The 72089-nt window shown below is 38.8% G+C and overlaps 1 protein-coding gene across 3 annotated transcripts; it reads right to left on the reverse strand.

Moving 5' to 3' along the window:
- Positions 1-13661: 13661 nt before the first annotated feature.
- LOC128692984 (uncharacterized) lies at positions 13662-55443 on the reverse strand. 3 transcript variants are annotated; one of them, XM_053782395.2, is made up of 7 exons: positions 55343-55443; positions 23960-24048; positions 23645-23788; positions 22882-23043; positions 21306-21456; positions 20815-20971; positions 13662-17261 (listed from the first exon to the last, which is right to left on the reverse strand). In XM_053782395.2, exons 2-7 carry the CDS (start codon positions 24029-24031, stop codon positions 16055-16057), a joined length of 1893 nt encoding a protein of 630 aa, XP_053638370.1. In that variant the 5' UTR covers positions 24032-24048; positions 55343-55443; the 3' UTR covers positions 13662-16054. The 3 variants fall into 3 exon arrangements, with proteins under 3 accessions (XP_053638370.1, XP_053638371.1, XP_053638369.1); XM_053782396.2 differs by lacking the exon at positions 55343-55443 and adding an exon at positions 27478-27686; XM_053782394.2 differs by lacking the exon at positions 55343-55443 and adding an exon at positions 27116-27686 and having other exon boundaries at positions 13663-17261.
- Between the last annotated feature and the right edge of the window lie 16646 nt (positions 55444-72089).

Consider the following 72089-nt stretch of genomic DNA (forward strand, 5'->3'; position numbering starts at 1 on the left):
TCAGATGAACCCCAACTCCCACCAACAGAAACAGCAAACAGACTCAATGATTTCTTCTCCACTATAGGACAAAACCTTGCCAATAAAATCCCAAGCTCAGATACCCCACCAAATGACTACCTCACCGGCAACTACCCGAACACACTGTTCCTAGCTCCGACTAACCCATACGAAGTCTCCCTTATTATCAACACACTAAAAAACAAGGCAGGAGATTTAAATACCTTACCACCCTTTATATACAAAAAAGTGTCACAAGTGCTATCACCAATCATTGCAACACTCTTTAACAAATCCATTGAATCCTCCACCTTCCCTACAGTACTCAAAATAGCAAGGGTCACCCCGATCCACAAAGGAGGAGACCAAACAGAGTTGAATAACTATAGGCCAATATCCAACTTACACCCTCTCTCAAAAATCTTCGAAAAATTAATTCATAAACGAATCTACTCCTACCTTATCTCCCAAAACATACTCAACCCCTGCCAATTTGGATTCAGGCCTAATAAAAATACTAATGATGCTATTATACACATGCTAGAACATATATACACTGCAATAGAGAAAAAAGAAGTCCCACTGGGGATCTTCATTGACTTACGTAAAGCTTTTGATACAGTTGACCATGACTTGCTCCACGTAAAATTGTCACACTATGGTATAAGAGGGCACTCCCTCAACTACCTCAAGTCATACCTCAGCAACAGAAGCCAATATGTGTACGCAAATGGGGCAAACTCTTCTGCACAACCAATTACAGTTGGTGTCCCACAGGGAAGTGTCCTTGGCCCTCTTCTCTTTCTCCTATACATAAATGACCTACCAAATGCTTCGCAATTACTCAAACCCACACTATTTGCAGATGACACTACATACGTCTTCTCTCACCCGAGCCCAGTCACGCTAGCCAATACTGTAAATACCGAATTACAGAAAATATCTACCTGGATGAGGACTAACAAACTTACACTAAACATTGACAAAACCTACTTCATTCAGTTTGGTAACAGAGCTACAGATGTCCCTCTTAACATAATGATAAACGGATCACCTATCACAAAGCTAACAGAGGGAAAATTCTTAGGAATCCACCTTGATAATAGACTCAAATTTCATACACATATACAACAAATTTCTAAGAAAATTTCCAAGACTGTAGGCATACTATCGAAGATACGGTACTATGTTCCACAGTCAGCCCTCCTGGCCCTATATCACTCTCTTATTTACCCCTATCTCACCTATGGAATTTGTGCATGGGGCTCAACAACAATTAACCATCTCAGACCACTAATTACCCAACAAAAGGCTGCAGTTAGAATGATAACAAATTCTCACTACAGGCAGCACACTCCACCAATATTCAATACACTAAACCTACTCACCATACAAAACATCCATACTTATTACTGCACCTATTACATACATAGAACACTTAACTCTGATATTAACCCTCCCCTCAAACATCTCCTTGCCAACCTCAACAGAACACATGACCATAACACAAGGCACAGATCACTCTTTGATGTTCCTCGTGTCCATCTCACGCTATGCAAAAACTCAATGCACATAAAAGGCCCTAAAATCTGGAATTCATTACCTGTAAATATAAAAGAAACACTACCTGTTTATAAATTCAAGTCTCTTCTCAAAGATCACTTACTCACCCAAAACCAAATAAATACTGAATAACTGAACCTTATAAATTGTATATCTTAAATGTTTCTCACAATTATATCACATAAATGTTAAACCTAAAACCCAATCTAACTTTATTATTTTTTAAATACACTACCTAACAGAATACTCCATTCTACTGAATGTACAACAATGCATGCAACCATATGACCTGTCTTTGTAATACTCACTTGTGCTTTATAGTAATCTGTTTACATTAATGTTTTATCACTGATTTCATCATTGCTTAGTTAATCTTAAGTTAATTTTAAGCCAGCCCGTAATGCTATGCATAGTATAAGTGGCTTTGGCATGCTGCTCTTATCTGTATTTTTTTGTACCTCTGTATGTGTGCTCAAATTGTAAATAAATAAATTACAAGCAGAGACTTACGTGAAGATTTGTGAAGGCTCATTTATCACTGATATCTTTTTAAACTGGTGAAATATATTTTAACTTCTGTGAATGTCTCTCGGAACTCTCTCCAGGTAAACTCCAGGTAATGTATTTTTTATGACATTCTTTTACTTGAAATTTTTTGATAATTTGCACTGAAAAGGTGGGACTGGTAGAGCAGTTCAGAGTAAATATGTTAAGGTATTGAAGGAGACTTAAGAAATCGTAAAGACACGATTGCAAATAAACCATACCCCCGGCCGGGATTGAACCCGCTGGAGTTTTGAGACTCTATGACCGCGGGTTCAATCCCGGCCGGGGGTATGGTTTATTGAAGGAGAGTTAAGAAATTACCTGGAGTTTACCTGGAGAGAGTTCCGGGGTCAACGCCCCCGTGGCCCGGTCTGTGACCAGGCCTCCTGGTGGATCAGAGCCTGGTCAACCAGGCTGTTGCTGCTGGCTGCACGCAAACCAACGTACGAGCCACAGCCCGGCTGGTCAGGAACTGACTTTAGGTGCTTGTCCAGTGCCAGCTTGAAGACTGCCAGGGGTCTGTTGGTAATCCCCCTTATGTATGCTGGGAGGCAGTTGAACAGTCTCGGGCCCCTGACACTTATTGTATGGTCTCTTAACGTGCTAGTGACACCCCTGCTTTTCATTGGGGGGATGTTGCATCGTCTGCCAAGTCTTTTGCTTTCGTAGTGAGCGATTTTCATGTGCAAGTTCGGTACTAGTCCCTCTAGGATTTTCCAGGTGTATATAATCATGTATCTCTCCCGCCTGCGTTCCAGGGAATACAGTTTTAGGAACCTCAAGCGCTCCCAGTAATTGAGGTGTTTTATCTCCGTTATGCGCGCCGTGAAGGTTCTCTGTACATTTTCTAGGTCAGCAATTTCACCTGCCTTGAAAGGTGCTGTTAGTGTGCAGCAATATTCCAGCCTAGATAGAACAAGTGACCTGAAGAGTGTCATCATGGGCTTGGTCTCCCTAGTTTTGAAGGTTCTCATTATCCATCCTGTCATTTTTCTAGCAGATGCGATTGATACAATGTTATGGTCCTTGAAGGTGAGATCCTCCGACATGATCACTCCCAGGTCTTTGACGTTGGTGTTTCGCTTTATTTTGTGGCCAGAATTTGTTTTGTACTCTGATGAAGATTTAATTTCCTCGTGTTTACCATATCTGAGTAATTTAAATTTCTCATCGTTGAACTTCATATTGTTTTCTGCAGCCCACTGAAATGAAGTCAGTGTGCTCTTTTGAGTGAATCATTCAAAGGATGTTGGGCATTTCTGGTCTCCCCTTCATGAGATCACCATGTGTGAGCGTAACAAGTGTACCTGAATGAGATTACCGTTTCCTATAACTGATAACAGTGAAGGACAGTCAAAAACTAGATTTTGGCTGTATTAAAAACTGCTGCCAGCCAGCACGTTTGAAAACATTGTTAACACTGGAAGCTAACCAGAAATTAACAAGAAATTATTACAGTTTTTCCTGAACTTGGCATTCTATAATTATCATTACTATATTCATGGGGAAACACTAGATCCATAGGAGTCATATGGTGCCTGTGATTATGGGAGGCATTCAGGTTCAATCCAAGGAAAGGGAGGGCAGGTCCAATTCCTAAGATTAAAGCCTCTTACTGGCAACCTGGCATTCACTTACTGTATTATGGTTTTAGTGCTTGTTCAAGAATCAAGGTTATAATACTACTAATAATAATAATAATTAGTAATAATGTACTGGTATATAATCATTACAATAAATTTTAGCACTAAACCCAAAAGGGTAATTTTCTATATACTTGTATAAGGTTATAATTTAAACAACTAGTGAATATACAATATATATACATTTATTTTCCTGTATTTATTTTCCAGATAAAATCCATTATTGTATTTACAACATTGTGCAGTTTTGCATGCTTTGTACAATGGCCCTTCAGTTATGTATTGCATTAAATAATTTATATGAGCCTCATATATGATTGTAAACTTAATGTTATTACACATTTTTTAATCTTTAACCATCTACTCCTTTAAAATAACATGTTAAATTTTAACACAATAGTATTTTAGTTGCACATTAGCCTTGTGTTTATGTGTACATATATTTTTTCCTGTACATCTTATATAATTGCTTTACTTACTAAACCGGTTAAATTATTATACAGTGCCCTTTTAAAATATTTTTTTTACATTGGTATGTTGATTTTTTTACACTCTTGAATAAGTTGTAACAAATTCTAACTTTCCTATAGAGATGTTATTTGGAATAGTGATACTTTTATTAAGAAAAATATTAAGTCATTTGTAACTTGCAAGCACTGGTCTAAACAAGATAAAAGCATATTAAGCATTTTATGAGCAATTAATGTGGTAAAATAGGCAGATATATCTGGAAATCCTCCAGCCATATGTGTGCATGCAAATAAATTCCCTATCTTACACTTTTAGGAATATACCTGGAGGGTGTTCCAGGGGTCAGTGCTTCCACAGTGCAGTCCTTGACCAGGCCTTGCAGTGGATCAGGGCCTGATCAGCCATGCTGTTACTGCTGGCCACACACAAACCGACTTACGAACCATAGCCCAGCTGGTCAGGTACTGACTTTAGGTGCCTGTCCAGCTCCCTCTTGAAGACAGCCAGGGGTTATTGGTAATCCCTTTATGTATGTTGGAAAGGAAGGATTCATTTTTCACAATCTTATAGCGTTATTTCGGCCACTGAGCATCTGAGTATAATTTACAATAAAAAAACTGCTTATAATTATAAAAATGAATTCCCTTTCTATAAACAAAGTATACATATTAAGGAAACACAACAGACAAAAATTTCCTTGGCAAGTTTGGTGTATAAAGATACTTTGTACAATATAGTACATACTGTACTGTATTTTATATTACTGAGGTTAGCTGTACCATTTATACGGGAAAAGTGATTCATGGGTGACTTTGAGGTTCTGCATAAAAAGTCAGAACTTTTATTGCTTAACTATAAAATATAACAAAAAAAATACTTCAGCAATAATTACAGGGTTTATTTTAACTAGGTATATTTTGTATTTGATCAGTAATAATACTGCACTGCACACTATGCATATGTTGTAATACAGAGTAAGTGGACAAAGTACTGTACTACAGTATAACAAATCAATCAATACACTATACAGGACAATAAAGTTTAATACTTTTACCCCATTTCTTAAATAATTTTAAACATGCAGTCAGGGCATGTTTGTACACAGTAAAAATAAACTCCTGTATACTGTATCTATGTTTTTAGATGCCAAAATAATGAGAATATCAAATAGAGGATAGAAAAAGGCTGCAGGAAGACCTGGATAGGCTTCAGGGATGGTTTAATAAATAGATAAAGGCATTCATCCCAGCAAAAGCAAAGATATGAAGCTGGGAGATGGGAAAAGGAGACCAAACATGGAGAACCACCAAGTGAGACAGAAAATAAGTTCTCAGAAACTGTTCAAAGAAAAGCACATTACCCCTAACCTTTTTCCCTGATGGGTACATGAACAGAATGTCACCACAGGTTAAACTAGTAGATGTGAGAGTCACAATCAGAAACCTAGACAGTCAAAATGCTCATTGCTTTTTATGTGCGAACCATTCTTTTGTATGGAACACCTGCATGAAACCCTTTATTAAAAAAATTATACTTGAGAAGGTAAAAGGGAGTGCATCAAGACTGATGCTCATTTGGTATCTTTATTTCCAAAAAGTAATGCCTGTGCAGCAGGCACAGTACACTGGTGACCATTATACTGGAGACAGTTCAAGTAGTTTCAGGTGTTGAATCCCTCATCCTTGATAGAAGTGGAGAAGCAGTTTTGAAGTATTCAGTCACAAAACCTTGATAGAAGTTGCTCAGTTCCATAGCAATTACTATGAAGTAGAGGCACACAGATGGGACAATATATACTGGACAAGAAGTGAGGTGTGGAGGTTTGCATCTTAGGAGGCAGGGCCCACTTGTAAGTCATTGGGCAAATATTACTAAGTAGGTCCTTCTCATATTTGACTCTTTTGACACACAAGAGCAAAAAAGTTGTAGATGTCCTCTGTACCAAGATACCATGATGCTGCTGTGTCAGACAAGTATCAGTACCTCGGAGGATCTCACCTTCAAGGACCATAACATTGTATCAATCGCATCTGCTAGAAAAATGACAGGATGGATAATGAGAACCTTCAAAACTAGGGAGGCCAAGCCCATGATGACACTCTTCAGGTCACTTGTTCTATCTAGGCTGGAATATTGCTGCACACTAACAGCACCTTTCAAGGCAGGTGAAATTGCCGACCTAGAAAATGTACAGAGAACTTTCACGGCGCGCATAACGGAGATAAAACACCTCAATTATTGGGAGCGCTTGAGGTTCCTAAACCTGTATTCCCTGGAACGCAGGAGGGAGAGATACATGATTATATACACCTGGAAAATCCTAGAGGGACTAGTACCGAACTTGCACACGAAAATCACTCATTATGAAAGCAAAAGACTTGGCAGACGATGCACCATCCCCCCAATGAAAAGCAGGGGTGTCACTAGCACGTTAAGAGACCATACAATAAGTGTCAGGGGCCCGAGACTGTTCAACTGCCTCCCAGCACACATAAGGGGGATTACCAACAGACCCCTGGCAGTCTTCAAGCTGGCACTGGACAAGCACCTAAAGTCAGTTCCGGATCAGCCGGGCTGTAGCTCGTATGTTGGTTTGCGTGCAGCCAGCAGCAACAGCCTGGTTGATCAGGCTCTGATCCACCAGGAGGCCTGGTCTCAGACCGGGCCGCGGGGGCGTTGACCCCCGGAACTCTCTCCAGGTAAACTCCAGGTAAATACTGACAATTAGATGAATAAGACAATACACAAATAACATGCACATAGAAGAGAGGAGCTTACAACGACATTTCAGTCTGACTTGGATCATTTACAAAGTCACAAGTTGGACCTAAACTACGTTTCGGTCCAACTTGTGACGTGTTTCCAACTAGTATTCGTGTGTTGTTCCAGTCATAGTATTGTGCCTTTTTGTTCTTTATGAATAAGGCAGATGTGCAACATTTTGGTATCTTTATTTCCAAAAAGTTTTGCATGCAGAGCAGGCTTTTTAGTTGAAATTGGATGACCAATGCACTGGAAACAGTTGAGAGCTTGAGATGTTCAGTCCTTCAGCCTTAATAGAAGTGGAGAGGTAGTTTTGAGATACATATTCACTCCCTTGGCCTTGATACTTCAGTGCCAGAGCACTGATCACTCTGACACATTACTTATTCATCTGTTTGTCAGTATTATATACAGTTAATATAATGGTGCAGTGCTGATGTCCAAGTTGAGGAATATAACCTGTGTAGAAAGAGTGCAAAAGCTAGATACTGTGTTTAAGAAAGGTGACAAGAAGGCCCTTTGAACTACCTTTAGACCTGTATACCAGTTGAGAAGTATTTTTGATGAATAAGATACATGTAACACCTAGTTATGTTCATTGATGGAGACACTTCACCAACTAGTGACTTTTTCAGTCGAATATGGATTGAAGAAGACACTGGTTAGCGAAACAACTTTATCAGTAGAGATACCCTAGTGTTACATGTGCTTTATTTATTTTTTTTTTTTTATTATCACACTGGCCGATTCCCACCAAGGCAGGGTGGCCCAAAAAAGAAAAACTTTCACCATCATTCACTCCATCACTGTCTTGCCAGAAGGGTGCTTTACACTACAGTTTTTAAACTGCAACATTAACACCCCTCCTTCAGAGTGCATGCACTGTACTTCCCATCTCCAGGACTCAAGTCCGGCCTGCCGGACATTATTATACACATTATTATACACCATTAATACAATGATAACTTTCTGAAGTTAGAGTATGTAGGAAAGAGGGAAATTTTTTCCCAGTAAAAGTAGGCCTTAGACAAGGATGTGTGATGTCACCGTGGTTGTTTAATATATTTATAGATGGGGTTGTAAGAGAAGTAAATGCGAGGGTCTTGGCAAGAGGCGTGGAGTTAAAAGATAAAGAATCACACACAAAGTGGGAGTTGTCACAACTGCTCTTTGCTGATGACACTGTGCTCTTGGGAGATTCTGAAGAGAAGTTGCAGAGATTGGTGGATGAATTTGGTAGGGTGTGCAAAAGAAGAAAATTAAAGGTGAATACAGGAAAGAGTAAGGTTATGAGGATAACAAAAAGATTAGGTGATGAAAAATTGAATATCAGATTGGAGGGAGAGAGTATGGAGGAGGTGAACGTATTCAGATATTTGGGAGTGGACGTGTCAGCGGATGGGTCTATGAAAGATGAGGTGAATCATAGAATTGATGAGGGAAAAAGAGTGAGTGGTGCACTTAGGAGTCTGTGGAGACAAAGAACTTTGTCCTTGGAGGCAAAGAGGGGAATGTATGAGAGTATAGTTTTACCAACGCTCTTATATGGGTGTGAAGCGTGGGTGATGAATGTTGCAGCGAGGAGAAGGCTGGAGGCAGTGGAGATGTCATGTCTGAGGGCAATGTGTGGTGTGAATATAATGCAGAGAATTCGTAGTTTGGAAGTTAGGAGGAGGTGCGGGATTACCAAAACTGTTGTCCAGAGGGCTGAGGAAGGGTTGTTGAGGTGGTTCGGACATGTAGAGAGAATGGAGCGAAACAGAATGACGTCAAGAGTGTATCAGTCTGTAGTGGAAGGAAGGCGGGGTAGGGGTCGGCCTAGGAAAGGTTGGAGGGAGGGGGTAAAGGAGGTTTTGTGTGCGAGGGGCTTGGACTTCCAGCAGGCATGCATGAGCGTGTTTGATAGGAGTGAATGGAGACAAATGGTTTTTAATACTTGACGTGCTGTTGGAGTGTGAGCAAAGTAACATTTATGAAGGGGTTCAGGGAAACCGGCAGGCCGGACTTGAGTCCTGGAGATGGGAAGTACAGTGCCTGCACTCTGAAGGAGGGGTGTTAATGTTGCAGTTTAAAAACTGTAGTGTAAAGCACCCTTCTGGCAAGACAGTGATGGAGTGAATGATGGTGAAAGTTTTTCTTTTTCGGGCCACCCTGCCTTGGTGGGAATCGGCCAGTGTGATAATAAATAAATAAATAACTTTCTGACACAGCAATTCCATGGAATTTTGGTACAGAGGATATAATATCTTCAACCCTATTGCCTTTCTCTGGCCCAACTCTTTGACATGACTTTTTTTCACTATTGGGTCCTACATGCTTGTGATATCAATTGCTGCACCTCTCCTCTGGCACACTTGTATAAGTCTTCATCTTCATGCTTCTACTTCAGATTTCCCAAAGCTGAGGGAGTTGATGCCTCATTACCCATCCACCCCTTCCACCATCTCATATTTATTCTCTACATTGAATTGAATGAGCCACTGGGTGGCGAAATATCAACTTTTCTGTATTGTATACCATTTACATGATGAAGCATTTTTGTATTAATACTGGAAAAAGATAGAAAAGTGGATAAAATACTTGGAAAGCTAAAAGCTGCTATGGTAACTAATTGCTGTTTTTGACTGGCAAATTCCTATATCAAATTTATTCAGCTATAACTTTGATACATCTCTGAAGGAATTCAAGTTTACCTACTCCCATAGCCTGTCCCAGGGCTACTATGAAGGAATCTCAGAAATTATTCAAGAAATGACTAAGCAGATTGCATGTATTATTTATTATTAAAGTCATGAATTTAATGTTGATTACAAAATGTAATGTAAATGGGTGAAAGTATGTAAAACTATAATAAACATCTGATAAAGATCTTGGGGGTAAATATAATACAATAAATTGCCACTGTATAATGTTAGTCCAGAATTGAAATATAAAACTGTGTATGGTGTCCACAACTCAGAAAAAATTAGATGTAGCAATATGGATTTCAGAGTCGAGACATGAGTCACAGTAAAAGAATAATGATGAAGGTACTACATTTAAGATCATAAAATTTTTGTGAGATAATAGAGAACTCAAGGTCATATTTTCAAACTGCTATGTATTTAGGAAGCAGTACAGTAGGGTCATTAGAAAATACTACTTCAGAAAAAGTGGAGCTGACATTTGGAAAGAGTTCATTGAGGAAGTAGTGTGTGCTTCAGCTATCTGAAAATGTTAAAACTTATAAAAGATTTATTATAAATGATGGGAAACTAAGCATAAGCTACATTTCTTTAACTACAAACTATAAATAGGTACATTAATAACACACACATGTGAAGTGTCTTAAGAGGTTTTTTTTTTTTTATGCTGACTTATCTGTATTAAACTTGTCTTTAGAAAAACTGGTTGTAGCCAGCACACAGATCCTGCCTGAATTTCTTTTGCTATATCAAATCGAACTACATATGTCACTGACTAATGGACGGATAGGCTATAAACAGCATTTATGGATGGAGACCGGTTGATAAATGTAAAACTCATTCAGATTTGTCAATATACTATCTGTATGACTGAAACTGGCTTCCTCAGCAAACTCCTTTCTTAAAGAGACAGGACACAAGCATCCTCTCCAAATATTTCAGATGATCACAAATGATGAAAACATAAAAGGATGCTTGCAATGTTTTCCATGTTATTCTCACATGCTTGTCATGTAAGAGATGCAATTACAGTATCACTTGCTCGTGCTGAGAAACAATAATGTGTGGAAACAATGAAGGTTACCTTAGTAAATGTATAGCAACAGTTTAAAGGAAAAAATAAAAATATCAGTTGGGAGAATACTGTAGTCAAGAATATTCCCTACAGGGCAGTGTGTAGGTGGAGAACATGGAAGAGGCCACAAAGTAAAGTGTATAGCCATTCCCTAAATATTATAACTTTTGTAATTTTAGGAAGTCTAACAAATTTGTTTTTAGCACTGCTGGAAACAATTTATTACCTACCCCTTAACTTCCTAAATCTGAGGCCTTACCAAATACTGTATTAAGTACTGCATCATCCAGTCATTTTCTCTTGAAACTTTCATATTTATGCTGAAAACATTAATAGTACAGTAATACACCATGTAATTATACTGCACTTATTTGAGACAAGATCAATGGTCTTTTCTTTTAAATAAGTTGTGCTGGAAATAAGGGTTTTCTTTAATGAATCAGTTAATTTGGGAGAAAATGAGTATGGAGTGTGTGTAGCCAAAGGGTAGAACTATCAGTGATTAGAGGGGTATACAGCCTGCAAACCAGTGATCAAAGTCAACTGGTTTGTTATCTTTTCCAGAATTTTCTATATTTTCTGTGAGACTTTTGCTTTTTAGCATATTACATATTATTATTTTTTTTTTTTTTTTTTCAACAAGTCGGCCGTCTCCCACCGAGGCAGGGTGACCCAAAAAAGAAAGAAAATCCCCAAAAAGAAAATACTTTCATCATCATTCAACACTTTCACCACACTCGCACATTATCACTGTTTTTGCAGAGGTGCTCAGAATACAACAGTCTAGAAGCATACACATATAAAGATACACAACATATCCCTCCAAACTGCCAATATCCCAAACCCCTCCTTTAAAGTGCAGGCATTGTACTTCCCATTTCCAGGACTCAAGTCCGACTATATGAAAATAACTGGTTTCCCTGAATCCCTTCACTAAATATTACCCTGCTCACACTCCAACAGATCGTCAGGTCCCAAGTACCATTCGTCTCCATTCACTCCTATCTAACACGCTCACGCACGCTTGCTGGAAGTCCAAGCCCCTTACCCACAAAACCTCCTTTACCCCCTCTCTCCAACCCTTTCGAGGACGACCCCTACCCCGCCTTCCTTCCCCTATAGATTTATATGCTTTCCATGTCATTCTACTTTGATCCATTCTCTAAATGACCAAACCACCTCAACAACCCCTCTTCTGCCCTCTGACTAATACTTTTATTAACTCCACACCTTCTCCTAATTTCCACACTCCGAATTTTCTGCATAATATTTACACCACACATTGCCCTTAAACAGGACATCTCCACTGCCTCCAACCGTCTCCTCGCTGCTGCATTTACCACCCAAGCTTCACACCCATATAAGAGTGTTGGTACTACTATACTTTCATACATTCCCTTCTTTGCCTCCATAGATAACGTTTTTTGACTCCACATATACCTCAACGCACCACTCACCTTTTTTCCCTCATCAATTCTATGATTAACCTCATCTATACAGCAGCATATTACATAAGCATATTACATAACATTTCTGCCACTTTGAACCTGATTTAAAACTACTTCCATTTTTTAAACCAACCAAAATCATTTCTATCAAATGATACCAAGAAACAGCCAGTAAAAACTCAAAAAAAAAAATCCCAGAAAACACCTCATAGTCACTATATTAAACCCAACAAGGTCCGAGTTTTGGTATTCCCACTATGCACCTCATGAGGCAGGATTTTTTAATACGGTGCATACTCAATGCACAGACCCAGTGTCTCATGTCTAGGCCAAAATTTACCACTCGCAGCTTATCTGAGGGAGCTAAGCTTAGAAGATAAATCTTATTAACCCTTTGAGGGTCGACAGGCCCTCTCCGAAACTCGTTCTCAGGGTCGGCCAAATTTAAAAAAAAAAAAAAATTATTTTCTCTTATGAAAAGATAGAGAATCTTTTCCCGATCATAACGACACCAAAAGTTTGAAATTTGATAGAAAACTTACGGAATTATGCTCTCGCAAAGTTAGCGGTCTCGGCGATGTTTACGGATCGGCGATTTTGCCCACTTTGAGCCCCATTTTCGGCCAATTTCACTGTACTAGTCAACAAAAAACATGAATATTTCGCTAGAACTCCATTTTTTCTATCGAATGGGTGCAAGAAACCACCCATTTATAAATTCAACTATCCAGTACAGTGGTCAGAATTTAGCAATTTTGCCAATTTCACAAAAATTTCAAAAGATGCCAATTTCGGAATAGGGTCCAGAATAAACAAGAAAGACATTCCTGGCACTAAAATGACATTTCCTCTAGTCATTAGTCACGTCTCAAGGCCCCTCTTATATTCTTTTGCTTTCCACTTTGAATTTTTATTCTCACAAAAAATATAAGATTTACTGTTATGCAGACTACTGCATTAGTGTAAAAAATGGTATAAATATTATTGGTGCACTTGTGAAAGAATATTAGACTCACCAGTTGACGTGTATTGCACGCTTGGCACGATTTGTTTACTTTTGAAGTTTGGTAAAAATCGAACATTTCTGCTATTTTGAGCTCAATTTCAAGGCACCTTTCATTGTAAAACCAGTCAAAATCATCTCTATTTCAGTAATATGTCTTCCATTCTATAAAATGAGACCAAGAAAACTAGAATACAACAATAAATACTATACGAAAATACACTGCAAAGTCGCTGATTTATTAAAAAAAAATGGAAAAAGTTTTTTTTTTCTCATTATGCACCGTGTGCTGCAGGATTTTTTTTAGACTGTGCACACTGACCACATAGACCCATTCTTTCATATGAAGGCCTACCAGCTTTCTCCCACTAGATTTGAGGTCGCTAGAATTTATGAGTACTAGTACGTCAAAAACCCCTACGCGTAAGACGTACTAGTACGACGAAAACCCTCAAAGGGTTAAACAACCCTGACATTAGTAGGGACAAGACAGTCAAAAGGGTTAAAAAGCTATAATGCGAGTCCTCAATATTTTTGGTTTTCTTTTCAACTATTTCCAACTACTGTATATATAGAATTCTGTAAGAAAATGTTTCAATGTTGTTGAAGAAACTGGAATTAACATGCCTCCTGAGAGCTACTAGACAAAGAAAATGGAGGAATTATAGCAAAATTTTGTAAATTGGCACCTACATGTTCAATAACAATTCAAAGCTTGCTTCAAATATCAGCATTTAAAATCTGACATAAAAGCCATTATTTAAAATTTCCAAGTTCTTAAAAAATAGCAAACTGGCACCTACTCAACCAAATATCAACCCAAAAATTTAGATAATTAGGATACACCAATATTTAGGGTTTGAAATCAATCAGAAGAGAGCATTCTCCATCTATAGTAGAAACTAATTTAATAAAATTGGCACCATTACAATGTGAACATTCTTCTCAGCAAAACTTATGAATCACTGATGTTAAAACGGGTCTTTTTATACATGAACTTTTGTGAATAAAGCCGCCTTCCACCTGATCTTGTTTTAAAACTTAGGCCTAATATTTTTCCTGCAGAATATGATCTGCCACTCTGTGTATATGTAGCTACATATATACTTAGGTACCCATTTACTATGTGCCAAACACGTGCAAATGGAGTAAGGAACTTTATCCAAAGTGTTCTTTTCATTCTGCCCAGAATCTCTCACCATGAGACAAGTCTTGTAGTATCTACCCCACAGAAACTTCTAAATTTGTAGTCATTCATCCTTCTGCCATTTACTATCTACATTATGAATCCACTCTTAATACAAATCACACAGCCCCCAAATTTCATCAAAAGAGTTCTTGTTACTACAGATATATTTTCAGATCCATGAATTTAAAATACACACTTTGTTTTTTTGGTGGAAAATGACTTTTTAGAGTCATGCACATGCTGTCAATTATTGCTGTATTATATTCATTAGGGTAGCAGTAAATCTGTCAGTCATACAGTGCCTGGGGAATGGCTTGATTTAAAGAAAGGGAGGGTAGCAAGAAGTCTTCAGATCAAGAGCCCTTCAACATCAAGGTACCCCCCCCCACTTGAAGAAAACATGCCATAGAATATATGCAGTAAACAAAATCCCTTCAAAGGAAGTGCCTGGTTACCAGTGACAGGCTCTTGATCGAAGGAATTTGAGCTACCCTCTCTTCCAGATCAAGCCTTATTACATACATTGAGATGCATCCCCATGAGTATAATAAACTAATATACAAGTTACTGATATATTTCAGTTATACTCCACACTTATTCCTGAGTTCATGATCTTATTGTGTCCACAAAGACACTGCACGAGGCTGAAGTCAGCCAAGGAAATAAATCTCTGGAAACTGTTTATATGTTGTACTCTGCTTATAGTATTTGAAAAAGCAAATACATACATACAGCCTCTTTTCAAAAGAAAATGGGAATAAAATTAACAAAAATGTAAAAGAGGATACAAGCATGTGATTGCAGTATGTATAAAAGGAATATCTGCAGGTTAAACCTACCTTAAAAAAGAATTACTCCAGCATCCACACAAAACATTTGGGGTGACCAAATCAGCTTGAACTATATTTGCAAATCTAGGGAATAATTAAATTCCTGACTATTAAAATAATGTCCTACAATCAGAATTCACTCTTTTAGAGTTAAAAATCCTGTATTTGTATATAATTTTTTTGCTGTTTGGGGTGACATTTTTCATAACAATGAGAACCAAATTGGGAATGCAGTTTTTTACATGACAATAAACAACACTTTTATTTATATAATATGAAATACTGTAATGTAATGTACTTTGCTATCTCTGCCAAGTCCTGATAACAAAGTTTTAATTGTTTTATCATTTTTACACTATTTTGTTAAATACTGTACTTCAACATCATAGTTTAAGCTCATACAGAATATTTAGTGTTATCAAATTGGACAGTTCTTAATGTTGTCAAGCATTATTAATTATAAGGTTTCTTCTTTCTCTTTCTTTCAACACACCGGCCGTATCCCACCAAGGCAGGGTGGCCCAAAAAGAAAAACGAAAGTTTCTCTTTTAAATTTAGTAATTTATATGGGAGAAGGGGTTAATTATAAGGTTAAAAATATAATAAATTAAAATATTAATGCATTTAATTAAAAATATAACTATTAAAAATTTCTAACAATTCAATAAAATTAATAATAATAATAATAATAACAAAATATTTACACCTTACAGTACTTAAATTAATGACTAGAATGAATGTGAATTTTCTTCTATTTAAGTCAATTGATTGACCATATATGCCATCTATGACAGCACTATCCAAACTGATAATCATATAAAAATAACCGAACCCACAGTTCAATAGTCAACAGTACTTGGTTTAATTTTGGCAGCTACTGCAGCATAACTACAACCAGCATTATTGTTCAGTTCTACTAAACTACTTGGGTATGATACAGGCTTAGAAAAGAAAGATTCATTACTTCCTTGAGATAAAATATCATTGCATAAATTGATTTCCGATGAATTATCTGGTATACCATTACTTTCAAATTGTGCTAAGTTATTTTTCCCCATTATCTGGTTTATTGAAGACTGTATACAATTATACAAAGGTTGGTTCTGCTGGATATTATCTATGGCTTGGTTTACATTACTGGAGACAGTGTTGCCAGAATACTGTTCCACAGGCCCAACTGCTGACCAAGGTAAGTTTGGCGAGGTGACATTAATACTTGGTGCCACACTGCAATTAGCAAGCTGTTGTGGATTTGAGGAGGTACCTGGGAAAATATTTTCCAAGTCTGCTGTACTGGACGAGGCCACTGGACTCAAGACAGTATTGTCCTTTGTTGATTCAAGAGGAGTTATATTGCTTTTCACACACAAACTGGTGGGCCTTGAACAAGCCTTTACTTCATTAACTTTTCTTGCATCTAAAAATTTCTCTTCAGTTTCACTCTGGTTATTTTTGGCTAAAGATAATGTATGAAAATGTTGCAAACAGTCTTGTAAAGAAACGATTGCTAAAGATACTTCATCAGTATTTTTTGGAGGGGTTATGGACAGTTTACTAAATTTTATTAAGACATCAGGAGTGTGAGGCAATTCCTTGACACGGGTTGCTAACCTATGCTCTCGCTTCACCTTTGCCTTATGCCTTTTACTAACCCTGATGAAGCATTCCTCTTCATCTTTAGGTTTTGAATAAAATGAGCCAGATGTATTTGGTGGAAGCATTGAGGAACAAGTATTTTTAGTCTCTGAAGAGGTTGTGGGTTCATTTAAAGAACTTGTATCATTTAATAACTGGTTGCTAGATGGCTCTTTTGAACATGAAGTGATAGCTGGTACTTTGGTTGGCGTATCAGGAGATAACAAAGTTTTTGTCAAAGACCTTGGTGTAGATGGTGTGGTGACAGGTGTTTGACCTGGGTATAGGAACTGGGTAGATGAAGTTGGTGTAGGAGTGATGCCTCCCACTGAAGACTGTAGATATGATATCAACACTCGGCACAAATTTTTTTCCTCCTCATATGGTTCTTTACTTGCCTCGTATTCTTCCCTGGAAATAAAAATTATTATTGTGCAAATAATACAAGAATATGTACATGTGCTAATTTCATTAATTACCTTTTATTCTAGACATTAAAAAACATTGTACCTAGTTAATTTTTAAATCAATGCCATTTAATGCTTTTACTTTATGCAATATGTTCAAAAAGAATGTTTTGAGTGTGAACTTTTTTCATTTAGTTCTGTGTACAGTTTATTTCATCCTTTGACATTAATACTTGAGCGTAGGTAGTTAATTTTTTTTTCTGGGTCTCCTGTAGTTTAAGGTTAAAATGTACAAGAGGCTTCATCACACAGAGTAGGCCTTATTTTTTATATTTATGTCTACTAGACTTTCCCCAGTATGTACAGAGAACAGGAACTGAAACAGTATTTACAAGTTAACCCATCTTTGAATTGAATTCACTAATGCTGTCCTTGTGAAATTTGAAGGCAACTTATGCATCCCTTATATGATAAGAGATTTCTAAACCAGGTAGATCAAGATTTGGTTATTCCAATTAAATCAGCCAAAAGTAAATTCGAAACTAGCAGTGCTTATTCAGCAGGAATTAACTTTGAAGACCATTGTAATGCTAGACCAGTACAGCCTCTCCTCACTTAACGATGGAGTTCCATTCCTAAGACCACGTCGGTAAACGAATTTGTTGCTAAGCGAGGAGCATACTATAATAGTAGTGGGTTTGTGTCAGCCATCTCTGATATTGTTTTAATGTCACCTTTGCACCTTTTATAACATTTCTGGTATATTTTTAAATTTTTATACAGTAGTGTACTTATATTGTAATAAAGAGGATAGAGGAAATCAGCTCCAATATACATTATTTAGGAATGCAAACAGGTCAGTGAGCCCGTCATAAGTCGGAGTCGTCGGTAAACGAGTACATCGCTTAGTGAGGAGAGGCTGTACAATAATTACCATCAACACCTACTGGGTGAGGGTACAAACGTAAACAACTAGGCATGTACAACTAGATAGTGTTGTCTTCTACTTTAGTAACTGTGACTAGCCATCATCACTCTTAATGCTGAAAGATTCATAATGATTTAGTTTTGCATGAACATTGTATTGTGGAAAAACAATTCCTGTTTTTTTTTTTGTTTTAGCAAAGTTTTTCTTTTGATTGTCAATATAAATCAGTTGAAAAAGATATTAGAGTTATTGTTAAGCTTTCTTTTTAGGGAGGTCAACTGAAGAAAGTTTTGAGCGATAAAAAAAAAAAAATTGAGTCTGTGTAACATCTCATTGCTACATTCCAGATTCTGCATCTCTTAACAAATGTCTTAAAAAAAAGGTAACCCCACACATGCTATATGATCATACAAAAAAAATTCAAGAATTTGTTCCAGAAAACCACTATACTGTACTGTATTATAGTTTAATCTTATTATTTCTTGCACTATTATCAATGCAGTGGAGTTAGTCCACTACACCAGACATTTGTCTGTGTCAGACAGGCTCCCAGTGCAGTAGACCTAGCCCTCTGCAACAGGTACTTCAATGCAAAGGCTTTTCATTACAGTAAATATCACTTAACCCTCCATTAGTCCGTTAAACTGGTTTCGCTGTATATATAGTGAAAGTTTACTTTAATCCCTACTTTAGGTTTGACAGTATTCTTGACCAAGAGTGAACAGGTAATATGAATAATACACAGCATAAATTATCCTAGTATAGTTTATAAGCTTTAACCCTTTCAGTGTTGGTCCTAAAATACGGCATGAGAGCCAGTCGGTCCTGTAATACTACGCCAAAATTCTAGCTCCTTCAAATCTGGTGGAAGAAAGCTGGTAGGCCTACATATGAAAGAATGGGTCTGAGTGGTCAGTGTGTGCAGTATAAAAAAAATTCCGCAGCACACAATGCACGAGAAAAAAAAAACTCCGACCATGTTTTTGCTTTAAAACAGCGACTTTGCAGTGTATTTTCATATGGTATTTATGGCTGTATTCTTGTTTTCTTGGTCTCATTTGATGAATGGAAGATATATTACAGAAATGGAGATGATTTTGATTGGTTTTGCGATGAAAAGTACCTTGAAGTAGCTCAAAGTAGCAGAAATGTTTGACTTTTTCTGATGTTCAAGAGTAAACAAATGAAATCACTGTCCAATATGTGTCCAACTGACCAGTCTAATAAGCAATCACAAATGGGTTAACATTATTTATACAATTATTATAATAATGCAGTAGTCTGCATAACAGCAAATCTTCTATTTTTGCAAGAATAAAAATTCAAAATGGAAAGTGAGAGTTATGTAGAGGGGACTAATGAAAAGAGAAAATAATTTTAGTGCCAGGAATATCTGTCTTGTTTATTCTTGACCCTATTTTGAAACTGGCATCTTTTGAAATTTGTGAAATTGGCTAAATTGCCAATTTCTGACCACTTTATTAGGTAGCTGAAATCGGTAAATGGGCGGTTTCTTGTATTCAATCAATAGAACAAATGGAGTTCTAGCAAAATAGCTATGATTTTAGTCGACTGGACCAATGGAATTGGCCAAAAATAGGGCTCAAATTGGGTGAAATTGCTGATGCGTAAATATCACCAAGATTGCTAACTTTGCAAGAGAGTAATTTCATGGGTTTTCCATCAAATTTCATACTTTTGGTGTCATTACCATCGGGAAAGGATTCTCTATCATTTCATAAGATTTTTTTTTTTTCTGAAAATTTTTTGACTGTGTTAAGGATCAGGGGTCTCAACACTGAAAGGGTTAAACACCATCAACCATCCAACCTAGTCAGTAACTGGCTTCCTGCCCAAGGTGAAAGACACACCTGGAGTGGATCTGAAGGTTCATTAGACACCAGTAAGAAGAAAGGTATTGCTCAGGACTCCAGAGAAATGCCAAGTTTTCCTTTATTTTGTAACATACAGACAGTTCTCAACAGTTAAGACACATAGGTAAAGAGGGTATTATTAGAACAGTTGACTGTATGTAATGAGCACTACAGCTAGCACTACCCTGTGGGTTATACATAATTTATCACTACATATTCAAATGTAAAGAGAAACTTTCGTTTTTCTTTTTGGGCCACCTTGGTGGGATACAGCCAGTTTGTTGAAAAAAAAAAAAAAATATTCAAATGTATATAGGTGAGGGTCTATAAACAATAATTTTATGTTATGTTCATATCAGTCTGAAGAATTCTAAATGCAGGTTTAATTAGCAAGTCAAGTTTGTATTGAGCAAAATATTGTTCAGCTATACTGTAATATTGGTGCAATAGTTCATTGTTCCTATGTTATACTGTACTGTTCTAAAAGATAATTGTGATTAACCAATCTACTATATTATAGTATAAGAAAGTACTGTATCTAGCATATAAGAAGCCCACGCTAGCCTCCCTATAGTGTATAAATATACCTAGTTGGATGAATTTTACTGTAGCCAGCTAGCCCAGCGACTTACTCACTGGCCTGGAGTTTGAAAACTCACTTGCCATGGGTTCTAACCCCACCCATTCAGTGGTTTGTTTGTAATCATGCTGTTACAGTTTCAAGAGTTACATATGAAGATTCAGACACTACTTACCACAATTTTCGTCTTTCTTCTTGGCGCTCTCTTGTCATTTCTTGTCTTAACCGTTTTTTGTCTTCATATCGCTTGTTGCGTGCAGCTTGTAGTTTTTGATGATGTGCTAGCCATCCTTGTTCCAACTTAGGTTTCATTTGCTTTAGTTGTTCCATAGCTGCATGAATGAAATAAAAACCATTCAAGCATTATTATAATTTGTTGGATAAGTTTCCAATTGTTTGTGTATTGATAACTATGTTATTACTGAATGGTTCAAGATTTTAAAGTCAAGACTGGGCCAGGATGGAGTATTAAGAACAAAGTATAGTATGACATACCACCTACATACTAATACAAAATGGGCTGGTTTGCCCAAGACAGAAAAACCATACACCACAGTTATAATTATTTTGCCTTTATTTTCAATCAAGAAATTTTTTAAGAACCTCCTAATGAAAAGCAACTTAAAATTTAATAGACATTCTACATCATATGATAATGGTACTTACCCTTTTTATTTAATGATATATCTCCTCTGACAGCTGCCATTTCTTTCTTTATTTCATCTTCTTGTGTGTATAGAGCTCGGATCTTTGAGTAATTGCTGTTACGCTCTTCTATTAGTCTTGCTCTCTCCCCACGATATTTTTTGTTCTCTGCCTGAAATTTGCTTCTTTAAGTATGTATTACAGTACAGTACTTCTCTAGTTTCTAAATCAGTATTTTCATACCATTCCAGTTTTTTTTTTATTCACTGGAAATCCCATTCTTAAAAGGAAAAGTCTCAAGAGAAATCATTCCCAAAGTTTTAGTATGCCCACAAGTGTTTTTACAAGTTTTGAAGAAGCATAAATTAAGTTTAAATTACACTAACAAAAGTTATCAAGACTAAGTAAGACAGACACACAGACTGAATTAAAATAACTGCACAAATATTGTCAAAATTAATTCTAGCATCAAAATTATGTCATGTATTGTTAACAGTTTTAAGCTGTAGAAATTTGAAAATAATTTAGAAGGAAGATTAGGGATTATTCAGGTGGTTTGGCCATTTAAAGAGAGTGGAGCAGAATAGGAGGCTGAGCATCCAGCAGGTATGAGAGAATTTTAGACTGGAGTGTGTGGAGATATGTGATTTTTAAGGATTTAGTCCTACTGGGATGTGAGCAAATGTAAAATTTATGAAGGAATTTAGGAAACTGAGTCCTGGAGGTGGGAAGTACAGTGCCTACACTGGAGGAGAGACTGGGATGTTATAGTTCGGAGGGTTTTTTGAAATACAGTGTCTGCACACTTCTTATAAGACAGCTATTGAATTAATGATGATTTTTCTTTTTTGGTCACCCTACCCTAGTGGAAGATGGTCAATGTTTCAGATATACTGTACATATAAGTAAACCCTAGACATAACAGACTTCAGAATTTTTTTTTTTTTTTTTTATTATCACACTGGCCGATTCCCACCAAGGCAGGGTGGCCCGAAAAAGAAAAACTTTCACCATCATTCACTCCATCACTGTCTTGCCAGAAGGGTGCTTTACACTACAGTTTTTAAACTGCAACATTAACACCCCTCCTTCAGAAATATGGGAAAAAAATCTGCTGGGTCAAATGATTTTGGAAACAGCAATGTCATTTGGTTACAGAATTGTGCATTATTCTTACAATCACAGCAGAACAATCTCATATCTATCCACCTCATTCATTATTACTTATCACCCATTTCCCATTACAAGTCTGTTAAATCAAGAATTTACTTATACAATATATATATACTCATGGTAAAATAGTACAGTGGACCCCCGCATAACGATCACCTCCGAATGCGACCAATTATGTAAGTGTATTTATGTAAGTGCGTTTGTACGTGTATGTTTGGGGGTCTGAAATGGACTAATCTACTTCACAATATTCCTTATGGGAACAAATTCGGTCAGTACTGGCAACTGAACATACTTCTGGATCGAAAAAATATCGTTAACTGGGGGTCCACTGTATACTACATTCTCAAGCACAACTCAAAATTACTTCTTTAAAACAAAATGATTAGTATTAAAATTACACAACTGTATATGTATTACTAACTTGCTTAGCTTCATACTCCCGAAGAGTCTTGACTGATCTTTGAAGCATAGATATCTCGTCTAGAATTTTTTGCTCTTCCCTTGGTTTGTAATTGTTGTTTCGTAGCTGGTACTCCAGTCGCTCAATATTACCATGAATCTGCTTCACATTATGATAACGCAGCTATAAAAAAGGCAAATACAAACAAAATCAGCTAAATATGAATACAGTTTAAGTTAGAAGCTGGTCACTAGCATAAATTAGCAGCTGTCACACTGACAGCATAATATGAAAAATATATAATATTAATGTTTTAGGAATATGACGATACAAATCTGTCGACCCTTTGGTATATGATGGCCCCATACAGTACTCAAATCTTGGGTGACCTTGAAAGGTCAATCAGGCCACATGAAATTGTTTACATTGCCTCTAGCTAATATTGGAATTATTTGTCATCCTCAAGTAACCAGAGAGCCCTAGCTCCTTCCTATGGAAAATGAGGAGTCGAGATCTGAAGCAATTTAGTTCTAGATATGGGAGAGGGTGTTTCACTGTCATTTGCAAGTAGGAAAACTAATTGTTTGAAATGACTTTCAAAAATTCATAAGAACTATGAAAATTACAGCAAAAGTCATAGGAGCACAACAGTCTTAGAATGAAACGATTTATAACATTTTGATGATCAAATGCTATAGGGTTAATATCAATTCTTAATATGTATGTATGTATAGTGTTACAAAATACAGTATGTATTCTTTAAAAATGTATGTATGGTACATACCTTTTGCTTCAGGTGGGTAACTTCTTCAGAAATTATATTTATGGCACTATTAGCAGCATTGATCTCTTGCTGCAATGAATCCTTGACCTGTGCAAGTGGCTGCTTACCCTCACGCACATTTTTCAGCAACTCACTCAGCTGTGTCTGAGGGTGATATAACATGCTGTACAAAATAAGATAAATAAATCACTATTTTCAACATTTAATATTTGCTAGCCTCATACTTTCTGGATATGACAAAATTTGGCTAATCAAGACATTTAAAAGGTATTGTGATAAAATAAGAATCTTACATTTTCCATTAAAAGAACTCACCATCTGAGTTGATTTGACTTGTATAAAAGCCTGGTAAGTTTCCAGCTTGTCATTATAGTCTGCCTGGCTCATCACTGTGACAGCTGCATCTGAGATGAAATACAAACAAATTTCAGAAAAATTAAGGTTTAAATTTGAAGTTTCTAACTTTCTCATGTCTGGTACTCCATTATTTGACCTAGTACATAATGCTACATGGTGATACACATTTTTTTTAATGCATTGGTAATCTCCCAAGGTAAAATAACCTCTTCCCCCCCCAAAAAAAAAAAAAAAAAAAAAATTATCATACTTCTCCCACAAGTCAAAAGTTTATATTTCACCTAAATATTTTGTGTCATATTAACTTTGGCCTCAATGCATAGTTAGAGTATATAGCATTGATTAAATTTGGACACCCAAACTAGGCGAGTGTATAAGAAATAATTATAAAGATCTCAGTAGTAGAACATTCAGATCACATCCAGAAGAATCTTGACTCAATTCCTAGAGGTGTGACATATGGCAAGTCTCCATATACTTACTTAACAATGCACAAGTATCTAGGATTTAGTCTGACACCACGAATCACATCCTAGAGGAGATAATCAGAGAGAGTCACATTACCTGATTTTCTGGGTTTATCCTGGGTTAACAATCCTCCAGGTTAAATAATTTTATGAATGACTTAATTGAATCATTAACCCAGAAGGTTAGTAAGCCAGGATAATCCATGGAAGCCATCAGGGTGGCTTATTTCGACCGGGATTCTATGAGCCTCTTTCCCAGGATGCACCCCACAATAGTGGGTACCTACTTACTAAGCAAACAAGGGTAACAGATGTAAGGAAACATGCTCAATATTTCCACTTATTTCAAGTTTCAAGCCAGTTTCTTTGGTTAAAGGCATTTCAACTTGTTTTTTTGTGGATGGTACACTTAAAAAAGAACATTTTGAATTATGTCAGTGAAAATAATGCATAAATCAATTTACAATTCACTACATGAATCAATATAAAAAACTTTCCTACCCATATAAAAGGAAGAAATACAAGCTTTATCAGCAACTCTTAAGGTATTTTTTATTCTCTACTGTTAAAAATAAACTGTTTCCTTTGTGGATTTTTGTGATATACACTAAATATGCTCCTATAACATGTTTCCTCAAGACCATTATAACAAAAACTTGTAGTCATACATGTGGATTTGGTATACCAATAATGACTTAAATCAACATGATACAAATATGAATAAAGATTGCTTAATTGGTATATGCACATTTCTGTATGATGGCTGCCAAAAAATATGGAAATAGCATGGAGGAAAGCTTATAATATGAGCACCAGTGAGCTTCCCAACATTACCAAGATGTCGATTGGTCAGGAGAAGTCCCGGATATTTTTCCTATCCAGAAAAAGGTTCTCCCATATATAAATTTAGTGACCTCAGCAAGCATGTACCTTACATATCCTAATCTAACCTAAACCTAAATTTTTGTTGGATACCTCATGGTTATACTTCAAGAAGTCACCAAACCTGACATCTGAGTAACTCATTCACATCAGTGACTGTATGGCACCAATGATAAATAGGGGTGGTGCCAAGGTGGAGGCATGGGAGGGGGCTGGAACCCCCCAAAATTTCATCATGGTGTCCCATAGCTCGATTGCTAGCACACTCAGCTCACATATTCAGGTCCATGGTTCAATCCCCAGTACAGGAAGAAACATTAGGAAGTGTTTCCTTAAGACACCTGCTGTCCCTGTTCACCTACCAGTAAAACAGGCACCCGAGTGTTAGTTGACTTGTGTAGGTCGTATCCTGGGAACAAAACTGACCTAATTTGCCTGAAATACTCTGCATAACAAGGGACTTTCTATATATATAATAGTACATGTATGTCACTGATGTCAGCTAGGCCTGTATACCTTATACATGTACTTTTAGAAATAAAGATTATTATTACTGTATTATCAGCTCCACAGAACCCCCAAATAAAAATAATGTTGCTTTAAGATAAGTCCCTCTAGGTGCCTCTTCCAATCCCAATGGAAATGAGTCTCTTTGACCTTTTCTGGGTTATCCTAGTTAAATTACACTATGTATGATAATTGTATTTACATGTATTATTATTATAATCAAGGGGAAGCGCTAAACCCGTAGGATTATACAGCGCCTGGGGGGGGATGTGGAAGGCATTCAGGCTTAATTCGGGGAACTGGAGCACAGATCCAATTCCCTAAATCAAGAGCCCCTCACCAACATCAAGGAACCTTCCCTGAGGGGTATTTACATGTAGTTGTGCCTAAATAAACATACTTAAAACTTCTACAGCTGCTGCTGGAAATGCAGTATGTGGTTATCTGGCTCTTTATTTGGAGTTAAGTTGTGTATTAAGATATTAAGTACATAACAGAATTTTTTTTTTTAAATTAAAAAAAAAATCAATATATCAGTTCTCAAAGATAAACAAGAGGTAAATAAGTTTATTTAGGTACAAGTACACATTAGTGCAGTTATTCAAATCTAGGCAATTACAGCAACATGTACAAATTGCTTAAGATAACCCAAAAAAGTCAGTGACTATTTATTTCCATTGGGGTCCCTGTGACATTTTATGACGACTTAACCTAGGATATCCCTACAATACCTCAAAAAGGATTTAAATCCAAAACTGCCCATTAATTCATATGTATTCTGTAACAATATATCCATATTGACAAACTCCATAAATTGGTTTGTACAAAATTTTCCCAATATCGTCACTGAATACCATAATTCTAAAACGTTAATGAAGTATGACATAGTCAAGTAAGATTACCTAGGATATAAAAATAATAAATATAATTATATATATCAGTCATAAATATTTTTGGTTGGGTTAAATCCTTATAATGAAAACAACTGTATACCAATAAAAATCATGTATATAATGAAATCAGTTTAATCATTAAATACAATAATTTAAAACAATATATATATTGAAAATGAAAAACGCTCAGCCTTGTTTGATTAGGAATGTGCATTTAAAGTGAAAAACACTTAACAGGTTTCTGACCTTGAAATACGTTCATCTTATGAGTCATAAGAACAATGTTATTTAGTCGCTTCTTGATTCATTAACCTTCTCCATACCTCACAATGGTATATCAGGGGTAAATTATCATACTGACTTACCTGTGGCTACATCTGGGTTTCCTGTAGGGGTCTCCATACTTGTAATAGATGGTATTATGACGTAGGCCCAATATTATGCTATAAAATTATAGCTGTGGCGCACACTCACTTTAGCTGCTATGATCAGCAGTTTCACATTTCTCGAGATTATCTCCCCTGTTTTTAATATATGTCTTTGAATTATAGTCACTATATTATTCATCCATTAAAATCACAGAAACAAACCAAAAATGTCATTATAATGAATTAATTCACAGTACACAGACCACTTGCAATGCTGAGATCAATGCACTGGCTGTGATGCCTCTAGTTTATATTCCACAGATCTATCATGTAAATGTTCAGTATCATATGACACTTACATTAATAATGGACAGTTCAAGTGGTACACATTAATATGTGAGAGACAGCAACACACCCACATGGTACAACAGTAATACTGTGTGTGAGACCTGGTAGGACAGACTACCCTGGCTGCTGCTGCTGCTGTACATAACATGGTGAAACACATTGTATCTGCCACGTTTAAAACTTTTGAGGGTATGCCTCTCACACTTCAGTGTAGTTTATACGTTTGGCATGACATCTGTCTTGCCACTCATACGTTTTATTATGTACCAAGGCATGTTTAAAGACTGGGGAGTAGCCTGCAACAATTTGATATGTTGTAAAAGTAGGAAAATATCACATATTTTGCACGCCCTTGGACTGCATACGTGAAAGGAGTTTTAAAACCTGTTTGATAAGCATTTGGGAGCTTTTAGTACAGCTATCTGAAAGCAAACAATATTGCATCTTCACAGTGATCATTGCATCATCCTCTCTCGATCTATTTTTTTTTTTTTTTGGCACAGGGATTTGCAAGGTTAGGTTCAGGGATCCTAACTGTGTTTACTAGCCAAGAGCTATTATCTACATTAGCTTTCTCATTTAGCTCTTAACTTTTAATGTTATAATGATTAATTTCTACTGTAACTTACTGCAGGGCTTTAAATAATACTACTTACAAGGACTCCAATAGAAATAAGTCACTTTGTCTAACTTTTTGGGTTATCCTAGATAATATACACATAATGTTACTGTGTATGATAATTGTACTCATCATCATCATCATAATAACAATAATAATCTTTATTTCTTCAAGTACATGTACAGGTATACAGGCCTACCTGACATCAATGACATACTACTATATAGAAAGTCCCTTGTTATGCAGAGCATTTCGGGCAAATTAGGTCCATTTCGTTCCAGGATGCGACCCACACCCAGGTACGTATTTTACTTATAGGTGAACATGGACAGCAGGTGTCTTAATAAGAAAACGTCCTCATGTTTCTACCCGTACCGCTGAGTGTGGTAGCAATGGAGCTACGGGACACCTAATGTGTACCTATCCCTAAATAAATCAAGGACTCCAATGGGAATAAATCACTCTGACTTTTGGGTTATCCCAGGTAATCTACACATATGCTGCTATGTATGATAATTTATCAAATAATTTGTGTACCTGTACCTGAATGAACTTATTTTCTATCACACACACACATACACACACAGGCGGGGCCAGGAGCTATGAATCGACCCCTGCAACCACAATTAGGTGAGTACACACACACACACACACACTGACGGAGTACAGTCTAGAGGGCCACTGGCCAGAGACTACAAACCTCATTCAAGAAAAAGGATCTTGGGGTGAGTATAACACCGAGCACATCTCCTAAGGCGCACATAAACCAAATAACTGCAGCAGCATATGGGCGCTTAGCAAACCTAAGAATAGCATTCCGACATTTCAATAAGGAATCGTTCAGTACCCTATACACCGTGTATGTCAGGCCCATATTGGAATATGCAGCACCAGTTTGGAACCCACACCTAGTCAAGCACGTAAGGAAATTAGAGAAATGCAAAGGTTTGCAACGAAACTAGTCCCGGAGCTAAGGAGTATATCCTACGAGGAGAGGTTAAGGGAAATCGACCTGATGACACACGAGGACAGGAGAAATATGGAAGATATGATAACAACATATAAAATACTGAGGGGAATCAACACAGTGGACAGAGACAGGATGTTCCAGAGATGGGACACAACAACAAGGGGTCACAATTGGATGTTGAAGACTCGGGTGTATCACAGGGATGTTAGGAAGTATTTCTTCAGCCACAGAGTGGTCTGGAAAGTGATGTAATGTAGGCAGGATCCATAAATAGCTTTAAGAAGAGGTATGATAAAGCTCATGGAGCAGGGAGAGTTACCCAGTAACCACCAGTGAAGAGGCGGGGCCAGGAGCTGTGAATCGACCCCTGCAACCACAAGAGAGTACACACACACAAGTGCGCACGCACATACGCGCGCGAGCAGATATAAAGCACGAAAAAGAGGGTTAGAAAGAATTAATAATTTTGGACTGTAAGAAACCTTTTGACACTACCGCATAAGAGACAAGGACAAAAGCCAGAGGACCGACGGGAATAACCCGGAAGGCATTACAATGGATCAAGGTATGGAAACAACGAGTGATTGACCGAAATGAGGTGTCAAAATGGGTTCGTGTGACGTGTGGAGTTCCACGAGGATCAGTACTATGACTTTTCAAATTCAAATTCAAAGTTTATTCTCTATAAGGATTACAATGCTGAGTTTACAGAATTTGGTTATTGTGTGGTTTACATGTAGTAAAATAATAATTACAGAGTGTACCACTAGAACACCTAGCATGGCTAGGCATTTCGGGCAGACTTAAATTAAATCTTAAGTTTAAAATATTACAAAATTATGAGGTAAGTTGGTATTATGGCTAAGTGACTAAATACTAGTTTGTGAGTTTAGCAATGTGAATGCTTTTGTTTTGGCACTATACAGTTTCAGTATTGGAGTATCACAGCCAACTTATGACTAGTTAAGATTCATTATTTTGAGATTGAGATTGATATTTCTGTTTATGGTCAAATGGGTGAGTGAGTGTAAGTGTTAATAACCACCAGGTGGTATTCGTGTAATTAGTTGACGGGGTGTATCAGAGAGATAAGATGTTTTCTGATGGTAGTTTTGAAGGTGATGAATGTGTCTGCAGAATTTTCAGGTAGGGTGTTCCAGATTTTAGGGCCTTTGACATACATTGAATTTTTGTAAAGGTTTAGTCGGACACGGGGAATGTCATAGAGATGTTTGTGTCTGGTGTTGTGCCTGTGGGTTCTGTCGCAACTATCAAGAAAGCGTTTTAGGTCAAGGTTAATATTGGAATTTAAGGTCCTGTAGATGTAGATTGCACAGTAGTAAGTGTGGATGTACTGAACAGGGAGTAAGTTTAGATCTATGAAGAGTGGGGGGGGGGGTGTTGCCAGGGATGGGATTTAGTGATTATTCTTACTGCGGCTTTTTGTTGGGTTATTATTGGCTTTAGGTGTGTTGCTGCAGTTGAACCCCAAGCACAGATAGCATAGGTGAGGTATGGATATATAAGTGAATGGTATAGTGAGAGAAGGGCAGTTTGCGGCACGTAGTATCGTATCTTGGAGAGGATCCCAACCGTTTTGGATACTTTTTTGGTTATGTGTTGGATATGGGTGCTGAAGTTCAGGTTGTTGTCGAGGTATAGGCCTAGGAATTTGCCCTCATTATGCCTGGCAATTAGAGTGTTGTCGATCTTAATGTTAATTTGCGCATCTCCTGCTCTGCTACCAAACATAATGTAGTAGGTTTTGTCAGTGTTAAGCGTAAGTTTATTGGCTGTCATCCAAGTCGACATTTTGATCAGCTCCTCATTAACAATGGTGTTGAGGGTGGCAAGATTAGGGTGAGAGATGACATAAGTCGTGTCGTCAGCAAAGAGAATTGGGTTCAGGTGTTGAGATACGTTTGGAAGATCATTGATGTATATGAGGAAGAGCAGGGGACCAAGGACACTTCCCTGCGGAACTCCAGTATCAAGTGGCTGTGTTGTTGATGCTGTGTGGTGACATACTGATACCTATTAGTAAGGTAAGATTTGAAATATGCAAGCGCATGGCCTCTTATACCATAATGGTCAAGTTTGTGGAGTAGGATGCCGCGTAACCACCCAGCTAGCCACAATGGGTGGTCATGTTGACGGCAAAGGAAATATACCTAGTCTACTGTATCAAAAGCTTTTTAGGTCAATAAAAATTCCTAGTGGATATTCCTTATTTTCCAATGCTGTGTAAAGCAGATCTAGCATTTTTATGATTGCATCGTTAGTGCTTTTATTTTTCCTGAATCCAAATTGGCAGGGGTTGAGTATGTTTTGTGCCGTTATAAATGAATATAGTCTCCTGTGCATGAGTTTCTCAAAGATTTTGGATAGCAATGGTAAGTTTGATATTGGCCTATAGTTGTTTAAATCTGTAGGGTCACCACCTTTATGTACTGGTGTAACCCTTGCCGTCTTGAGTAGTTTCGGGAAGGTGCTAGTTTCTAGTGACTTGTTAAAAAGTAATGAGATAGCATGCGAGAGGACATGGGCCGCTCTCTTGTACAATAATGGTGGGACATGAGACAGATTCCCTGAGTTATTTTTAAGTGACTTTATAATCTCGGTGACTTCCATGGGCTCAGTTGGAGCAAGATAGAAGGAATTTGGGAAATTCCCATCTAGGTAGTCCCCAGCATGGGCATTGGTGCGTGGGATTTTATTGGCGAGATTAGAACCTATGGCTGAGAAGAAGTCGTTTATCTTGTTAGCTGTGTCAGTGGGATGCAGTGGTGTTTCATTAGGTTTAGTTAGGGCAATATTCTTGTTTTTTTTCAGTTTGTGGGTCCCCAGAATCTGAGAGAGTGTTTTCCAGGTCTTTTTTATATCTCCTCTTGTGTCAGTGAATCTACTGGAGCAGTATAGTTGCTTGGCTTTCTTTATTACTTTGGTGAGGACTGATGAATAGTGTTTAAGAATATCTTTGTGTATTAAGCCCTGTCTATATTGCTTTTCATATTGGTGTTTCTTATCAATGGATTTCAGAATGGTGCTGGTTAGCCATGGGCAACCAAGCCGTTTGTTTGTGATCTGTTTCGTTTTTATAGGACAATGTTTGTTGTATAGTCTAAGTAATTTGTTAAGAAAAATGTCTGTCCAGTCATCAATACCATTGGCCTTGGAGAATTGTGTAGGCGAGTCAACAGTCTCTAGGTCAGCTATGAACTTCCTTATTGAGGCCTCATCATGGAGTCTAAATGAAACTTTGTTGTATTCAAGTGGTGGTTTACTAATATTTGTCAAGAGGAAGGTAGGGTAGTGGTCTGTAGTGCTATCTGTGATTATCCCTGATTTAAGGGGGGCTAGTATATTGGTCCATATGTGGTCTATTATGGTTGCACTTGTTTCAGTGAGCCTGGTTGGTTTAGTTATTGTTGGTATGAGAAGTGTGTTGTTCATATTGTTGATGAAATCAGTTACAGGTATTTTTTCTTGTATACAAAAACTACATCACAGAAGGGAGAGAGTCAGGTATCCCAGATGTGAAACTAATGAGAATACAAACAGGTGAGAATTAGAAAACACTACAAATGGGGTTGGACAGGATACATGCCTGGTCTGATAAACAGCTACTAGAATTTAACCCCAGAAGTACAAGGTTATGAAGACCTGGGTATGGTCAAAGAAGACTGCAGATGGAGTAAACTTTTTTTTTTTACTAATCATGGGAAGTGCTAAACCCGTAGGGATTATACAGTGGCTATGGGGGGATGGAAGGTATTCAGACTCAATCTGGGGAACTGGAACACAAATCAAGTTCCCAGATCAAGAGCCCCTCACCAGCATCAAGGAACCTTCCCTGAGGGGCAGATGGGGTAAAGGCTAGGGAGGCAAAGGCTGCAAACTTCCCACAAGGACAGCGGGATGATCATTGTACGGAGAATGTCGCCAGAGGCCCACACCAACCAAATTACTGCAGTTATTCAGGATGTTCGGAACTTAAGCAACACTGTATGCAGCATATGACTGACCCCACATTGGAGTCTGCAGCAGGTGTGGAATCCACATCTGATCAAGTATGTCAGAAAACTGGAGAAAGTGCATAGGTTTACAACAAGACTAGTTCTGGAGCTAAGGGGTATGTGCTGTGAGGAAAGATTAAGGAAGCTAAACCTTGTGACATTTGAGTAAAGGACTAGGAATGATATATCAACGTATTGATAGGATGGAGCGCAACAAATTGTTTGAGACGAGAAACAGGAACATTAGGGCACAGATGGAAGCTGAAAACACAGCTGAGTTTAAATGGACGTTGGGATTTGTTCATCCTGAGAGTGGTCATGAAGTGCAATGACCTGGACAGTGTAATGGTTAGATGTAGATGCGTCCAGAGGTCCCTGCTCATGTGGCCTGGGCCCAGACCAGGCCTCCTGGTTGCTGGCCTGATCGATCAGGCTGCGGGTGCATGCCACCCGCAGCCCAGCGTGTACACCACAGCCCGGTCGATCAGGAACTGATCTGAGGAATTTGTCGAGTTCCCCCTTGAAGACAACCACGGGTTTGTTGGTAATTCTCTTTATGCACGAAGGGAGGGTGTCGAAGAGTCGTAATCCCTTTTACACGCATTGAATTTTCTCTGCGATCATTGTTCCTCTGCTTTTCGCTGGAGATATCTTCCACCGTCTGCCAAGCCTCTTGTGTTCATGTATAGTTAATTCGGTGTGCAGGTTAGGGACCAATCCCTCCAGAACCGTCCAAGTTCGGATTACTATGTATTTTTCGCGCCTTCACTTTAAGAAGTACAGTTCGAGGGACTTCAGGCTCTCCTAGTAATTCATGTGATTGAGTTGATACGAGCTGTGAAGGTTCTTGTACATTTTTCAGTTCTACGATTTTGCCTACAGCAATTTTCCAATCTAAAGAGAACAAGTGACCTGAAGAGTGTCATCAATGGTCGGCCTGGTCACAGACCGGGCCGCGGGGGCGTTGACCCCCGGAACTCTCTCCAGGTAAACTCCAGGTATCCGGTCTATCATTTTCCTTGCAGTGGCAATAATGACTGGCATTGTAGTGCTCTTTAAACATGAGATATTCTGACATTATCAGGTCTCGCATTAGACTTATGATGTATTGAGTGGATTGAGTTTGTCTAGTATTCCGATCCTGTTTTTATTTCCTCACTGAACATCACAGTGTCGTCAGAAGACACTGCAAGACTGGTCAGCGCTGGGAAAGATGCACATGATTTTTTTTGGACAGTCCTAACCTAGCAAATTAATCGAACCTTGCTAAAATAGTATATCTATTATTAAACAGCATAGAAAAAATACATATGGTAACCTATTTTGAGAATTTACATAAATATTGTCAAGTTTTTATTTGTAGAGGGAAAGTATTTAATTGGAGAGGGAAACTATTTATTTGGAGAGGGAAGGGGAAAGTACCAATAACCCTAAATATCATGGTACGAATACGAGCCATGGTGTAAGAACAAAGCGTTCACGTAGTAGTCGTGTCCGTATACGAGGTGTGAGGCAGCAGGGGAGGCACAGCAGCCACAGTCTTGGTGGTGCACTGTGCTAGGCTGTGGTCCCACTACAACCACTGTAATATCTAAGATGGGACTTACCTGTAAAGTCAGAAAGGTACATTACGGTATTCGTGTAATTTTCTTTGTTGTTTAACTAGTAAAGTATCTTAATTTTTTGTTTCTAGAATTTATTTGTATTTTTTTTTTAAATTCACAAGAGAAAAATAAATGAAGAAATTAACTAGTCCAAGTTTTGTAGCTGTTTGTATTAATATATATATTTTTGGTAGTGTTTTGTTGTGGTGGTTCTTGTTAAATGATATCACATTGACCCACCAGTGTGATGTCATCTAACTAGAACTTATCAAGGGTGTGAGTGTGCAACGCATTGAGCTCTGGATCCAAGGAACTAGAACTGCCCTCCCTTTCTTCGGATTAAACTGTTTCGTGAATTTATATCCTAACTTGAATTACGTTAAATTTCAGTGTTGCGCTGACACCCTCTCGTCTCCCTATTCAGAAAATCTTAGTATTTTTAATTAATATAGAAGACACTAAGATACAGAAAAACAATGGGTAGACCGTAATTTGGGTTAAGAGAAAGGTCTGAACGAATCGTTAAATATGGTGATTTGGCATTTAATTTGGATCTAATTATTTGCAATTGTTGCTGGTAATCCTGTTCAGTAGTGTTATGATCTTTAGTATAAAAACTAGTACACTTACGTTGTAGTTGTGCAGGATTCGAACTGACACACTGCTTCAAAGTACGTAGTACTTGTGCCATGTACGTAGTACTACGTACTTTGATCCAGTGTGGAGGTACGATTCTTGCTGTGGACTGACTACTTAAATACTAGTGGAGTATTCTACTTTATAGTTTAATAGGTAATACTGAAGTATCCTGAAAGGCTTGAGACCATTTGATCTCAAGCCTTTCAGGATACTTCAGTATTATATAGGTGTCCCTAAGTTTTCAAGTACTTGTGGTTGAGAGCAGAAGTGGCAGCCTGTCTACACCCAATACCCATACAATATATATCATTTTCATATATATATACGAGCTCTATTAAAGTGGGTTATTCAAAATTCCCTCGGCTAATCATTAATGAACAAACAGTTTTGCATTTGCTGTGGTCTATTTCATAAAAGAAATAATTATCCGTAGCGTTTAAATTTTTCATCGTCGTATCATCTGGGAGCTGGCAGAATTGAAACAATTCCGGCGTAATTCTTTCTTTTAATTAAAGCCCATTGATTACATGAGGGGCATTTAAGGATGCTTATTACTTGTACATCCTGTTTCTAGCCAGGCGAAAGTGTATGGAGTCAGCGCTGAGTGACCATGTCTAGTTCCTGGTGTTTCTATGCAGGAAATGACCATCCATGAGCCCCTCTATACCCATGTCTCGCCTATATAGAATGTCCTAGTGATGCACTTGTGTCTTATTTACAAATAAGGTTATATACACCGAGAGGTATATGTCTCTAAGTTAAGGTACTCTTGACTGGAGACAAACAGATTACATTCGTGTAATCCTCCTGTAGTCAAAAGGCTTTTTAACTAATTAATAATACCAAACAATGTACGAAAAGTTAAGTCTTAAATATAGGAAATATGTTTAAGGTGGTAACAATGTTTAACCAAAACAGAACTAGCAAAAACTAATTAAATATAAATTCGATTTTGAAAGAGTACTGTGAAACACTCACTTGCAGTAGAGTTGTATATGCAAGGAACACTGGTAAGGAACACATTGTATATACACCATACACTGAGAGGTGCATGTCTTCAGTCAAAGTTTACCAGTCACTATTTTGTGTATTAATCTTGACTGGTGCACAGGTGAAATGCAGCTTTCATGACCCTTATTTTATTTAACAAAAATTTGATGCATCAGTAATGTGTTGTTACCCTATTCTATTCTGTATGGATTTCTGTCATATTCCATCACATAGATAATTTTCCAGACATATTCCATCACACTGGATTGCTTTCTGTCATACTGCATGACATAGGATGATTTTTCTATCATGTTCCATCACTTATGGTAGTTTTTCTGTTATATTCCATCGCTCACCATGGGTTTCCTGGGCTAATACATCGCATATGACCATTTTCCTGCCATGCTTTATTACAGAAAATGGTTTTCCTGTCACACTCTATCACAAGATGGGTTTTACAAGTGAGGCGATGAGATGTGTCAGCCTGTGGTAGAAGACTTCAGGAGAGTTATGAGGATATTCGTCAAGTTTACCAATAATACAAGTTTATACAATAATACTGGGCGACTTCAATATCTGTTTTCAGCAACAAAATAACGGGCTATGCAAAAGGTATAAGCAAATTCTAGGATTAAATAGCTACACCCAACTAATTAATAAACCAACCCGGATCACACAGTTCTCAGCCACCCTAATTGACCACATACTTTGCAACCGCGCTGAGAACATTAGTCAGTCAGGCGTCATTACCACAGGTCTTAGTGATCATTTCATCATTTACTGCACCAGGAAAATCACTAGGGATAGGATACGCCTACACAGGACAATAAAAATGAGGTCAACTAGAAACTACAGTAAAGAAACACTGGTAAATAGGCTACACAATTGTGACTGGACAGAGATAACAAGTTGCACGGACGTAAACGATGCCTGGGAAAAATTCAAAACAATGTTCACTACCATTCTTAATAATATTGCACCAGTTAAAGAGGTTAGGATTAAACGAAGAACTGAACCCTGGATGACTACTGAGATATTAGATAATATGAAATTCAGAGACCAGCTGCTAAAAAGATTTAAAGCAAACAGACAGGATATTGCAGCACTAAATGAATTCCAAAGGGTGAGGAACAGAGTACAGAGGCTTATAAAAGGAGCAAAGGCAAAGCACTATTGCTCAAAAATTGAAGAGTATAAGCATAACCCCAGAAAGCTCTGGCAACAACTAAAACAGTTGGGGTATAGCCATAAGCCAGTAGATAGGTCTAACATAGTACTCACTATCGATAATGAGGTATGCCACGAAACATCTAAGGTGGCAAATTGCTTTAATTCCTACTACACATCTGTTGCATCAACACTAGTAAGTAAACTACCAGCTGCATCAAATACCTTTAACACAGACTCTGATAAGTTTCAAACATACTATACCAATAAAGGGGTAACCCCAAACAGTTGTCAACTAGTAAGTGTATCTCATGACTTCATTCAAAAAGAACTAAGCAGGTTAAACCCAACTAAGAGCACAGGCCCTGATAACATCCCGTCTAAGTTCCTAAAAGATGGTGCTTCTGAACTGTCAATCCCTATTGCTCACATAATAAATCTATCAATCACCACTAATACCGTACCGGAGGGGTTCAAGGAGGCCAGAGTTACTCCTATCTTCAAGAAAAATAATAGGTCTGATGTAAGCAACTATAGACCTGTTAGTATACTCAGTATAATATCTAAAATTCTGGAGAGGGCGGTGTATTCTCAAGTAGTTAAGTACCTTAATGACAACAGCATTCTCCATAGCTATCAATCGGGCTTTAGAAGATCCTACTCAACCGATACCTCCCTTATTAATCTGATGGATTACCTGAGAACTGAAATGTCAAAAGGGAACCTCATAGGTATGGTAACCTTAGACCTGCAAAAGGCCTTCGATACTGTCAACCACAATATATTATGTAAGAAACTTCAAGCTATCGGTATAGGTTCTGTAGACTGGTTTAAGTCCTACCTTAGCAACAGGAGACAAATAGTCAAAATCAACAAAACGGAATCAGAACCCCTGCCGATAACATGTGGAGTTCCCCAAGGTAGTATTCTGGGTCCCTTACTATTCTTATGTTATGTCAATGATATGCCTATCAGTGTCAAGTGCAAACTCCTACTGTATGCAGATGACAGTGCTCTGTTAGTGACAGGTAAAGACCCACAAGATATTGCTAATGTTTTAACACTGGAACTGGAGTCCTGCAGCAAATAGTTAGTAGACAACAAACTATCATTACACCTAGGGAAAACTGAAGCCATTCTCTTTGGAACGAAACATAAACTGAGAAGGGTAAATAATTTTAATGTTCAGTGTAATGGGGAGTCCATCACTTTGGTTTCATCAGTAAAATATCTGGGAATCCCCTTTGACCCATGCATGTCAGGAGAATTGATAGGGAACAGTGTAGTAAAGAAAGCGAATGCCAGACTGAAGTTCCTGTATAGACAAGCACAGTGTCTACCTACTGAGGCTCGCAGGACCCTATGTCTAGCCCTTATACAATGCCATATGGATTACGCTTGCTCTTCATGGTACTCTGCCTTGACAAAAAAACTGAAAGATAGACTGCAAATCACCCAGAACAAAATCGTAAGATTCATCCTGGGGCTGGGACCAAGAGAACATGTAGGCCAGGATGAATTACAACAGTTGGATATGCTGAATGTTGAAGACAGAGTAAAACAACTGAAGCTAAATCATGTTTATAAAATTGCTCACGAACAGTGTCCAGAATATCTTGCTGTCAATTTTGTCAAGGTTGGGAACCAAAGCAATCATAGTACTAGGGGGAGAGAGCACAACTTTGTAGTACCCACAGTCAGTGGCCAGGCGTCAAACACCTTTTATTGTACAGCAATAAAGGAATGGAACAGACTACCCGCACATGCCAAAGCCAGTCATAGCATGAACCAGTTCAAGAAGACTGCCAAAAAGTGTCTGATGAATGAAGCTACAGAAAGGGAGGGGAATGATTTTCTATTTTTTAGCTAAAATACGTGTAAATTTTACCTTATCCCTAGTAATGACCCTCGTGTAGTAGTCTTAATGACCCTCGTGTAGTAGATAGTCTTTTTAGTATGATAATAAGATGTTATCTTCATTGTAGAATAATAAGAAAATATTATAACCTTTATATTATAATAATAAGGTAAAAGGACCCCAATGGAAATAAGTCACTCTGTCTGACTTTTTTGGGTTATCCTAGGTTCTCTACACATATGCTGCTATGTATGATAATTCTATGTAACTGTATTTGTGTATACCTGAATAAATTTACTTACTTACTTACTTACTTAAGCAGACAACTCTGGGTTCAGTAGCTACGGGAATTAAGAGGCGCATGAGTTTCCCTGTCTCCTAATGTCATGTTTATTTTTCCCCTATAATTTACCTTGTCCATAATTACTATCGCATTTGCTTTGTCTGCTTTCGTAAGGTTGCAGATGTTGCAGAGGATAATTGCAGAGGTTGCAGAGGACAGTTGTGTTGCAGAGGTCTGAGCAAAATTCAGACTTCTGCAACAAAATTGTGCTCAAAGATTTGTTAATTAAGTTATACCATGAATTAAGGAAAGATCCTGGACTTCGCCTTACGAAACAAACAAAGCAAATGCGATAGTAATTATTAACAAGGTAGATTATAGGGAAAAAAACATTATGTTATTAGAAGACAAGGGAACTGATGTGCCCCTTAAAGATTTCCTTCCAGCATGGCAACTTTTTTTTGTTACACGGGAATTAATAGTTTAGATGGCCTGTCACATAGTGAGAAACATACAGACATCATACTACATGCTGAAAGGAATAGTAGCTTTAAAATTGAACGTCATAGGCTACATATCGTATACAAAATGACTCATAATGTGATACAAATAACAAGTAGGATAAAATGCATCAAGAGCACCAGGAAGAAGAAAAATGCTTATTAATAAAACAGTACAGAGGCTGGCACACAGTGTTGTCATTATTGTTGTAAGTGTCACACTTATAGTGTGCTTATATCATGATTTTTAAAGTGGAACTTACTTAGTTTATTCAGCAAGTATTATTTTGGCACACAAGCCAAGCCAAAATTCCTTGTTGAAATAACTTCTCGAAAATCCATAAGAACATCACGAAATTAGTACATATATAAATAATAACCAGGATTAAACTATATATTGTATTGCGTTAATATTTGGTTGGTGCGCACAGATTTTGTGCAAAATTTAAATTGGCCTAATATGTTAATTTAGCTGAATATATCTTTCAAGTTATAAGATAAATTCTGGTAAGATAATTAAAAATTGGCATAAAAGCTGTTTGTCGCCTGTTCGCCACCAATCAATAATATTTTAATCCCAAATATAGGCCTATTGAGTGTATATGTAGTTTCAGTGCACAGACATCAGAGATAACTCATCAGAATATATGCAAAGTTAGGTTTGTATTACCATACTAACTTAGTTAATCACGTCGTTTGCAAGCACACGTAAGATTAGGTAACTTAGTAACTACCTGCCAGTAGGGATTTAGCTAAGTGTGACAGTAAGTTCTTATTTAATCCGAATACTAAATATGATGTAAATTGATATAAAAATTTTCTAGAGTATTAAAGTTAAAATTATAAAGACTCATTAACTTTAAAAACATGATGTTAAAATACAATTAAACCAAATGGAAGGGCTGGAATCCAGGCCTAGTTTTGCAGTTAGTATTGGGTGACAGGAAATAGCATAATTACTCCATGGAATGTGCTGTACTTCCTTATCGTGAACAGTAATAACTATACTAGTTAAGGAGCTGTTAGTCAAAACAGCCAACTGCTAAACAGCAGCAGGATGATCAAGAAAATAGCAGGGTTGACATATAGTGCATGTTGGAGAATACAATGAAGACAGTAGGAAGGAAGGGAAATCCAGCCAGGGAAGCACATCTGATACGTACTGAAAATACCCAGCTGTGGAAGAACGACATTATCAGAATACCTATATAGGTTGCAAGACGGAAGGAAAACAAAAGCTAAATAGTGGAATGTTTTTTTTTTCCATGCATATTTTCTCCTGTCAGCAATATAAGTGGATAACTCAGCCCGTTTGACGCAACCATGACATGATCACAAAGCCTGACTGGTTGACACAACCATGACATGATCACAGAGCCTGACTGGCTGACACAACCATGACATGATCACAGAGCCTGACTGGTTGACACAACCATGACATGATCACAGAGCCTGACTGGTTGACACAACCATGACATGATCACAAAGCCTGACTGGTTGACACAACCATGACATGATCACAGAGCCTGACTGGTTGACACAACCATGACATGATCACAAAGCCTGACTGGCTGACACAACCATGACATGATCACAGAGCCTGACTGGTTGACACAACCATGACATGATCACAAAGCCTGACTGGTTGACACAACCATGACATGATCACAGAGCCTGACTGGCTGACACAACCATGACATGATCACAGAGCCTGACTGGTTGACACAACCATGACATGATCACAGAGCCTGACTGGTTGACACAACCATGACATGATCACAAAGCCTGACTGGTTGACACAACCATGACATGATCACAGAGCCTGACTGGTTGACACAACCATGACATGATCACAAAGCCTGACTGGCTGACACAACCATGACATGATCACAGAGCCTGACTGGTTGACACAACCATGACATGATCACAAAGCCTGACTGGTTGACACAACCATGACATGATCACAGAGCCTGACTGGCTGACACAACCATGACATGATCACAGAGCCTGACTGGTTGACACAACCATGACATGATCACAGAGCCTGACTGGTTGACACAACCATGACATGATCACAAAGCCTGACTGGTTGACACAACCATGACATGATCACAGAGCCTGACTGGTTGACACAACCATGACATGATCACAAAGCCTGACTGGCTGACACAACCATGACATGATCACAGAGCCTGACTGGTTGACACAACCATGACATGATCACAAAGCCTGACTGGTTGACACAACCATGACATGATCACAGAGCCTGACTGGCTGACACAACCATGACATGATCACAGAGCCTGACTGGTTGACACAACCATGACATGATCACAGAGCCTGACTGGTTGACACAACCATGACATGATCACAAAGCCTGACTGGTTGACACAACCATGACATGATCACAGAGCCTGACTGGTTGACACAACCATGACATGATCACAAAGCCTGACTGGCTGACACAACCATGACATGATCACAGAGCCTGACTGGTTGACAACCATGACATGATCACAGAGCTTGACTGGTTGACACAACCATGACATTTTCAGAGCCTGATTGGTTGACACAACCATGACATGATCACAAAGCCTGACTGGCTGACACAACCATGACATGATCACAGAGCCTGACTGGTTGACAACCATGACATGATCACAGAGCTTGACTGGTTGACACAACCATGACATTATCACAGAGCCTGACTGGTTGACACAACCATGACATGATCACAAAGCCTGACTGGTTGACACAACCATGACATGATCACAGAGCCTGACTGGTTGACACAACCATGACATGATCACAAAGCCTGACTGATTGACACAACCATGACATGATCACAAAGCCTGACTGGTTGACACAACCATGACATGATCACAAAGCCTGACTTGTTGTATCTTATCACCAAATAAACAAGTATTTTGGTCGCTACAAGATCCTGGAGAGATATCTTCGTATTCCATAAGCTCAACCTCTGCTATCTCAATACACGCAAAATGAATAGTACAGAGTGGTCATAAAATTTCAGTGCAGCAAAATATAAAACTGTTTGTGTGTGCATGTTCTACATATGGATTTCTGTACATGTTGTTTACCGTAGTCACCCCGTGTAGACATGTGAGAAAACTTAACCACCCCTGGTCACTGCAGGTGGCCCCTTCGACCTCACAATCTTATCCATATCTATCCGAGACCAGTATAAATTGGATAGCACCCTCAAGTACGGCGCTACTAATTAATTGTGGACTGTATAGATTATATTAGTTTAGCTGAATGAAGGGGGGGTAGGTTACACATGGATACATCCATCAAGGAAAACATTTGTACATAATCCCACCACTTACCAGATGTTCTCTGGTGGTCACTTGATGTAGCTGGATCACTCATAACCTATCTAATTACAACATACCTAACTGGCCAGCATCAGTCTGTTATAACTAGAAGGGTTACTTAACTGTGGGTGATTGATACTCCTTATTTCCTCCATTCACCATCTCATTTCGATGTCCTGCTACACCGACACGGTTCTTATTCCAGCAGGACGAGGTATCCGTTGGTTTGTCCCGGTTTAGAAGTCGTGACTCCAAAAGCTTCACTATCCTCGTCTCGGAAACAACGAGGTCTACGTGTTCACTCGGAGCAAACGACTTATTTCACTTCACGCATTCTCTTAACTTAGTGTTATTATCACTGATTACATTACAATTCACAAGACGATTTAATGACTCATAATTATTATACACATTAGAGGTCACTCCATTAAGATCTGAGACCGATGAGTGATGGATTAAACCACGGGTATTTTCCCCTGGACACAGTCCATGGCGGTGCACCAGTCACCACCGGTCCACCATTATTCACTAATTTTACCACTCTATTATGGTGGTCCCGTAAATCACGTTCCCTCACTCTTCACCAGGAACAGTTACGACACTTCCTATTATGAAATGAGGCCTATATTAATCCTTAGGCCGCCGTGAACGCCAATTTCCTGGTTCCATGTTTTCCCAGCCTCCTCACCAATTCAAAACACTCCCGCTTCTCGATGCCCCACTCGACCTATTCCCCCGCACATCCGCGCAGGCGCAAAGGGAACCCTCTTGGTTCTTTTCCATTTTCAAATACATTTTGACCCAAATCAGGCACATTAAACACTTATTAGGGACTATAGCTTCGGAAATTAAATCATTTCCACACTGTGGCCGGGCGGAAGTCGTTGTTAGACGACTTAAATTACATCTTCCTTCAGGAGACGATTCCAGCCCTCTCTAGATTGCGCTGCTGTTTTCCTAGTGGGTCTTACTACAGTTTCTTCTTGCATTACTTGGTCAGTGTCTTCAATATCACTCGTGTCACTTTCCCTTAGATTTCCATCTGCACTGGATTGAACACCATTTAATTCTAAGGGAATTAATTTATTAATGGTACGCAAACTTTCCTGACCACGACACAACACTTTGACGTTTCTGACAACACCTTGTGCATCTGGGTATAATGTAACTACCTTGCCCAGAGGCCACAATGTTCGATGTTGTTCAGTATCAATTAACACAATGTCACCTGGTTGAATGTTCTGTCGGTTTACTGCCTCTGGCGCACCATAAAAGTGTTCACGTAGTGTAAGAAGATATTCTTTACGCCACACATCAGACCAATGAATAATTACCTTATTTAACATCTTGAACTTATCACTCAACACAGTCACGTTATTGTAATCCTCATCACTTCCCTCGGGATTATCTCTATAGATAGGTGCAGCTTCTAACCTTTGTCCACATATTAGGTGAGAGGGAGTCAGTATCTCCGCGTCAGGAGTGTCGCTCATGTATGACAGAGGGCGATTGTTCACCCGATTCTCTGCCTCCACCAACACTGCCCGGAATTCCTCCAAATCAATTCTCTTCCTGTGTAGCACCTTACGAAGACATCTTTTCACTGTACCTATCATTCTTTCGTACAGTCCTCCCTGCCAAGGGGCTCTGGGAGTAATAAATTTCCAGACACACCCTCGCTGGGTCAACAAAGACTGTACATCATCACTCTTATTTAATTTCATCAAGTGTTGAGCACCCGCTACAAAATTGGTGGCATTATCTGAGATCATCAATCTTGGACAGGATCGTCTAGCTGCAAATTTCCGGAACAGCTGTATGAACTGTTCTACCTGGAGTTTACCTGGAGAGAGTTTCGGGGGTCAACGCCCCCGCGGCCCGGTCTGTGACCAGGCCTCCTGGTGGATCAGAGCCTGATCAACCAGGCTGTTGCTGCTGGCTGCACGCAAACCAACGTACGAGCCACAGCCCGGCTGATCAGGAACTGACTTTAGGTGCTTGTCCAGTGCCAGCTTGAAGACTGCCAGGGGTCTGTTGGTAATCCCCCTTATGTGTGCTGGGAGGCAGTTGAACAGTCTCGGGCCCCTGACACTTATTGTATGGTCTCTTAACGTGCTAGTGACACCCCTGCTTTTCATTGGGGGGATGGTGCATCGTCTGCCAAGTCTTTTGCTTTTGTAGTGAGTGATTTTCGTGTGCAAGTTCGGTACTAGTCCCTCTAGGATTTTCCAGGTGTATATAATCATGTATCTCTCCCTCCTGCGTTCCAGGGAATACAGGTTTAGGAACCTCAAGCGCTCCCAGTAATTGAGGTGTTTTATCTCCGTTATGCGCGCCGTGAAAGTTCTCTGTACATTTTCTAGGTCGGCAATTTCACCTGCCTTGAAAGGTGCTGTTAGTGTGCAGCAATATTCCAGCCTAGATAGAACAAGTGACCTGAAGAGTGTCATCATGGGCTTGGCCTCCCTAGTTTTGAAGGTTCTCATTATCCATCCTGTCATTTTTCTAGCAGATGCGATTGATTCAATGTTATGGTCCTTGAAGGTGAGATCCTCCGACATGATCACTCCCAGGTCTTTGACGTTGGTGTTTCGCTCTGTTTTGCAGACAAGTCCTTAGCCACTTCTAGATGAACAGCCCTAGTAGCTGTACAAGTAAATAGACATACATACACCTTCAAGGGGACACCATCTGAAGTACCTGTTAAAATGATTGGCCCACTATAGTCCACTCCGGTCACATCAAATGGTTTTACCAACTGCACGCGTTCCTTGGGCAATGGTGGAGGACCTGGGTACATGTAGGTTCTGGCATCCACCCGGCGACATATTACACACGACTTGATAACCCTTTTACACTTTGCCGTCCTTGTGGAATCCAGAAGGTTTCCCGAATACAGTTTAAGGTATCCTGTACCCCACCGTGCATCACGTTATTATGGGCATTAAAGACAATCAAGGTTGTCAGGTGATGAGTTTTGGGCAGCAAGATAGGGTGCTTAGCATATTCCCCCAATTCAGCATTTTGTAACCTGCCTCTGCACCTAATTACATCATCCTCTAAATACAGCCCCAGCTTTTCTATTATTGAGCCTTTCACAATTTTTCCGTCCATCATGAATTTAATCTCATCCCTGTAGGTTTCTTCTTGTACCCTCTGTAGCCAGTATTTCAGGGGATGGGGAAAATTATGTGAGATATTCATCTTACTTATAAATTTAAACACTAACCTTGTCACACTAATCAGCTTAGGTAAGGAAGAATACCTGTTCATATCAATGGCTAAGGAGGGACTACTGACTGGAGCGGTGCTCACCGTAATTTCGACAGGAGCAATATGTGCCTTTTGCACCGGCCAGTTAATTTTGTCCACCAGCCAACTTGGCCCTTTAAACCACGATAAAGCACTCACAAATTTTTCATAAGTCAAGCCTCGAGACAAGAAGTCAGCTGGATTCTCGTCACCAGGAATGTGATTAAAGGTTAACATATGCTGACCCAAACTGTTATATTTCTCCTGCATTTGATTGATTTCAGCGACTCTGTTTTGTACATACACAATCTTACTGTTACCATTACGAATCCATTGTAAGGATACCTCATTATCAGACCAAATTACGGTGTCGCTGATATTTATCTCTCGCAATTTATTTCTTATATAATTGGCTAATTTGACACCTACATAAATGGCCGTTAATTCCAACTGAGGTAAGGTGCGTGATTTGATTGGAGCCACCTTAGCCTTAGACATAACAAGAGAAATGGCACTATTACATTGAAGGTAAGCGACTGCTCCATATGCTAATTTCGAAGCATCGCAAAAAATGTGGAGTACATTTTCTCCATCTTGACTGGCCACATTACGTGGGAACTCCAACATTGGTAATTTTACATATTCACCTATTAGTTCTTCCCACCTTTCAACAAATTCCTCAGGTAGGGTTTCATCCCAAGCACACTTAAGCTTCCATGCTTCTTGTATCAACAATTTTCCTCTTATTGTAAGTGGTGACACTAAGCCTAGTGGATCGAAGCATTTTGAAACTTCCGCAAGTAAGACTCTCTTGGTTAATTTATTGGGCATGCTGTAGTTATTAGACTTTAACGATAACAAGTCTCTTTCTGTGTCCCAAGTCAGTCCCAGCACATTAATACTACATTTAGACACTTCAACTCCAGGGTTGTCTTTATTTATTTGATCCCTTAAACTGGATGAATTACTGTTCCATTCCCTCAGGGGCATATTTGCACCTTGCATTATTTCATTAGCCCCTTCATATATACTCATTAGTTCCTCTTCAGTAGACGTCACCCCCAGGAAATTGTCCACATAAAATTGTTTACCCATTACTCCACTCAGTGGACCACCCGTAAGCTTAAGGTGTGCATTTATCGTTGCCTGGAGTAGGAACGGACTGGAGGTAGCACCAAACAATACACTCCTGAAGCGAAAAGTCTTCAGGGGACTAAGTGGGTCACTAGGATTCTCGGGCCATAAGAACCTAGTGCAATCCCGGTCAGCCTCCTGCAGACCCACTCTCAGGAAAGCTTTACTTATGTCCGCCGTAAAGGCATAATTCTTAACCCTGAAGTTTAATATGTCTCCCAGTTTTTCCGTCAACGACGGACCTGTCATCAAACAGTCATTCAAACTAGGTACATTTTTGTTACTCCTGGCACTACAATTAAACACAATCCTCAGAGGAGTGGTCTTAGAATCCTTCTTCACTCCGTGATGTGGCAAATAGTGACCATAAATCTGGGCTTGCTCGGGAGGTACCTCCTCTATGAATTTATTATTTAACTGCTCATTAATTATATCATCGTAAGCAGTCAACAGTTCTGGTGTCTTGCTCAGTTCGCGGAGCTGAGCCTTTAATTGTCCATACGCCATCCGGTAATTAGTTGGTAGGTCTGGATGGTTCAGCTTCCACGGGAGTCTCACCCAGTATTGTCCAGATTCAAATTTAACATCCTTCAGGTATTGTTCCTGAGTAAAGGAATCATCTGGACTTTATTCATTTACATTGATTCCTATGCTGTCCAATTCCTATAATTTATACACAGGTTCAACTTCATCCTTTATTGAAGAATATTTATACTGGGGTGATATTTCATGAGTAAGACACACCGTAACTGTATTTATGGCTTCCTCCAGTCATTCATTATCAGTACGAGGAAGCCTGCCATACATCACGTGACCTCCTGCAGTCCTTAGAAGGGTGACTCCGCATTTCTTTGTCATACATTTACAAAAGTGGCATATTAGTCACTACCTATCAAAATATCTATTGGCCCCACAGAATCATTATTTACACCAGAAGGTGCCAAATTTACCTTACTTGAAAGCCTTTCAGTAGCGTTACCAAGCCCTGTTGTAGATATTTTCTCTGGGAGCCTATCCACAATTATGGCATTAATACGTTTTCTCTCATTGCCCAGCCTGACAGTTACATAAACAGTGTCGTATGACTGGGCCTTCTTATTCGAGAGAAAGCCAGATAGCTTGAGTATAGCAGGATCTCCCATTTGTACCTTCATCCCATTAAGGCAGTTACGTTTTATGAAGGTACGTTGTGATCCCTGATCCAGTAATGCTGTTACAGTTTTGGATTTACGCCGTTTATCATTAATCACCACATCCAACACAGGTAAAGCTACCTCAACTAGGCCATCATTACCGACATTAGCTGCAATCTTTACGTGGGCTACTGTTGTGTCAGGGTTATTATCACTATCAGTACTATTGTTACCATCATTACGATTAGATCTGCCCTTACACATAGCTATGTGGTGTCTTCCCTTGTTACACTGATAACAATTGTGCAAGTTAGCATGGCAATCCCTTACATTATGATTGCCTAGACACCTAATACATCTAGCAAGCTCTTCCAATCCTTCCACTTTAACATCCCATGAATTATAGGCACTACAATTCTTAGAGAAATGAGTACCATTGCAGAAGAGACAGTCTCTCTTTTCTTTGCCTGACGTCTTATCAACTGGGTTACCCTTATTGGGGTACTTACTTCTCTTACTTTGATGTGAAGAAGCACTATTACTGGTCCCTATCACTTGTTATGTGCCCATGTAACCCTTTTTAGGAGATGGACTATGATTTTTTTCCATTGGGATAATTTTTCCCTTTGTGAAACTTGACAGGTACATTAGGGTCCTTAGACGTGGTATTCCTAGAGGTAATGGGTTGGTTGGTCTGCAGTTGGACATTTAACTCCTGCAGGCCCACTCATATCTCCTCCAACCCGAAGTAACCCTTGTGGTACTTGTCTTACAGTTCAATATATTCTGTATCAAGGCACTCAACAATTACTTTACCCCCTTTAAATAATATTTTTTGCTCAAGATCTTAAGAGTGCTTTCTAGTTTGATCTTAAATTACTGTAAACCATTGCAGTTGTGATCTGGAGTCTTCAAATTAACCACAATAACCACTGGATGCAGCCTACTTTGCTCCAAGTTACCATAAGTGTCCTTAAACAAGTCAACTGCCCCACTATAGGAGTCGTCTACATTTGGAAATGCTTTATGAGAACATGCGCATCTCCCCTTACTTATCCCTTTAAATAGAATGGTTTGGTAACACTTACAAAATCACTCCTATCATGTACGGCTGCTTTAAAGATACATCAAAACTCCTACCAATTTTCTTCTGGATTAAATATAAGCATGCATAAATCTGGGAGTTTTGGTAGACACATCTTATTTACCTTAACTGATTGACCAGCAACATTGTTTACACCCTTTATCTTATCCAAAGCTTTAGTTTTACTTGACACAATGTTGTCCTCCACTTCATAAAACTGAGCCAACAGCCGCTCCCTTTCAGCATCATCTGCACAATTCACCAGTAGATCTCTCTGTCTTTAAACCACAATTTTGTGACTCATATCTATTTTCTAAGGCATCTAGGTGTAATTTTAATTCATTAGGGTTCACCGTTTCTTGTTTCATTAACTCCATAGACTTGTTATATGATTTAGTAACATGACCCTTCAGAGCTTGCAATGATGCTTTCTTTGCTTTGACATCCATGGACTTGCCAGCCTCACTAACTTCCTCAGATCCAGCCATGGTTATAGAATTAATGGTCACTGATCGTACAAATTAAGTAGACTCTTTATAAGGGTAATTCTTACACCTTATTCTTGTATAAATCCTAGCCACACCTGTGCTAGCAATTAATTGGGTTAATTATAGTCCACCACACAATTAATTGAATTTGTGTACCCTATACCCACTTCCTTCAATCAGTTACTTAATCATTAAGTAATTAATTCAATAAAGTAATTTTCCCTGATTACATCCGGTTCAGAACGGACCAACGGGCAGATGTGGCATGGATACATCCGTCAAGGAAAACATTTGTACATAATCCCACTACTTACCAGATGTTCTCTGGTGGTCACTTGATGTAGCTGGATCACTCGTAACCTATCTAATTATAACATACCACTACTGGCCAGTCTAAGGTTGCTATAACTAGAAGGGTTACTTAACTGTGGGTGATTGATATTCCTCATTTCTTGATTCACCATCTCATTTTCGATGTCCTGCTACACCGACACGATTCTCATTCCAGCAGGACGAGGTATCCGCTGGTTTGTCCTGCTTTAGACGTTGTGACTCAAGGAGTTTCCCTTTCCTCGTCTCGTTAACAACGAGGTCTAGCGTGTTCACTCGGAGCAAACGACTTATTTCACTTCACATATTCTCTTAACTTAGCGTTATTATCATTAATTACATTACAATTCACAAGACGATTTAACGTCTCTTAACTATTATACAAACTAGAGGTCACTCCATTAAGATCTGAGACCGATGAGTGATGATTAATCCAAGGGTAATTTTCCCCAGGACACAGTCCATTGTGACGCGTCAGTCGCCCGGTCCTTCTCTTATCACACTTTTACCACTCTATTACTGTGGTCCCGTAAATCCCGTTCCCTCACTCTCCACCAGGAACAGTTACGACACTTCTTATTATGAAATGAGGCCTATATTAATCCTTAGGCCACCGTGAACGTCAATTTCGTGGTTCCATGTTTTCTCAGCTTCCTCACCACCATTCAAAACAATACGCGCCTCCCCCTCCCCCGCACATCCGCGCATGCGCCAAGGGAACTCTTGGTTCTACTCCATTTTCAAATACATTTTGACTCCTATCGGCCCATAAAACACCTATTAGGCGCTATAGTTTCGGAAAATTAAAAATTTTCCACAGCCTGGTCACGGGCCGCGGGGGCATAGACCCCCGAAACCCTCCCCAGGTATACTCCAGGTATTAGCCATATGATGACCCGCAGCTGGAGCTTTTGGTCATCTGACTGAGGACTTCCGCTGGCTTACTGGTCCACATTTTTAAAAATCATGGTTATGATAAATAACCATTTGGTTAACGAACTGTATAGTATATGTGAGCGTAGCGATGCTATGCAGTATTTAAGGGCTCAGTTGACTCGGAATATTTAAAAAACAAAAATGTGAGTTTTCAGTATTTATCGATTTTCCTTTTGCATTTGTATTGGTTTTAAAATTCTCTACAATTCTGTAAAAAAGAAAATGATTTCGTGTTTCTGAAGATACTAAAATTTTATGAGAATTCCAGAGTTACAAGTTCTAAAAAATATATTTATTTCGTTAACAAATTTGCCCACACACAAACTAAACTAAATGAATACTATCCTGGCCATAAGTTCCATCAGCCATAAGTATTAAAGAAATAAAAAAAAAGACTGACATAGATTTTGATCATGATGAAACGGAAATCAAAATGTCCTACAATTTTACACATAAAATATTCAAATCTGTTCCTACCCACTTGAATTTCACTGTCACCGTCGAATTTGAATGCCCCCTTTTTTTGGGGGGGGAGGAGAGGGTGAAACTTGAATCTATGTTGCACAGTTATCTGAACCATTCCAGGATGCTGGCATTAGGTTCAATAAGTGTGGTCACAAAGTTCCTGCTCTTGCCAGCCGTTTCTAGAATCTGGTCATTTTTACCTCACATAAGTGTTCAAAATTATAGTCCTATGGGATGAGGGATTCTCGACTTACAAGTGAAAAAAAAAATCGAGCAGTTGGAGGAAGAGAACAAATTCAGGTCTCCCTTTCGGGGATACTTAAATAATCGTGAATAGAAAGTTTAGGTGTAGATGAATGGTTCAGAGAACCGACAAGTTGATAAATTAGACACATGTGCAACACTTGGGTATCTTTAGTGAGGAAATGTTTCGCCAGAGTGGCTTCATCAGTCCATACAAAGGAGAATGGTGAGGAACAGGAGGAGTTTGAGGTAATCGGTCCCTCAGCCTTGAGTCGATGTAATCAGTCCATCAATCTTGAAAAGTTTAGGTCTTATAATTTGCAGTCATTTCTGTCACGGACAAACGAAGCAGTAAGGCATTCACAGCAGGGACATGCAACACCAGGTACAATAAGTATTAAGCGTGTGTGCTATATTTTATTTTATTTTAAGACCTGAGTCACCATTTTCACGATAAAGTGTGCCACCCTTTAAACCATAGAACACTTTTGTCCAGAAGGTATTCATTATTATAAACTCACCCAGTGTATATAAAGCAGGACTAACATTTAGAAAATGTTTAGCTTTATGATATACAAGAGAATTCTAGTACTGTGTTGTGTGTGTGTGTGTGTGTGTGTGTGTGTGTGTGTGCGTGTGTGTGTGTGTGTGTGTATGTATGAATATATATATATATATATATATATATATATATATATATATATATATATATATATATATATATATATATATATATCGTGCCGAATATGTAAAATTGGTTAATTAGCAAGAACTCATTTAAAATTAAGTCCTTTCTAAAATTTTCTCCTATACGTTTAAAGATATATTTTTTTCATTAATGTTGATGTAAAAAATTATAATTTTGCACCAAAAGAATCTTAGAAAACTTACCTAACCTTATTATAACAAGCGTAATTTATTTTAGCCTAACCCAACTAAATATATTTTAGATTTGTTTACAATAATTTAATACTAAACAAACACAGTGAAATATATTTTTTTCGTTAGGTTCAGAATGATTTTGGCGAAATTATTGCATACACAAATTTTCACTTGTCCTATATGGCAAGATAAGCGTTGCTATTTAAGCCAAGATCGCAAGTTCTGCCTATTCGGCACGACATATATATATATATATATATATATATATATATATATATATATATATATATATATATATATAGATAGATAGATACCATCACATGCGATATTACTCCTAAGACAACGGGGGACAGGGAGAACTTACAGGAATATTTCATCATCCTTCTGGAAAATGTACGCTACGTGAGAGTTTTATATATGTTCGTTAATAATAATAAGAGGAAGAATAAGAATAATATTAATTATTATTATTCATACATAGTGTGGATTTATGATCAACAAGACTTTGAAAAGGCAATAAATGACATGCCCATGCACTCTGCCCCAGGTCCAGACTCATGGAACTCCGTGTTCATCAAGAACTGCAAAAAGACCCTATCACGTGCCCTCAGCATTCAGTGGAGAGGGAGCGTGGACACAGGGGTCATCCCACACACACTAAAAACAACAGACATAGCCCCACTCCACAAAGGTGGCATTATTATTATTATAATAAAGAAGCGCTAAGCCACAAAGGCTATACAGCGCACACACAAAGGTGGCAGTAAAGCAATAGCAAAGAACTACAGGCCGATAGCACTAACATCCCGTGTCATAAAAATCTTTGAGAGGGTTCTAAGAAGCAAGATCGCCAACCACCTAAATGCCCATAAGTACACAACCCAATGCAAAAAGGGTTTAGAGCAGGTCGCTCCTGCCTGTCACAACTACTGGACCACTATGACAAGGTCGTGTATGCTGTTGAGGATAACAAAATACAGACTGCAAAAGCTCTCGACAAGTGTAACCATGGTGCATGGTGTAATAGCACACAAAATGCGTGGTAAAGGAATAACAGGAAAAGTTGGTAGATGGATTTGTAACTTCCTGACAAATAGAACACAAAAAGTAACAGTAAATAGAGTAAAGTACCAGGCAGCCACGGTGAAAAGCTCTGTTCCACAAGGCACAGTACTCACTCCCATTCTATTTCTCTTCCTCATTTCTGACGAAGAGATGTATGCCATGGCTCCGTGTCTTCCTTTTGCGGATGACACCCGGATTGCCATGGCAGTGATCTCCATCGAAGACACCACAAGACCCCAAACGGACATCAATTAAATCTTCAAATGGGCCACTCAAAACAATATGAAGTTCAACGAGGAAAAATTTCAACTACTCAGATATGGAAAACTTGAGGAAATTAAAAATGTATCAGGGTATACGACAAATCTAACTATACAATACAACGAAAAAGAAATGTGAAGGACCTGGGAGTGATAATGTCAGAGGATCTCACTTTCAAAGACCACAACAATGTATTTACCTCATCTGCTAAGAAAATGATAGGATGAATAATGAGAACCTTCAAAACTTGGGACGCCAAACCCATGATGATCCTCTTCAAATCGCTTGTTCTCTCTAGGCTGGAATACTGCTGTACACTAACGGCCCCCTTCAAGGTTGGAGACAGTGGAGACATGGAGAGCGTACAAAGAACTTCCATGGCACACATAAGTACGATAAGGCACCTAAATTACTGGGAACGGTTGAGGATCCTTGATCTGTATTCCCTAGAACGCAAGCGAGAGAGATACATGATGATATACACTTGGAAAGACCTGGAGGGATTGGTACCAAACCTGCACACGAAAATCACTCCCTATGAAAGCAAAAGACTCGGCAGGAGATGTAACATTCCCCTGTCATGTGAGGTTCGAAACGTGGATGGGGTAAAAACACTCACATTGGATGTTCTAGTATGTTGGATGGAATATAGGGGGAGCACCAAGCCTTGAACCTGCAGCCTGTCTAACGCCTCTACTTGAGCTGGCTTGCTGAGTGCCACGGAGGGTAGCGGCATTCAAAACATGCTAGGTCAGCTGAACAGTGAATAACAAGTGATTCACACAGAGGGTTGGTAGTGAGTCATACTACTGGTAACTGGTTACTGGTAACTGGTTACTAGGAACTGGTACTACTGAGACCCCCGATGAAAAGCAGGGCCGCCACGAGTACATTGAGAGACAACAAAAATAAGTGTCCGGGGCCCAAGACTGTTCAACTGCCTCCCAGCATACATAAGGGGGATTACCAATAGATCCCTGGCTGTCTTCAAGAAGGCACTGAACAGGAACCTAGAGTCAGTACCTGACCAACGGGGCTGTGGTTCGTACGTCAGTTTGCGTGCGGCCAGCAGTAACAGCCTGGTTGATCAGACCCTGATCCACCATGAGGTCTGGTCTCAGACCGGGCCGCGGGGGCGTTGCCCCCCGAAACCCTCTCCAGGTACTCCAGGACGTCACTGATGTAGAGGTGAGAACATCAGGTATCCAGAGGTGAGGACATCGCTGGTGAGGAGAGGTGAGGACGCCACTGGTGGAGAGGTGAGGACGCGACTGGTGGAAATTTGAGGACGCCACTGGTAGAGAGGTGAGGACGCCACAAGTGGAGGGGTGAGGACCCCACTGGTGGAGAGGTGAGGACGCCACTGGTGGAGAGGTAAGGACGCCACAAGTGGAGGGGTGAGGACCCCACTGGTGGAGAGGTGAGGACGCCACTGGTGGATAGGTGAGAATGTCACTGGTGAGGGGTGTCACTGGTGAAAAGAGGTGAGGACATCACTGGTGAAGAGAGGTGAAGACGTCACTGGTGGGAAGTGAGGACGCCACTGGTAGGGAGGAGATGAGGTTAGGACTGGTACGGAGAGGTGAGGTGAGGACGTCACTGGTAAGGAGAGGTGAAGACATCACTGGTGGGAGGCGAGGACGTCACTGGTGGGGAGAGGTGAGAACATCACTAGTTAGGAGAGGTGAGAATATCACTGGTCGGTAGAGGTGAGGTGAGGTGAGGCTCTGACCAGAGCTTTGGTAAGATGGGGAAGGAAGAAGGATGGGATGTGAATAAGGTTTGGGAGGGTGGAGGGGAAGGTTGGGTTTTAAAGGAGAGTGGCCTATCCACTTTGGTGTAATTTAAATATGTGTGCGTGTATGTTGTGTTATTCGTAAAAAAGTTGAATTCATAAGATAGGTATACCTCCTGCCCGTCAACTACACACCGCTATACAAACTGAATGCCATTGAATTGGAAGGATGAGGACATGAATGTGGTTAGAGGGGGGGTGGGGTATACATCTTGTTTTCATGGGGCCTTGAAGATGGGGTGGGGGTGAGGGAGTGATGATTGTGGCCAGGCTGTTTAGGTGTGTGGGAGTAGTTCGGGTAGATGGGATGTTTTGGTAATGAGTAAAGGAAAAGGGTAGACAGGATGTGTGGTGGTGATGGGTGTCTGGTGGGGGTAGACGGTTCATGGGTTGTGGGGTCGGGTTGTGTTTGAGGGGATGGGGTAGGGGTTGACGAATGTTGTTGGGGTGGGGGGAGGCTGTTCATGGGGGTGTGGTGTTGGGGTTAACTGGGGGGTTAGGGTGAGGGCTGATGGTGGACTCAGAATCGAGTGTCTTCTCATCTTGATGCTGGCTAAGTCTTTTTGATCCACAGAATTAAATCTGCCTTTCCCCTTTCTGGGAACAAACCTTATAACTTACCAGTCCCAGGCTTACCGTGATCCCCAAGATTAATATAATAAAAACAGTATTTGCACCACTCACCTGCCTTACGATTGCATAAAGATATTTTTCATCATCTACCCACGTGAATGGTTAGAATGAAAAATGATCTCCTGAGTACACATTAGCATTACAGAAAACGTATCCTGTGTTGTGTTGGGTAATTCAAGGCTTTGTACTACGTGTATACATGTAACACCATTGTACTACGTGTATACATGTAACACCATTGTACTACGTGTATACATGTAACACCATTGTACTACGTGTATACATGTAACACCATTGTACTACGTATATACATGTAACACCATTGTACTACGTGTATACATGTAACACCAATGTACTACGTGTATATATGTAACATCAATGTACTACGTGTATACATGTAACAGTAATGTACTACGTGTATACATGTAACACCAATGTACTACGTGTATACATGTAACACCAATGTACTACGTGTATATATGTAACATCAATGTACTACGTGTATACATGTAACAGTAATGTACTACGTGTATACATGTAACACCAATGTACTACGTGTATACATGTAACACCAATGTACTACGTGTATACATGTAACACCAATGTACTACGTGTATACATATAACACCTATGTACTACGTTTGCTCCTGCAGTGTTTTTTATAGTTTTGTTGTATATAGTTATTGATGTTAGGGTATAAAATACATATAGTATATAGCTCAAGGTTGCCACATAACGTGATGTATTTAACATATGGTTAATAACCTTGCTGTTATTTGTACAGTAAAACACACTGGCTGTGATAATTCATTAGAAAACTTAAGAAATATACATGACAGTGCTTGAAAATCAAAAGAATAAAGGTTACATTTTAAATACATAAACAAAAAAATGAGGAATAATGCGTAGCTCAGATAATCACTACAAAAAAAAAACATGATGCAATCTGCCTTAGCAGGCTGTCACTGCAACCCTTCGCAATATATGCTAAATCAGCCTCTAGATTTACTAATCTGGTGAGGGATATATACTAGATGACGTGACCCCTCACATAATGTCCTCTCACGGAAAGATTGCACGCATTTTCCTGATCAATGATGTCAAAACATGGTGCAATCACGGGGCTGTGGCTCTTGACGTCACGTAGAAAACGTTTAACAAGAGCTGGAGAGACTCAGTACGTCACCAACTCTCGTGGAGGTACGAGTTGATTTTTGTGTCGTGTTTCGTAGTGATGCTCTTCGACTGATATTCTTGAAATTATCATTATTCAAAAATATTTTACGAGATAACAAAAATATTTGAATTATGGTGGCACAGGCATTATTCATGGTGAGTATTATTACTTGTTTGTATACATGTGTGAAAATTTAAATTTCACAATGGTGTATCGTGTGAAATTTGAGTGTGGCAATATTGTATTGTAAATATAACAAATTATCAACTACTACTGAGAACAGATAGACAGCATTCATTCAGAGAGGTATTAGTGTGCTATCTTGAAGGAGAAATTGAAACCTGTTAAAAATTTTGTTCGATCGCTAATCTTTCCTCTTGCATAAACCTTTAAAATGGCAGGTAAAGCTTGCTAACTTAAATCTAGACTCGGTAAACACTTACCTTTAATTTTAAATATATTTCCTAATAGTTTTAATAAATTCTGTGATATTAACACAAGGAAAGTGGCTCAGAACCCTTTCCCCGGTCACTTGCGTGTCTTGGGAAGCTGCCCGAAATGCCTGGGCATGCTAGAGGCCTTCCTTGTAATTAATATTTTATAATATGTAAACCGCACATTGCAAGCTTTGCAAGGAAATAAACATTTTCATTTTTATTACAATGCTGGGAGCAAGGGGCTTAGTCGTCCCCTTTTTAGAACATAAGAACATAAGAACGAAGGAACACTGCAGAAGGCCTACTGGCCCATGCGAGGCAGGTCCAAGTCTCCTACCGGCTTAAGCCAATGCACCCAACCTAGTCAGGTCAGGTCACATTGACTTAAGGGAGGAACACGGCAACCGACCTGGTAGCACAAGCTATCAGGTCTAACTCACACCCACCCACATCTACTCATGTATTTATCCAACCTATTTTTAAAGCTACACAACGTTCTGGCCTCTATAACGGTACTTGGGAGTTTGTTCCACTCATCCACAACTCTATTACCAAACCAGTACTTTCCTATATCCTTCCTGAATCTGAATTTTTCCAACTTAAAACCATTGCTGCGAGTCCTGTCTAGGCTAGATATTTTCAGCACACTATTTACATCCCCTTTATTTATTCCTGTCTTCCATTTATACACCTCAATCATATCCCCCCTAATTCTACGTCTTTCTAGAGAGTGCAGATTCAGGGCCCTTAGTCTATCCTCATAGGGAAGGTTTCTGATACATGGGATCAACTTTGTCATCCTCCTTTGTACATTTTCCAGAGAATTTATATCCATTCTGTAATAAGGTGACCAAAACTGTGCAGCATAATCTAAATGAGGCCTAACCAAGGATGTATAGAGTTGAAGAACAACCTGAGGACTCCTATTATTTATGCTTCTTGATATGAAGCCAAGGATTCTATTAGCTTTATTGCGAACACTTATGCACTGTTGTCTTGGTTTCAGATTACTGCTAACCAGAACTCCTAAATCTTTTTCGCAATCCGTAATATTAAGATCTACATTATTTAGTTTATATGTGGCATGGTTATTGTCCTGTCCAACATTTAGAACTTTGCATTTGTCTATATTAAACTGCATCTGCCACTTCTCCGACCACTGCATCAGTCTATTCAAATCTTCCTGGAGTGCTCGAATGTCCTCGTCAGAATGAATTCGACGGCCTATTTTGGTGTCATCGGCAAACTTGCCGATGTCGCTCTTTATGCCCTCATCTATGTCGTTTATGTAGATTGTGAACAGCAGGGGGCCCAACACTGACCCCTGTGGAACACCGCTCGTGACACTTCCCCACTCTGATTTCTCCCCATTTATGCAAACTCTCTGCTGCCTATTTGTCAACCATGCCTCTATCCAGGAAAAAATTTCTCCTCCTATTCCATGTGCTTTAATTTTCCTCAATAGTCTCTGATGTGGGACCCTGTCAAAAGCCTTACTGAAGTCCATATACACAATATCATATTCATTACCATGATCTACCTCCTCAAATACCTTAGTGAAAAAAGTTAATAAATTCGTAAGGCAGGAACGCCCCTTTGTAAAACCATGCTGAGATTCGTTGATTAATTTATGCTTTTCAAGGTGGCTACGAACTGCCTCGGCAATTATTGATTCCATAAATTTTCCCACTATGGAGGTTAGGCTTATTGGTCTATAGTTCGAAGCTAAGGACCTGTCACCTGTTTTGAAAATAGGTATCACATTTGCCATTTTCCACTTATCTGGCACCATGCCAGTTTGTAGTGATATGTTGAAAAGATTAGCCAAAGGTGTGCTAAGCTCCTCTTTACATTCCTTTAGAACCCTTGCATACAGTTCATCAGGGCCTGGGGATTTGTTAGGTTTTAATTTATCTATTTGCCTAAGGACCATGTCACTTGTGACCCTAATAGTGCACAGTTTATTATCGTCCTGTTCTACATAATTTATCATTACTGGAATATCGCTGGTATCCTCCTGTGTAAAAACTGAGAGGAAGTATGTGTTAAAAATTCTACACATTTCCTTATCACTGTCAGTGAGCTGACCCGAGGAACTTTTGAGTGGGCCTATCTTGTCCCTGATCTTACTTCTGTATACCTGAAAGAATCCTTTTGGGTTAGTCTTCGATTCTCTTGCAACTTTAACCTCATAATCTCTTTTTGCTTTTCTAATTCCCTTTTTTATTTCTCTCTTTAACTGAATATATCGATTTCTCAATTGCCCCTCTCCTCTTTTGATTTGCCTATATATGCCTCTCTTTTGACCAATCAGATATTTTAATCTATTGTTCATCCATTTAGGATCATTTTTGTTTGATCTGATTTCCCTATTTGGAACATAATTTGACTGAGCAGCTAGAACTATGCCCTGGAAAGCATCATATCGGCAACCATCACCACCTACCTGACCCTTAGTCAGGTCATTCCAGTTCAGCCCACCTAAGTAATTTTTCAGTCCTATGAAATCAGCCAAGCGAAAGTCAGGGACGGAGACTTGATTGCCATTATTAGGGGAATTCCATGATATATTAAAACTGAGTGATTTGTGATCACTTTCCCCAAGCTCATCATTAACCTCAAGATTATTAATTAGTGTTTCCCTACTGGCAAGAACCAAGTCAAGGAGGTTATTTCCCCTAGTTGGCTCTGTCACAAACTGTTTTAAAAAACAATCCTGGATCGTATCAAGAAAGTCACCTGACTCTAAATTTCCTGTCAAATTGCTCCAGTCAATCTGTCTATAGTTGAAATCTCCCATTAGCACAACATTTTCGTATGTAGATGCCTTACGAATTTCGTCCCATAGAAGTTTACTGCACTCCCTATCAAGATTTGGGGCCCTGTAAATCACACCCAAAATTAGTTTTTCTCGGCCCTCGAGAAGCTGTATCCAAACAGATTCAGTGGCTGACGCTTCTAATTTAATATCTTGTCTAACACAACAATTTAAATTGTCTCTGACATACATCGCTACTCCACCACCTTTCCTGTTGACCCTGTCAGTGTGGAATAATTTATAGCCTTGTATGTGACATTCAGAGGGCATCTCTCTATCTTTCAGATTGAGCCAGGTCTCTGTTATAGCAATAATTTCCCTTAGAGAGGGGGGGAAGGGTCCCTTGATGCCGACGATAGGCTCTTTTAAGAAATTAAGAGGTGCCCCTCCCTTTCCTTGGATGGAACCTGATTACCTCTCATTTCTTAGGCGTTGTATGACCTTTACGGGTTTAGTGTAATAATAATAATTGTATATAAATGCTAAAAATATTGACAGTGGGTTCGCTGAATGTGTATGTGTGTAGGGGTTAAGTAATGATGGTAATGCAGAATTGATTTAACTAAAAATAAAAAGAAGTCGTGCGTCTTTATGGAGTGAACCGGAAGTTTACAGGAATACCCGAGTTTAAAGGTAATTACGCATCCCTTGAAAGGGGATCCTGTAGTGGTTCGATTTATTCTTCAACATATCACTACAAACTGGCATGGTGCCAGATAAGTGGAAAATGGCAAATATGATACCTATTTTCAAAGCAGGTGACAGGTCCTTTGCTCCGAACTATAGACCAATAAGCCTAACCTCCATAGTGGGAAAATTTATGGAATCAATACTTGCCGAGGCAGTTCGTAGCCATCTTGAAAAGCATAAATTAATCAACGAATATCAGCATGGTTTTACAAAGGGGCGTTCCTGCCTTACGAATTTATTAACTTTTTTCACTAAGGTATTTGAGGAGGTAGATCATGGAATAGGAGAAATTTTTTCCTGGATAGAGGCGTGGCTGACAAATAGGCAGCAGGGAGTTTGCATAAATGGGGAGAAATCAGAGTGGGGAAGCGTCACTAGCGGTGATCCACAGGGGTCAGTGTTGGGTCCCCTGTTCACAATCTACATAAACGACATAGATGAGGGCATAAAGAGCGACAAAAGCAAGTTTGCCGATGGCACCAAAAGGCCGTCGAATTCATTCTGACGAGGACATGGAGCACTCCAGGAAGATTTAAATAGACTGATGCATTGGTCGGAGAAGTGGCAGATGCAGTTTAATATAGACAGATGCAAAGTACTAGACATTGGACAGGAAAATAACCATGCCACATATAAACTAAATAATGTAGATCTTAATACTACTACTGATCGCGAAAAGGATATGGGAGTTCTGGTTAGCAGTAATCTGAAACCAAGACAGTGCATAAGTATTCACAATAAAGCTAACAGAATCCTTGGCTTCATATCAAGAAGCATGAATAATAGGAGTCCTCAGGTTGTTCTTCAGCTCTATATATCCTTGATTAGACCTCATTTAGATTATGCTGTGCAGTTTTGGTCACCATATTACAGAATGGATATAAATGCTCTGGAAAACGTACAAAGGAGGATGACAAAGTTGATCCCATGTATCAGAAATCTTCCTTATGAGGATAGACTGAGGGCCCTGAATCTGCACTCTCTAGAAAGGCGTAGAATTAGGGGAGATATGATTAAGTTGTATAAATGGTAGACAGGGATAAATAAAGGGGGTGCAAACAGCGTGCTGAAAATATCTAGCCTAGACAGGACTCGCAGCAATGGTTTTAAGTTGGAAAAATTCAGATTCAGGAAGGATATAGGAAGGCACTGGTTTAGTAATAGAGTTACGGACGAGTGGAACAAACTCCCGGGTACAGTTATAGAGGCTAAAACGTTGTGTAGTTTTAAAAATAGGTTAGATAAATACATGAGTGGGTGTGAGTTGGACCTGATTAGCTTGTGCTACTAGGTTAGTTGCCGTGTTCCTTAAGTGAATGTGACCTGACCTGACTAGGTTGGGGGCATTGGCTTAAGCCGGTAGGAGACTTGGACCTGCCTCGCATGGGCCAGTGGGCCTGCTGCAATGTTCTTTCTTTCTTATGTTATGTTCTTCAAGGTTTTCATTTATAACTTGCGAACGCTTTTTCTGGTCGACTTCCAACTTCCAACGCTGTTGATTCATACTTAGTAATTTCTGGTGTATCAGAGTGAAAGTTTAATTTAGTGGCAGTAATATTGAATGAATAATTGCAGAAAGGATTAATACATGTTTAAATTTGATAGTTTAGAGTAAAAATTAGGAAAAGAAGAAAAGAAGAAGGTAAAGTTAGTTAGTTTAATATGTTTATTATGCACCCCATACCCATCGTGTGGGCGGTAGTCAAAAGATTACAGAGGTACATAATTGGTCCAGGGACTGGACTCCAAAGTTTTGATAGCTGAGCAAGTTACAGAGGTAATGAACTCACAATTTACAAAGTTAATGAACTCACAATTTACAAAGGTAATGAACTCCAGGTAGGTCTGGTCACAATCATGACAAGTTACAAAGGTATTTACAGATTACAGAGGTACGTAATGGGTCCAGGGACTGGGCCCCCAAAGTTTTGATAGCTGAACTAGGTACAAAGGTAATGAGCTCACAAGTTACAAAGGCAATGAATTCTGTAAGAATGGTTACTTACGTTTATACATGGCTACAATCATGAACAAATTATAGTATAATGAGCAATTCACACTTCCACACCCGGTCACAACTGTAATGAGTTATTGGTGCAAATATTGATTGTTGAGACACACACACACACACGTACACACACACACACGCACACACACACACACACACACACAGAGGCGGGGCCAGGAGCTAGGACTCGACCCCTGCAACCACAAATAGGTGAGTACAAATAGGTGAGTACACACACACACACACACACACAACCACAAATAGGTGGAGAAAGATTTTGGGATGCGTTAAGTGAATGTTAAGGGAGAGAGTAACTGTACGGGGAGACTTGAATACTCTAGTAGGAGAATTTTTTAGCGCTATAGTAGGAAGTTTGGGGTTCGGAGAGTAAATTATTTGAATCGTGCTAAGAAAGAGGTTTGATAATTGTCTATATGTATTAAGAAAAGGATTCAGAAGTATATAAAGTAAGATAAAGTGAACACTAAGTGAACACGCAAGTGGATAAAATTTTGAGATAGGGGTAGGCATTTGGTTGGGCATTTTATAATTGGGACTGATATATCTGATAACTATTTTGTAGTAGACAGAGTAAGAGGAAAATGGAGTAAAAATAAAATGGCCAGTGGGTAAACGAAAAGCGAAAATGAATGCATTAAAAAAATGACTTGTGAAAGGTATGAGCAACTGTTGGAAGGATTGGCTAGTGAGAGAAAAATGATGAGGATTTTGTTGAAGAGATGTCTGCCAGCCTGTTGGAATAAAATAGTACGTGTAGGCAGTACGGAAATGGTATATATGATATCGTTTCGCTTGTTTTACATTTTTTTTTTTTAAGTTGGTGGTTCGGTTGAAAATGCCAGTGATCTCGCCAACTTTACCACATTTGCGATTGCCCAGGAGAACCAATATTTTCCCACTGGCAAATAGTTCCTCCCATATGAAACCTGCTATCTAGCGACTTCGATGGCTTTGCCGGACACCTTTAAGATATCGCGCCTGTGGCCCTGTCCGGGGCATGGATTCAAAATAGCTCACGAAATCGTAATGACACGATTGCAAACGTTTGCAATCGTGTCATTACGATTTCGTGAGTCATGTTGACGGCAGTGAGGGGACTTGAGCTAGAGTTCGTCACGGCCACGCTAGCTGGAGATTCGTCTGTAAAAACTTGCATTTGTGGTCACAGTGGTGCCTGTGCTAACCTTCCTATGGTGTAGAAATATACCTAGTTGGACGAATCTTATTGTGGCTAGCTGGTCTAGTGGCTAACGCGACGGTCTGGAGTTTTGAGACTGTGACCGCGGGTTCAATCCCGGCCGGGGGTATGGTTTGATTCAAAATAGTGTTGAGTACACAGAAGAGGTTTATGGTAGCAAAAGCAGGAACAAAAAAACTGAGTGAAAGGGTGATAAGGTAAATGACATAGCAGAGCACTTCACATCTGCAGTCAATACACTGATTATTTTGAATTAATAGAAGACCTAAAAAAATAAAAAAAAAAATACAGTATTGGTACACAAAAATATTGTTTAAGAGTTTAAAAAGCGCTATACCGCTATGGGTAAATACATGGGTATATAACTCGAGGGTGTGTATATAAGGACCTTACATTAATCCCTATTTTAGGAATTGCAGTATTGACTGGTGGCGTACAGGTAAAAAAAAAAGTCTTAATTAATCACTTGTGCCTCGTTTGGCTTTAATACTAACACATCAAACCGTATGGTTTGCTGGTATAGCATTAAACTGTTAATATTGCGAATGTCTCCCAGATTTGGCTGTAAAGTTTTCATACTGTTAAGAACTTGTTCAAAAAATTTCCCTAGTTCACTACCAGGTTCATTAAATTTCAAGAAAGAATTGTTATAAATAAAATGTTTGATAGTAAAGTGCAAGAATTAATCAACATATAGCACAAGGGCTAGTTAGTTCTCAAGTGCAGTTTTGAACCATTTGTAAGATTATTTTCCTTCCTAGTAATTAGACTAATATATTGGATGATCTTTGTTTCTAAATCATTCTGACGAAAAACAATTTGATGAAGCATCGTAGATTACAGTGAAGACTATCGGTGCATTTTTTTTAAATCAGCCTTGGTTATGCGATTCATTTATTGTTGAAAATATTAAAATTTTTAAATATTTTAGTGGTTTAATCCCTCCACAAGTGAAGCCCATGGTATATGAATCCACGTCAGGTTAAGTCATATTATGCCAGGTCACTTTCCTCTCTTGCACCTTGATTGATCATGTATTGTTTTCCCGAAACAATGTGGCAGTGAAACCTTTAGTAAGCTTTAACTTAAGCAGTTGTTGAGAGGGTTAGCATATGAGTAAGACCCCATTCTTAGTTATTTCTCAGGAATAAACACGCTACTGCAGGTATTTCCGTCAGTCGTTGAAAAGTACCCGGGAAGGGTCACACAGCGTCTGGTGAAGTTGAGGTTAATTAGTCTGAGCCAAGGCAGGAGAGGTATTGGAAAGAAGTATTAAAAAATAATAATCTTATATGTTGTTCTTTCTCCAAATCAGTAACGTAACTGTTGCTTAATGTCAACTCCCTGACAGAGTAAATAACAGATTGCTTAATAACATCTGGAAGGACAGCCCTCGGTTACTATTCATTCAGGGGAAGTGTCGTCATGTTAGTCAATTTGTTCATTTAAAACCAGTTGGCTGCTTGTGGGTCATTTAGACATTACTTGTTCACTAATATCAAGAATACTTCAATCTTTAATACATTAATGAAAAAGCGCTAAACTCGCTGGAACCATACATCATCACTCCCTAAAATAGACTTTTATGTGTATATAACCTGTTGCGAAATTATTCACCTAGCTCCTCACCGCCTTGCATTTTTATGAGTACGTATTGTAAAATAAAATATGCGAAGTGATATCCGAAAAGTAATGAGAATAAAAAAAAGAATATCCCTGTTATTTGATACGATTATTTTATATCTTATTGATAGTGCATCCTTGCTCACGGATACTTAAGATATATATTGTTTTTAGAAATTTTTGTTGTTAATCTCCTATCGCAGTTCCCGACTGCAGCACAGTTCTTTTTTTTGATTCATCTTTTACAGTAAAATTAATTTTGTATATTAGTCCCGCAAAAGGAAGTTCATGTGATTTATTATTAAATTATGGGGTAGCGCTAAACTTTATGAGCCATACATTTGCATTCTTGACGATACAAACTATGAGAATTCCTCGGAGAATTATTTTAGATAACAATAAAACGCTAAATTGTATCTTCCGAAAATATCAAATAACTCACTTTGTACTTACCTCGAGATGAATAACATATTCACCTCATATATTTATAAATATTCACAACATAATACCCAACGCGGTAGCCCAGCGGTGAGAGTCACGCCTCTCACCACTGGGGCCGGGGTTCGAGACCCGGACGAACTAATAAAAAAAAATTCTCAGCATTTCTGTATAAATATTCGCATCATGTCATTGTAAATACTAACAGTATATACCTGGTTACAGCATATATTCAGTTAATATGTATAAATATTAATTGCACATACAACATTTATAAAATATGCACAGCATATCTATAAATATTAAACATATCTTTATAAATATTTATACATGGCTTTATGACTGTTAAAAACATATCCTCATAAATGGTTATCGAATAACTCTGAATATGTACAGGACTTCTTTTTAAATATTCACAACATATCCTTATAAATACGTATTCACTGCTTATCTATAAATATTAATTGCATGTCTTATAAATATTTTCCGCATATATTTATGTTCGCGACACATCTTTACAAAAGAACAATCATAAATAATTTATGATAGTTCTCAATCACTTAAAATGACACAGTTATGAGTATATTATATACATAAAATTTAGCAAGATTTTTTTATGCTGTTATACACCAGGGACTAATAAGAAAAGTAAATCACATGATATTGGATGGATAGCATTATGTCATTGCATGGCTAGTAGACAGGAAACGGAGGGCTAGCATAAACGGCAAAAAATCTTGAGTGGGGAGCAGCAGCAGCAAACTAAGTGTTCCCAAGACTCAATTCTGGGACCTCCGTTGTTCATGTACGAATGATCTTGAAACAGACTACACAACAATAACATTAATTTACCGGTGGCACTAAATTAGAGCGGGTTAAAAATTCAAGTGAAAATTGGCAAATGCGGTTAAAAGAGAGATTTAAACCTGGAAAATAAAGCAGATATGCCATATATCTGCTAAACAAAATGGGAATCTCAAAGACTGATTGTTAAAAATCTATTATTTATCATTAGTAATGATTTAAACAAGAAAGTATGAATTTAGTTTGGTGCTTCCTCTTTAATAATAATAATAATAATAATAATAATAATAATAATTTTGAAATACAGCTAATAGGACACTTAATAGCATTAGAAGCAGAAATAGAATATCTTTCAACATTTTGTCATGACTGAATCACTTCTGCAATAACTGGGTATCTTTATTCTGGAAACGCCTTGCCAACTAGATGCTTAATCAATCTAATACAGAGAAAAAGTTGGAAGATGCGAAGAGAGTTTGATGTAATCAGTTCCTCAATCCAGAGATGATGTGTTCGTTCCGTCACCCTTGATGAGGTTGATTTGTAGTTCGCCATTTTTTTTTTTTTGTACTAATAGAAACATTGCAACGTTACCTAAGTTAGCTAAAATTTACGTAAAATAAAATAACATAATTTCCACATCAGTAATCGAAGATGATTAACTACTGTTGTAAGTAATTTGGGTAATGCATCTAACAGCACATCTTGCATACCATTCCCACGACATGCGGTAAATTTTCAAACTGGAACGTGGCCTGATTTTTCCCGGCCACTTTACTGGCAGGTGTATTGCGATCTTTTATTTAACCTCCCTATTTGTTTTTAATTGTACATTTTGTAGGTTTATATAACCTAACTTATAATAAAAAATAGCATTTGAAAAATTATATTGTAGAGAGCGCTGAACCAGTAGTGATAATTATACATAGCCTTGGGGATAAGAAATAGGCGTTGAGCACCGCATCAAAAAACTGGCGTAGTAAAATGAGCATTATTTGCGTCATAGCTATGGCATAGCACTGTGTGGTTGATCATTATTTGCGTCATAGCTATGGCATAGCACTGTGTGGTTATTGGTTGTGAATTACCCGCCATGATACAACCCGTATCCACTGAGAATAAATTTTGTCATGGCTGTTACATTGCACCATATGGTTATTGTTTGTGGGTTACCTTTCATGATGCAACCTTTATCCATTGAGGATAACTTTTGTCATGGCTGTTACATTGCACCATGTGGTTATTGTTTGTGGGTTACCTTTCATGATGCAACCTTTATCCATTGAGGATAACTTGCGTCATGGTTGTAGCATCGCACCACGTGGTTATTAGTTGTGGGTTACCAGTCATGATACAACCCGTTTTCAAACCACACCGTTCATGTTCTAACATGTCTATCAGCCTCACTTTCTGAACGATCCAAGTAATATAATGAATAAAATTATATTAATAATTTTAGGTTATGCTAATTTAATTATTTAAAATTTACGTGTAAGTAACTAACAATAACCAAATGACATAAAATGAAGACTTTCTGGCAGCTGGGAAGACACTGAAATTAAGAACGTGAGAATAATGAAGCAAAGCAGTAGGCCTATTGGTCTATACTAGGTAGATCCTGTTCACATCCACTTGTATACCAGTCAAAATTTAAGGCTATCCAGGTACTTCAGTGACTCACGAAATCGTAATGACACGATTGCAAACAAACCTTATACCACGGATGGGGATAGAACCCGCGATCAGAGAGTGGCTAACGCAACGGTCTGGAATTTTGAGACTGATCGCGGGTTCTATCCCCGCCCGTGGTATGGTTTAAGGTGTACTTCAGTACTCTGCTTGGCATCCTGTTCCAGTCATCTACAACTATATCCCTCTGAATCCGAATTTGTCTAACTTAAAACCATTGCTGCGAATCTTGTCTTGGTTAAATATTTTCAGCATGTTATTTACATGGAAAACAGACAAAGGCAGTACAATGTGATAGTGTTACACTGCATTTGTATTTTTCCATGGTGTTTGTATTTTATACCAGTTGTCATTTTATACCAGTTGTCTTCACGTTATTTATATATCATTTATTTATGCCTGTTTTCCAGTTGTACACTTTTTCATATTATCTAATTCTACGTCTTGTTAGAGAATGCAAATTCACTACCTTCAGCATATCTTTGTAGGAAAGAAGTCATATGAGATTAACGTCGCTGTTTGCATGGCAGTGTAAACGTGTTGCATCACGTGGTTCCGGATACCAGTTTACTACCCGTGATGAAATTTTTCATGGGGGGGGGGGGTCCCCACTTTCCTTCCCATTTGTAGATGAATGGTTCAGAGAACCGACATGTTGATAAATTAGACACATGTGCAACTCTTGGGTATCTTTATTGAGGAAACGTTTCGCCACTGTGTGGCGAAACGTTTCCTCAATAAAGATACCCAAGAGTTGCACATTTCCTTCCCATTATTGAAAGTGCGAAAGTATCCCAGCCCTGGCCATTCAAAGGAGATAGATTCCTTGATGAAGGTGAACTGCTTTTGATCCAGAGAATTTGAGCTACCCCTCGCTTCCTCGGATCTGACCTCATTATCTCCCATTCCCCCTGGAGCGGGATGGTCCCTACGGGTTTAGCACTTCCTAATGATAATTCTTCCAACTAAGGCTGACAGATTTCATCATTTGATGTAAGAAACTCATTCTTTGTGACGGAATATGACAGGGAAACCTAGCAATCTTTTTGTTTCCGCTGTGTAACTCACACAGAGTAGGGTAGCAGAACACTGCTGATGTATCCAGTTTTGTTTAATAAAATAACGTCTTCAGAAATCAGCCATTACACAAGTCACTCCTTACATACACCAGACAATTACAGTTTACGAAGTGCGGAAGTTTTTGACAAGTCAACCCGATGGTTAGATTTTTTTTTTTTAAGATTGTGTACTAACACTTATTCAGTCTTACTTATCTTCTATGAACTATTGCAACTGTCTGCCTGTGATGAATGGTTTGAAAAACCGACAAGTTGAAGATTGAGACACTTATGCAGCATATGGAAATCTTTATTCAGGAAACGTTTCGCCACACAGTGGCTTCATCAGTCCAATACAAAGAGGAAGGCGTAAGGAGAGGAGGAGAATGAGGTAATCAGTCCCTCAACCTGGAGTCGATGTGATCAGTCCATCAATCTTGTAGAATGTACAGCATAGGGCCGTAGACGTGGCTTATATACTGTAGTGAGGTGACGTGAAGCTGATGGAGGCGGGGTCATAGTGGTACCATCCACTAGTCGAAGTAGGTCTTCGTTTCCTGAATAAAGATTTCCATATGCTGCATAAGTGTCTCAATCTTCAACTTGTCGGTTTTTCAAACCATTCATCACAACTGTCAGACACTGCAGCATCATGGGATCTTGTTACAAAGAATTCTTCAACACTTGTTCAACCTTTGGACGAAGACCTCCTTCGACTAGTGGATGGTACCACTATGACCCCGCCTCCACCTGCTTCACGTCACCTCACTACAGTATATAAGCCACGTCTACGGCCCTATGCTGTACATTCTACAAGATTGATGGACTGATCACATCGACTCCAGGTTGAGGGACTGATTACCTCATTCTCCTCCTCTCCTTACGCCTTCCTCTTTGTATTGGACTGATGAAGCCACTGTGTGGCGAAACGTTTCCTGAATAAAGATTTCCATATGCTGCATAAGTGTCTCAATCTT

This window comes from Cherax quadricarinatus, chromosome 38 (genome assembly GCF_038502225.1).
Source record: "Cherax quadricarinatus isolate ZL_2023a chromosome 38, ASM3850222v1, whole genome shotgun sequence".
Taxonomy (NCBI): Eukaryota; Metazoa; Arthropoda; class Malacostraca; order Decapoda; family Parastacidae; genus Cherax; species Cherax quadricarinatus.

What these genes read in the sequence shown, in the direction of transcription:
- LOC128692984 (XM_053782394.2), bottom strand. Translation starts at nt 27,152, where the DNA reads ATGGAGACCCCTACAGGAAACCCAGATGTAGCCACAG. An exon ending in AAACCCAGATGTAGCCACAG is followed by an intron (nt 24,049 to 27,115) that starts GTAAGTCAGTAT and finishes ATTTCATCTCAG; the next exon opens with ATGCAGCTGTCACAGTGATG. An exon ending in AAGTCAAATCAACTCAGATG is followed by an intron (nt 23,789 to 23,959) that starts GTGAGTTCTTTT and finishes TATCACCCTCAG; the next exon opens with ACACAGCTGAGTGAGTTGCT.